General features: G+C 40.9%; 2 protein-coding genes across 2 annotated transcripts; one reads left to right on the plus strand and one right to left on the minus strand.

Moving 5' to 3' along the window:
• Positions 1-20,336: 20,336 nt before the first annotated feature.
• Positions 20,337-25,045, plus strand: ric3a (RIC3 acetylcholine receptor chaperone a). Its single transcript, XM_053426452.1, has 6 exons — positions 20,337-20,454; positions 22,281-22,498; positions 22,773-22,845; positions 23,524-23,620; positions 23,953-24,104; positions 24,249-25,045. Exons 1-6 carry the CDS (start codon positions 20,337-20,339, stop codon positions 25,043-25,045), a joined length of 1,455 nt encoding a protein of 484 aa, XP_053282427.1.
• A 2,524-nt stretch (positions 25,046-27,569) lies between these two features.
• tub (TUB bipartite transcription factor) lies at positions 27,570-46,431 on the minus strand. The gene is made up of 12 exons (XM_053422908.1): positions 46,394-46,431; positions 39,362-39,413; positions 37,541-37,703; positions 36,370-36,511; positions 34,503-34,651; positions 33,133-33,254; positions 31,557-31,748; positions 31,234-31,346; positions 29,332-29,446; positions 28,578-28,676; positions 28,298-28,469; positions 27,570-27,895 (listed from the first exon to the last, which is right to left on the minus strand). Exons 1-12 carry the CDS (start codon positions 46,429-46,431, stop codon positions 27,762-27,764), a joined length of 1,491 nt encoding a protein of 496 aa, XP_053278883.1. The 3' UTR covers positions 27,570-27,761.
• Positions 46,432-71,395: the final 24,964 nt, after the last annotated feature.

Here is a 71,395-nt window from a genome sequence, read left to right on the forward strand (position 1 = left end):
ATGCAGCAGTTTGTCCTAGTTCTAAATGATACAAAAATCTGCTCAGTCTGTTTAGGCACATAGAATGTTTACTGCTCCAGCAGCTTCTGTAAGCAGGTCGTCTGCTTCGAGCTCCGTGGTCCATGTGGAATCATGTGGTGTTTTGGTACAGTGACGACTGCGGTACGGTGCAGGGGCGGATTCAGGGAAGGGGCCAAGGGGGCAGTGGCCCCATCTGAAATCTGACTGGCCCCTGAAGTTCCCCTGCCGTGTGTGTAGTCTGAAAAAAATTTAACTAGTAACTTACTAACAAGAAAGAACATTTTGTTACAATTTGTATTACATCTTTTACACAATGTATTTAGACAAGGAACAATTGTACATAGATGTTGGATATATAATTGGCCCATTTGTGCAAATTGCGGATCCTGATTCAGAAACATCCGTCAGTGCTACAGCAGAGGCTCAACCTTTAATAGATTTAGACTGTTGTAATCATGTTATGTTCACATGTGCTCCTAAAAAAATACAGTTTGCAAACAAATACATTCAGTGGCAAATATGAGTCAAATACTCATGCACTGTCGAGCCCTGTTCAGTGACATCTAAACCTAGCTGACGAACCACAGTTTGACCAAAGACCACATGACCCTATGACCCCAGATCTGACCGATGAGATAAGTCCCTCCTTGGTAACATACGCTACAGCGTGTACCATCATGATGGATGCAAGGATGACCTCAATCACAATCCTTTTTAACAGCTTTCAGTGGCAGCTGGACGGTTATATGGTAAAATAAGTTGATCAGATTGGCTCCTCACCAAGCAGCTCAGCTAATAACATGGCGAGCACAGAGCTTGAGGGAGAGAAGATTTGGAATGTGGGCCCCTTCACTTTCCAGCACTGCCTTAACACAGTCCTGGACTTGGCAATAAATTGCTTTGGTAATCAGCTTTTTGAAAAGCTTATTTACTGCTTGTTTTGTGTTTATTGTAGTTCTCAGAATGAAATATAAAATTGGATTTTATTACATGTGCAATTTTCTTCTCTCGTAAAGAAGGGGGAGACAGCGAGCGAGAGCGAAGCAAAAGCGCATCACCTTGTTGAGTATGGATGATCCAGCGAGGATGTATACTGTATATTATTTTTGACGCTCTCTTTGTTTTGATGCAGTCTCCTTATGCTCCTAAGTATACACACCATGGTGTTGGGTGGAAACATTTCATGTATAAATTTAAAAAGAAGATGAGAAATCAAAAAGTCCACCAGCTACTCTGGCGTCTATTTCTGTATATACGAGAGCGTGAATGAGTGGCAGAGTAAAATACAAGTGTGGAGTAGTTTGTAATTTTTTGAATGGTGTTTGCAAGTGAACAACGTAACTACTCACTCACTACTCAGAAGATATATAAATAAATTATCAATTTATCTTCCGCTTTACTTCATAATTCACAAACTACATGCTGGGTTTGGAGAAAGGTAGAGATTTGTCCTCACCACTGGTTCTTTCAATGTTCTTCAACACTCAGCCCATTGTGGAAGTTTTCACTTCACACACTTCACACATCCAACTATGCAATGATAGAAATCACAGCAATTTTAAATTCAACCATCCATTGCATATTTCTCGAGAGCTTGCAAATCTTCCCAATCCTCACAGTATTCACACAAAAGATAACATTTTAAGAGAACATTTTCAATTTTTCTTCCCCACACACAATCATCTGAACCATGACCTTCAAGATATGTGTGTTTACATTTTTTAAATAAATGTAAATTGACATCATCTAAGATTATAAAAGTATGTTTTATTTCCGCTCAAAATAAGACTTTCATTGTTAACATTTCATTTTCTTGGTTTATTATAAGCTATCTACCTCAATGCTACATTTTGGGCATATAATCGATTAGTTGATGCATTATTATTTAATTCGCTATTATCAATTATTGTTCTTCACTGATGATAAACACTGGATTATGATATTATCCAGATGACACCCAATTGTGCTATTTGTTATTACACTTAAAACATTCACTGTTAAACCCACCAGGAAACACAGATATTCACTAACTGAGGAAACAGCTGGGCCCTTGACAGGAAACGTTAATACAGTCTAGTTCCCTTATTCTAAAACATGTAACTGACATAAAACTCAACATACCAAAGTATGTCCTGTACTCAAACCCTGTGTCATTATGCAGTTACAAAAATATCTTTGCCCCCCGCCCTGGTCTAACACTACTCATATCTTCAGATTGGCATCAAGTGTTTTCAGCCGATTTCAATCAGAGTTGATTGGTTACAACGTATTTTCACTCTGTTTTTCTAATGTAGTGCAATCTGAAAGAAGACTCTGGAAGGAATGAAGAATGAATGAGAAGAGCCGACTGAGAGCCATTTTGTTCCACTCCATTCATTTGGCCTGACATTGTGTAATCATTGGGAGGCAGCTGGATTTCTTTGCGAGTGAGAATCCATCTTGCCAGGTTCTAAGTTACTTTCTTGTGGCCGAACCACAGTGGATTGCACCAATCATCGCCCTGCGTGGAAAGAACTACTGGCAGCCACAGTGAGTGTCTTGGGTGTGACGACGGGTGAGAAGCAACTGTTCGTTAACAACAATGGCGTCCTGAGGAGGTTAGCGCAGACGCTGCTGCAGCATCAGCTACAGCAGGAATGAGGAGTATTTTTGACCAAAAGAAAAGCAAAGAAAGGCAAGAATGGGAAAGATATTTCCACTCCTCGCCTGATTGCGCAACTGTGATAGACAGTGATAGACAGATGGTTCATCCAATCATCTGCCAAGTATTTTTACAAAAGGCCAGCCCTTTTGAAACAAAGCCCTCCCAGATGGTTCTGTGTAACAAACCATCTGGCTTCATGATATCAGGTTCAGTTCATGGTCGTGGGTTTCCTGTTTGGGACTATTTTGTAGTGTTTTGCTATTTCATTCATCTCTTCCAGGCTTGTTTAACATTTTTTAGGAATTTTTCAAGGTAGCTTGTTAGCTATATAGCTCTATAGCTTTTGCCCACAAAATAAAATAGATAAAACCTATCTCAATATATCGCTCAAGTGTTATATTAATGTCAAATAAGATTTTGTAGCATCACAGCAAACAGGAAGTGCTCCTAAAATCTCTTACATGAATTACTGACCTTTACCCTCCTACAAAGAAGCAATAGTGAATTATGAAAAGGGAGGACAGTCGTTAAAATTCAGTAAATTATGTCCAGCATTACTTCCAAAGCTAAACCTATTCATATTCAGCAATTATTCTGGTGACACATAGTTACAATGAAATCCAAATGAGATCTCTGTAGCACTGACATACTTTCTGCAGGCAGGTACAGGATGCCTCATATATGATTAATTAATTGCGGCAGCCTGCCATCTGTGTTTTAACTGATTAAATAGCTCACAAAGTGGGATGCACCTTTTGATGTGAACCTTTGGGGAACCGGCTCTGTCTTTGTATTTCTACCTTGATTAAGCACAATACTCCGGCACTTCCTCCAGCCCTCAATTTCAAAGTCTCTTTAATTTGGGAGGAAAGGACACAAAGGCATTTGAGGTGTTGCCCATTTCCAGTAGTCAAGGGTCTCTCTCTCTCTCTCTCTCTCTCTCTCTCTCTCTCTCTCTCTCTCTCTCTCTCTCTCTCTCTCTCTCTCTCTCTCTCTCTCTCTCTCTCTCTCTCTCTCTCTCTCTCTCTCTCTCTCTCTCTCTCTCTCTCTCTCTCTCTCTCTCTCTCTCTCTCGTATTTTTTTTATAAAGTGAATGTTTCACACAGGGCAGGGCCGGTGAGCAAGCGTCGAGCTTCCAGATAAAAATTGATTCCAGTAAATTCTCACCTGAGATCCATCACGGTGAAAGGCTTTAAAAGGTCACACATGTAATAAGTTCCTATGGTCTCAGTCCCTCCAATAATAGGCCTTTAGTCTGCCATGGACGGCTGGTATATAGAAATAATTGAGTAATCTGTGGACCATTCAATTCAATCGTGGGACTCAGTGACAGTGCAAGGCCTGCCGGGCTGAGAAGAGGTTGTTCTGGAGAGTCTTTCTCCTGCCAGGGAAATGGTTTGTCCCCTAAAGCCATGCACCTCCACATTTGCAACGGCACAGTGGATCCCTGACATTTCAGAGGCTCTTCCAGGCCTAAATTCTATAAGATCCTGTCAGCGTTTCATCCCTGAAAGAAGAAAGAACATGACAAGACAGAAATGTATGCCCCAGAGCACAAATTAAATTAAAAGCTTTTTTGGTAGCCTAAATTTAGTGCCTATCCACTATATATAGTAAAATGCATCTGACGTAAAGAGCAGCATTAAAGCCCCTACAAGGAGTTTTTTTTAATCAAGGTAAAAATGGCTTTTTCTATAAACTATTCTCTATTTCTGTGGTTGGGGTGGATACCCACAAGGTCAGGGCAACGATTTACAACAGTCAGGCTGGAAAAGAGGCGATGTTTAGGCAGAGGGAGAGGAAACAGAAGCGGGAGAAGCGAGATAGGGTACGCGCTAGGCTTAAGGCTAGCCTTACAGACCAGCACTTCCGAGTCTGTTCCTCGCCAACTCCACATCTCTTACAAACAAGATGGATGAGATCAAAATAAGATTGTGTCCTACGCTCTCAGGATAGACGTAAACCGATGCAGTTCTTGTATCATGTTATATAATGACAGTAAAAACAATCTAAAGAGAGCTGAGGTGTGTGTCCTGAACTCACTATGTGTTTTTTTTCTCATTACCTCATTAAAATGCACATTCTGTCTGGACTGAGGTTTTTATGACAGGTGACAGTGGCAACACTACCGCTGTTGTCCACAGAGGCGACAAAGTCAACAAAATGGAAAGTACCTCGTAGGAGCTTTAATGAATGTGTTTGTATCTGGAAATATTTGAGGGAACAAAGCAGAAACTGTTTCAACCAGAGCTCTGTGGCATTTGGATTTGCTTGTAAAAGCACTATACTTACTAATAATTGACCATTCACTACAAACACTACCCTTTGCTGTTGCTACACCTGTCAATCTTTCCATAGCCACACAGATGCAGTTTACAGTGACGGTGAATGGTGGCATGTTTATGAATGCAATATCTCGAAAAATTTTGAAACAGTGGAACCTTGATTCCAAAGATATGTCGACAAAACCAGGGTCGTATGTATGTCATAGAAAAGTCTGCTGCCTGAATTACAATGTGAAACCAAAACCAACCGGATCAAGTGTAAACAATGTAACAATGACAATGACCCTGGTCAAGAATTCACAGTATCTTCTTTACCAGAATATACCTCTTCAACATGTCGAGCTGCTTCGCTGTGATTGGTTGATCTAACAGTCAGTTGTGCACTAGCATGTTGACAGTGAAGACCCTGAGAGGCTTATTTAAACATACAAAGCAATCCTTATGAATTGAGAAAATTAGTCATTGACTACGATGCAGATCTCTCAGCTCGTTCTGACACTGCCTGGCATTTGAATAATCTTTTCATATTGCAATTCAATATGAGGCTTCTAACACGACGGCCTTTAAGTGAACCACATCAGTCAGCACCACATCTCTTTTTATCACGCAGCAGTCTCTTTCTTTCTGTCTTTATACAGCCTGTATGCGTCTTTATCCTTCTGAATCTTACATGGGAAAATTCATTTAATGAGTTCTGCAGTCATCTCCCTTCAGAAGATTCATATATTGACTACACGTGGTTGTCAATACAGACCTATTAAAAAGCAGCCAATGCGAGTCACCTCTGTCCTGAAAAGTTTGCAAACCATGACAACGTTTCCATGCAAGTCACAGATGTCATAACAGGCTTTACACGTCATTCTTTTTTCAGCAAAAAATTACAAAAAAAATTCCCACCCTTCAAAGGAGCGGTCTCAACACACATATACACTCACACACAACATGACCGATTTAGAAATATGACTTAAACCAGAACAGATGGCCCTTAAAAGTAAAACACAGTAATTCAATCTGGCTAATGGGAGGAAAGCCACAAATGGCTCCATTCTCATTTCTTTGACTGAGAAACTCAGCTGAATTGCTTCTCCGGCTTTGATGCTCAACCCTTCTATCATAGTGTGTTTCTGTGTTCCCCATGCATATTATAAGACATTTAAAAGGAAAACAGTGTATATTTACTAGACATGCATCACCATGTGCGCAGACAGAAGCTATTAGTGCCTAGACAGAGGGAGGAAATGTATTGTAATTGATTGTTACAAAAGATTACCCTCTCAAAAAGCATCAGGCTCTTTCAGAACCACATTTGACGCCTTAAAGGGCCGTGCAGAGAGGGCTCCCTCAGCTCCACGCATCCGCGCTGACAGGCGCTTCGCAAAACAATTACTGCGCACCGTCGTTTGATCTTTGTCCCCGCTCTGGCTTCTTGAGTGCGAGTGCAACTCACTTGCCAACCACATGGACAATCATGGTTTCAATTATAGCTTCTATCGAAACTAAAATTAAGTCGTTAAAACAATAACGAAGGTCGGAAAGTTGTCGGAGCATATGTAGCATCCGGCTTCAAGATGCAACGATTTTGGGAGTCTGAGCGAACGGAAGGATTCATCTTACGACAACAAAACATTGCTGCGTCTCAAGCCCATATTCATTTCTCTGTATGTTTATGAAAAAAAGCCTCCAGTTACAGGGGGCTGTATCACCTCCAATTGCAAAGGGAATCTTGATGCAGATTTTCGACCTCACAAACACATTGGGGGGGGGGGGGGTTGAATCTCTGTACAGATGCAATATAAGCTCGGACGCTTCTAGTCAGTGTTTGGAGGAAATATATTAACCTGCTGGGCCACGTGCACAAACTTTCCAGCCCTATTGTTGACAGGTTTTATGAGCCTAATGCACTTTGTGATGTATAGCATAATAACCCGGACCATGTCTGTAGGGCCTTTCTCTTAATATCAGCCACCGAGTGGATCAGGCAAAAATTATTGTAATGAGACAAAATTTCCATACAACAGCAAAATGAGTTCATTACTCTAAGTTATATTGGTGAAGTAACCAAAAGAAATTGATGGTTTTATTAAGCTGGAATTGAATTTCAGTCATAAACAGAATTAGGCAAACATGCAGACAGCGAAATGTAATAATAATTGCGTTGGTGTTATCTAAAAGGTTATCACAGTGGCCCCTGCTGCTTCTTATTCATCGCTTTCAAACAGAGGTACTGTTTTCAGCTCTGGGATAGCACTAATGCCTGGACTGAAAAATTGTGCGTTTGCCTTAACACAGCTATAAAAACCCAGGTGAATCTCACCCTCAGAGCTGGTTGAATTTCAGTCTTTTGTTTTAAGCTTTAACAAGAGAGGTGTGACCCATCAGTATTGAGTGTCCACAGAATGGGGTACGGACCCTCTCCTGATTCTGCCTTTCACTCTCGGCATGTTCACAACAACACAGAAGGATTCAGGCAACGTAATAATTTTACTGCAGAGATTCACGTTCAGCCTCGATCACCAAAAGCTCTCTTGACATCTATGTTTATTTCTTGTACAACAAAGAGATATGTGTTCTTTTTGTCTTTTCAGTTTTGCTTCCATCACGTGTCAGAAATGTCATTAACATGCACATCCTGAATCCTCTTGAGAATCTTCTGCTGTGTTCTCACGTGGGCTTATTCACACATTATCTGTGGTTTTTGGGGAGATGGAAGGAAAAATTTAAGGGGAATGTCCAGAGCCTCTCACTTAGGTATTTGTGTTCTCACATACAGCCCTTCCACATAATGTCAGGAGATTATCTGGAGTTCAGTGTATGTCTGGAACCAGAGCACCTCACATGTATATTTCCCTCCCAGAGCTTGTTACTATCCCAGCGAGATGAACCCCTGTGCAGGGAAGGCTTGGAGGTGCAGTCCCTCCAGGGCATCCAGGGTCTCTTATTCTCTGGGGACAATATCCTGCCTGATCGTTTCCTTGTCAAATCCACTGGGAGGATCTTACGAACTGGGATTATTTCGTATTCAAAGCTGATGTAAATTTTTCAGAAAATATAAATAAAATTCTATATAATACACCATGGGGACAATTTGTAAACACAAATCACACATTAAGAGCACAATCTACTTTTGAGTGGATTCTGACGCTGGTGATGTCCATATGCTATTTATCCATTAAACAAAGTGTAGTCATTCCTCCCAAGGTTACCATTTCAGTTGGCTGTACTCTCCAGCTGTCCACTGAGGACTGCTTCAGTGCATCCTCTAAATCAGCTGATTATGCTATCTATCAAGCCCAGCTGCCACTGCCCATTTAAACCTTTGTCAAGTCCTCCATGCCATGCAGCCTGCAGTAAACCAAGTAATTGCACTTTTGTAATCCAACACCTGAACATCACTTGCCCTGTACATTTCTGAAACAGATAAGCAGGATGCTGCATTTAAAGAGTAACATTTTAGGGCTGGAGTAGCGTTGACGTGGGAGAAGAGAACGGTCCTGACGACAAATACACCGGGATCGTGGAGGAAACATTGTTTTGTTTTTGTTGTAGTTACAGCGAACTGAAAGAAGAAAAATCAGATGCCAGACGGGTTTTTTTCTCTTTTTTTTTTCTTGTTGCCAAGGCACAAACAGGATGCTGGCAGCTACAAAGATTCAATTATAAAAAGTACAGAAAATAATTAGAAAAAATAATAGCACTTGAAAAAAAAAATCGCCCCTCCAGAAATTGCGCATAACAATAAATCCGTTAATTAGCTCATTAATATTCAATTGGGGTCAGTGGACTTAATGGAACCTTTTTCATGGGCCAAGGAAATGTTTAACACTCAGTTTTTCCTCTGCCTGTTCTCATTATCAACTATGCACAGGCAGGCCTTATCAGTCCTCCAGATGGTGAGGAACAATGCAGCACCATTATCGTCTTACAGCAGCATGTGTGCCTTGTAACTGGTGTGTGCCTGGGACAGTGAAGTATAGATACTGAGGCATTTAGTGTAATTGATATGTGGTATATATCGTATTGTTTAGGCCTGTTTGTTTGCTCTGCTGGTATTTAAGGCGAGAGGAGAGGCGAAGATTGATTTTCACCGCAGCCATTCGCGCTCTCAACGCAGGTCACAGATAACTTGTCAACGCGGGTTTTTTGGGGCTGGTGTAAAATGCATCAAGGCTAAACTCTCCCAAACACAGTGGAGGATAGAGTGGAGGGGGGGGGGGGGGGGGGGGGGATTTCATCTCTGCAAACACAACCCTCTCGTCATCGTTACCTTGTGCACGACACGTATGTTTTATTCAACAAGTACGTGGGATGGAGAGATGTCCGAGCAAAGCCTCATTGTTAGGATCCCATTGTAGGTCATGTCTCAGCGTTGAACATAGAAATAAATATGAAATTCCCAACTGTACAATGTAACAGGATGAAATTAATGGGATAATTAGCCAAAACACTTATGAGTTTAAAAAGTCAAACCATTACACATTTATATTTTAAATTTCTAATACTGGTATCAACCACAAAAAAACAAAACGGTATTAGTATATAAATCCTACTAAATTGTCTGTATGATTGTTCCTTATGCATTCATCATTCAGTGTATAAGGGCATCTTAAATCCGATCAGTCGGATGCTCCTTCATCATCACACCATGTGCTGGTCCACAGACGATCTGTGACTTGCTGCCGGGCTCTTCTCTCAAAACATTCAGATAACCTCAAGTTATTTTTCACCGGCGTTCGCCATCAGCACCATTGTTCGGGAAATTACTGTGTTAAAGTCTGTGTTCAAGCCAAGTTTAATTATTGCCGGCATGATAAAAAAAAAAGAAGCTAATTTGTCACTATTGGGGAATTTTAAACCTGTGACATTTACATTGCTTTTGTTTGGAATCTCTCCCTAAAATCAAGAAAACCAAGAAAATATAAACACTAGCAAGGATTTTACAGTTCTGTGATTTTCTGAGCAGAGTAAATAATGTAATCTGCTCAGAAATCTTCACTCACTGACAGTCAAAGGGGAAATTGATGCCACTTGTTACAAATATTCGGCGCATTCATTTTTTTTTATCAGTGTTTTCCATTACACTGTGGATTAATGCGCCTCAATTCGGAAGATGAACCGTGACATCGTCGTTTTCCATTAACATGCTCCATCTCTTGTATCCATCGCTACATCTACAATAGCTAAATGTCAACCTCCTGAAAGCCAACGTTTTTAGTCACATCCACGTTTATCCCAGTTTAAAAAGTAAAAAACAGAGTTTGTTTTCGTCTCCATCTAAAGCAGATGCGGTGGATTTTTCCCAGAGATAACGGCTGTTCCATTTGTTCTTAACATGTCGGGGTATTGACACCGTTCTCCAAGCAAAGGGAGATTATTAGAAATGATATATTATCACTTGAAAGAAGAACATTTTCGTATCAATTCAGTGGTGCAGAAAAATACAGGGAATGTACTGAATGACTTAGAGACGATTTCCCCACATCTTCGTGACGACTAAGTGAGACTAAAGAAGGTGCAAAATAAAGATTGAATTTGCCTGGCTGCATCGGCGTGGGTAGAGGGACTCAACAATGAAAGCATTTCTAAACAAATAACTGACAATGATTTGGAGCTGTGAGAGCAAACAGAGCACAATGGCTGCGGCTGAATGTGCTGAATGTGCTCAGGCTATCCCACAAATAGAGGTGATCCTAAATCATGTGCTTAAAGGTTGCAGCTTGAGAGCCCAGGTGTCATGGATAATTCCTACTCAGATATCTATAGCCCTCACTATCTCACCCCATTCTCTCTCTCCTGGCTTAACTTCACCTCTGTCATACAGGCGAGCTGCCATCCTATTGATCCCACTCCCGGCCCCCCTAAGGCCAAGGCGCTAAGGGGGCCGTCACTAAACCTGTGGGCAAAGGGAGAGAGAGAGGACACTCCCCACTGAGTGCAATCGGGATTTGAGAAAGTTAAACACTTCTCAAGCACAAAATTCCAGCCTGGGCAGCAGAGAGGGGATTCTGTCCTCAGGCCTCCTCGCGCTCCCCTGATCAGAAGGTCAGTCCCATCATCAGCGTCCTTCTTGCCCGTCTTGCACTCTCTAGGCTTTTTCAGAAGATCTGGAAGAGCTCAGCTTTCTCATATTCTTCAAACACTGCTGTCAACAGTTTTTGTTGCCGTCCTTTGCTCTTAAACCACACAGGGTGCACCTCTTTGAGAACGGCACACTGCAGGGGGTGAAGGGCAAGAGTGCAAACGGGACAAAGGAGGGCATCGGATGAGGTCGTACAGTTGAACAATATACTTTGATGGGCAAGACACAAAATCATACATACAAAGAATAAAACAATTAAAAAACCATAAAGCACTGAAATGACAGAAAAGTACAACACGTCCTTAAACCACCAGTCTTTGAATATGCTTGAACTCAAATATATACTCAACAATATCACAGATACTGAACAAGGAAATAATTTCTACTGCATATTAACTGCTGTTAATTACAACAATGAAAATCTATGATTGTAGATCATTTATTGTAATCTTCTCACAGAAATTATTATTATCATTGGTCAGGATATTATATATGCTATGCTATGCTATGCTATGCTATGCTATGCTGAAGGGAAGTAGTCTACATTTTTCTTTAATCCATGATGTCACTTGGATCTTTAACCATAACACAAAGCATTATATAGCATTGATAGAGGCTATAGTAGGATATTCCCGTTAGAACATATATAAGCGATACATTCTGCATGTATATGCTGGTAAAAACATACATGCAACACTAAGAAACCACCTCATGAGAATTATCTTGTTTGTTTTGTGTTTTTCATCATCAGATACAAGCCATCATCACTGTGCGATGTGTGTTATTTGTGCCATTCTCATGCAAAACCTTTATCTGCATTAATACCCAACACACAAAAATCAATTTCACTGACACAATAATCTACATGTTTACTTTTGCATAGTAGTTTGCAGCATGGAAATGTAGCTTTTTGCAGGACAAAGACGACAGCAAACATAACAAAGGCAGCACAGGAAAAAAATAAACAAGAAGAGCGGAGAGTGCACCAAAGTGTACACAGTCATAAGTATAATTTCTCTAAATGTGTCTGACGTCCTTTTATCAAGATCCATGAATTCTTCCCTGGGAAGATGGTGGAAATTGTGGAAAACATCCTGTCTAACAATGTTGAAGAAAGTGATTTTATGGTTTAATAATTTAATATAATCAAAAATGTAATGAGTTTTTCTCTGACCATCACATCCTTCCGTCCAGTAGGTTTTGTGTAATGCTGTCAACTTACAGACAAACAAACAAAAGCCAATGAAAACTAACCTCCTCTGCAGAAGTAATCATGAGATTCAAATTAACTCCATTTAATGTTTAATCCTAAATCAATATTAAACCAAGATTGACCAGATGTTCCGTCTTCTCACATCAATGTACCAATACAGCATCAATGTATAACAAATAAAGTCTATAGCTTTGTCAGTTGCTACAAATCTGAGGAGATGTATTCAGTTTTCCCAATGTGTAAATAATGACGGCGTAAAAGAATGGATGAATTTAAAGACTCTGAAGAAAAAATAAATAACAGATGGGGCCTCTCACGGAACATGATATTGAACAGGACAAGACACAAAGAACAGAGGGCAGGAAAGGACACAGCAGGCGTTCAATACTAAACCTCCTTTATACGGGATAAGACACTGAAATAGCCAGGACAAAGAACAGGACAGGACACAAATTGGTCTAAAAACCTCCAGACCGAGCTGCGGTAAGAGTCTGTCCACATGTACACATGTTAGTTACAAACCTGTTAAAAAGATGAGAGCAGGCAGGTCAACGGCAGGCTCTGTGGATGTACACACTAAGTGACGACAAGTGATTTTCAATCTACAGTTTACAAGGTGTACATTGGACCTTTTTTTGTTTTGCTTGCACCCATGTTGCCCCTTTTTTATCTATGCAGACCTGTGGGTCTCCTGTAACACAACCTGCAGGAGTGAAGGGGGGGTATTTAAGGCCATATCGCCACTACAAAAAGAGCTGCGTGTTTACAAGAACAGGACAAGCACATTACCTTCAGACAATGCTGCACTGCCTCCAATCCCGTGCTCCCTTTCACTCACTACATCCCACCCCCTTGGGGTTAGCAGACCTTCCTTCATGTTCAAAGATTATCTGTTAATCCAAAATGTGCAGGAGCATGAGACGACGGGAAAGGGACCAATACTCTGGGGGGAGGGAGGGATGCATGGCTTTATTTGTTTGTTGGCTTTCATATTAATCCATTGGAAAACAGTGCCCCCCCCCCCCTCTTTTTCGGGCATGTGTAAATGTTTTAGAGCCATTAAATGGAAGATGAAATTTTCAATGGATAGCATGTAAAAGTATTAATTGTAAAGACCATTATTTGGTGTCCATGAGGCTGAATCAGCTTAGCCACTCCATTCCCACATTTGCATACAAAATGCTTTATTTTGGCAATCAATGAAAGTGCTCCACTGTATGTGTGGCTTATCACATGCTTGCAGGAAATGGATTCCTTAGCCATCTCGTTAAATTCTGTTGATGCAGAACAATTTGAAACATGGCACAGGCAGCAATGACATTTAAAGATGCCTCGGCTTAATTATATTTTGCAAACATTTGGGCTGTTTGTCGCCGGGGATAAAGTGCCTCCACTACAAAGTTAACTTGTTAATAATTCAAAACGAATCTCTCTTTTTGTTGAGCACCAATCATTATCTCCTATTAGTGCTGGTTAAGGGCATTCAAGGTGCCTCAGACACACAGGGGACACATGCCTCTGTTTAATACCTAGAATGAAGCACACACATCATGCCGCACAATGAACTTTGTCTGCTTCAGCAGAAAACTCCCAACACTAAACTTCGTGGAAACGTTGCAACCTACCGACAGAGCAGAGATGCTGATGTGCCAAAAATGTCAAATTGCAAAAAAATTAATGTAAATAAATATATGAGTGCTCCCACTTTGTAAAATACAACCAGATAACCGGAAAATATTTTTGTACAGCTTATATCTAATTTGTACGATGTGTCGTCCAAATGATCACACCAGAAACTAGCCATTATTATAAACTATTCAAATAGGGATAACAAATACTTTGGCCAATTGATTAACAAATTCAGAAAGAATTCATACTTGCTTTTTTATTAAAAATAAATAAATAAAACATGACCTTTTGGGCATTTGCTGTTAAACATGTATATTGCTGAAGTTAATGGACCAGAGTGTAGGATCTAGTGCCATCTACTGGAGAAGTTTTCCACAGCCGAAATATGGATACCTGCTACTTTCTAAATGTATAGGATCTCTGGCGGCCAGCACACTGCGTACTCTTGAAAATAATATCGTAGCTTCGTCTGTACAGACACAAATAACTGTTCATACGTGAGGAAGAGATCGTATTCAAGCTCTCTACAGCACAAAGTGTGGGGCTTTTTGTTCGTGGCAACACAAATTTAAATAGCATCCCTGGTGATAGTGTCCGTCCTTCTGACACTAATAAACTAAAGTGTGCAGACTGGCAGCTATACAACTAAAACACTGTCAAGGTCTGGCCTATATTATAAAGCCTGTTTCAACTCCATTAATCCACCTCATTCACTTTTCACAACTGTCTGTCTTCCATGAATATAGGATTGCAATTTGTGACAGTGTGTCCTTCATGACACTCGAAGCCGGCTGCACCCCCCCATCAATATCAGCAAAAAGAGGAAAAAAATTAAACCTTCTCAAAACATATACTGCAACGGTGCATTGATTTAATATACTGCCATAAGCCCTTGCTCCTACACTCGACATGCAATTTGGAAATAAATTGACTGATTTAGAGGCATGGGTAGGAGGGCAGAAAAAAGAAAAGAAACCTGACGTAAACCTGGTCCGCCACTATTGAGTAAGGTGACATTGCGCAACAAATCACTTGCATGAATAGAGAAAGAAAACGATTTCTATTTCTAAAAAGTAATTTTGTTTGGGGAAGGTGCTTTGATTGCCATGTATGTGAATCTATTCCTCACTCGACTCGAGAAGCATGAACATTTCTTATGAAAGTCAATGTTATATTTTGCTGTTAGCATAATAATCAGAGAGGCCAGACTTTCATCCAAAGAATAACAGAATCTCATTTATTCCAAGTACATAATAGAAGGCCAACTGCAACAGCCTATCTCTCCCCTGCCTTGTATACGGCTGTGCAGGAGCAGAAAGAGTTGACTTTTGCAGCAGCAGAGTCCATTGTGTTTTAATTGAAGAATAATTAAGTAATTAAAGGCTTGATAAGAGCGAGGCACAGTAAACATATAAAAGACAAGTGCTGGTATTAACAGTATGGTGCAGAGGGAACGGGACATGTACCTGCACTACGGCTTCACTAAAAAGAAGACAAAGCATCAAAAGCACCAGTCAAAATGGGCCATCAGTCTGAATGTCATTTCTTAAAAGAGCTTGTGGCTGTGAATATGCACGTGGTCAGATTTATATTTAATACTTCCCAGCTGGATTTGGGGAATGGGGAGTGCACTCTGATATTTTCACCACTCTGACATTAGCGGGTTTTATTTTTTGAGTAATTGCACAGCTTGATGTGTACTCAGGGGTTTCCATGAGAACGATGAAAGTCTTATTTCAACAATGCTGCAATTATGGGGGAATATGGAAATACATTTTGAGCCAGTTCACAGTTGAGTTGACTGGAATAATAGGAATAGAAAACAGAAACAGGGAGAAAACGGCGGAAAGTGGCCGTTTCGAAACTTAACTGTCTTTAAAATAGCAGCCTATTGTGAAAAGAATCCTTACAACTAAATGTCTAATACCCTCTATGTGTCAAACACTGCAGCAGATCCATATTACTTTGAAACAGTTCATGGTGCCAGAATTTCCCAAATAGTGGTATCAGCTTTATTCGACATACAGCAACCATAATCTGTGTTGGCATCATATGCTGCCTGGCAGTGATAATCTATAATCCATTCATCCAGAGAAGGTACACAAATGCATATTTGTTTCCCAGGATTAAAAGCTTATAGCGGGAGTATGGCATGGCCAATAATGTTCATCCATGCCAGCTATGACAGAATATTCAGCTGCATTGTGGATGAAGTTTTTTATTTTATTTAAGTCACGAGGCAGTGTCCCAAGCGAAGACTTAAATATTCGGATCGTTTTTGATTTGAAAAATCAAAATGAAATCTCACAATGTTATAGAAAGTGAAAGATCAAGATATGTAGAAAAATGGTGTGGACTCTTCCCTGACCCAGATTACATCCATCCACCAAGTTTCACTGAAATCTGTTCAGCACTCTTAGAGTTATCTTTCTTACAAATCAACAAACAAATGACCAGCGGTGAAAACACACCCACCTTCGGAAGGGTATGAAATAAAGTAGTATTTTATTCAAAGAATCAATGGAATGACAAATTGAAGCCTTGAGATTCTTCACTTAGCCTCCATCACCATGGTGTCCACAACAATGATATTTTCCATATTGAGAGGGATCTAAGGGGACTTGTCCATGTGCTGTCCTACAGGAACCTACGAAATCTTTTTATCAGTTCCTGTTCACCGTTGTTCTTTGAATATGTCCCATCTGTTTCATTTTTTTGTAGATCATAAATTATTGTTGGTCTTTTTTGATATGTTATTGACTGATTTCAGTTGCCTATCATATTTTATCTTGTTTTAAAGCAATTTGTAACCTTGCACTGTATAAATAAAGTGTGTTATTATTAGTAGAAGCAGTATTATGTACTTTATAATATCTAGTACTTCTTTCAGTAGAGTGTGCCTTACTTATGTGAGAAACCCATTTTTCCTTCTGTCGCTCCTTACATTCAATAAACCCAGTTATCCTGAAGTGACCGACATCACACCAACACATCCCACATCGAAAGGTTTCTATGAGCAGCTTGTTATCCTCTATGTGAAAAACAAAACTCTTTAAAGATGATTAGACCCTGTTGGATTGTTGCTTTGTACAGTCAATCACAGCGAATGTGTGAAGTGTTGTTGTGTGAGCTGCACACTAGAATAGTACAAATAGTGGAATAGTAGTAAACACACCGATGGATTTGATCTGTAATGAATTAACTTGTTGTGCCCACCACCCACTCGGTTATAGTGGGTTGACCCACATAAGAGCTGCACTTGACTTGTAGAGTTGAGGAGAACAGAGCAGTTGGGTACATTAGAGGGCTGCAGCTCAGAGTAAAACTGTTTTATATGGGTGCAGACCAAAGGCTGTGAGGAAAGTATACTGTAAAACTGAGCCTCACAATGCAACCACAATCCCAGCCCAAGTTCACGAGGGAAAATTATATTTAGCAGTAGAGGACCGGCCAACCGGATTTTACAACCCACAACATCTTAAAATAAAAAATCGTCAGAGGTGGCTGAGTTAGCCCCTCTCTGACCTCGCAGCACAAAAGCGAAGCTACAGGCCAACTACTGGAAAAACAAAAGTCGTTAGATATGACTGCACAGAAGTCCTATTCAGACAGGTTATCCAGGTTAGCTCACTCCAGCGGTTCAGAGGTAACAATTCCACAGGGACACCGAGCACTAGACAGCCGGCCTCAGCCGCCGAAGCAGCACTTAATAACCATTTAATTAGCACATGGCTCCTCGCTGTGTGTTCATGGGCTTTGTGGTCGGCTGCAAATGCTGCCACAAATACATCCAACATAGGGCAACTCACCCTTTCTAAAGCACTTCCTCTAGAGGTGTGCTGGCTATATGGACTCTCTAATGCACTAAGAGCTTAAAATCAATTCCAAAGGTAGCTCGTGAAGGGCTGCAAGAATATGAGTGTTCCCTTCGTACCAAATAAATTGTAAGCTGATGCATCTGAACACGCAAGTGGCAATAATGGATTTTTCTTCTTTTTTTTTGGTGGCAATTTTAGAGTGCAAAGCTTTATGGTACGAAATATGATAAAAGGTTCTGCGTTCAGGCAAAGGTGTGAGGATGTTTGTGTATATGGGGGCTACTGTATAAAAAAAAAGGTTTGTGCAGGATTTGATTACATGTGCGAGTCAGGAGAGACGTAAAGATGTGAGGAATTTACAAACTAGTTGCAGAAAATATATTTAATCGTTCACTTCTGGGTGTTTCAGAGATGGTTATGACGACAGAAAAATCCCTGTCGGTTTTCAGAATTGCATAATGGCTGAAGCAGCATAATATAAGCATGATACAGAACACTGATGGTATGTCTACACAATAAAAGGCCTGGCTAAAGATGAAATATAAAGACAGAACAGAGTTTGATGTAAATATGAGTCCTGGGAAAATCTACAGACCTCCTCACAACATTTGCATGCCTTTCCTAACCGTAAACTATTTTTAAAGTAACACATGTGAACGCACAATGGCAGATATCAGAGGGAGTGACTATCTATGCAAATGGACACAGATGGACATTGGAGTTGAAGAACATATTCTCTGTTAACGACAACAACCATGACACCTAAACAACCTGTGATCACATGTACAGCCTCAATTACTCATCTGACCCCTGTAGGCTTTGACACATTGATCCCCCTTTTAGAAAAAAACAACTCAAGTCTCCTGACAATTCTGTGAAAGATACATGTGCTAGTTCCCGTCCCTCGTATGGTCTTTGCTAATAAGTCCCCAATGTCCCACCTATACGTGAACTCTGTGGTTGTTGGTTTGAGCTAATGAGCTAAACTGGAGAGTTAACCTACCTTCAAATTAATGTGAAAAACGGTTGAAAGTAAACATCTCATAAGTCACTGCAGCTCATTGAGTTTCCATCTGTTCTTACATAAAGACTGATCTCAGCATGAGACTCACACACAACCATCAACGTAAACAGTATCGGACAATAATATCACAAGAGGAAGTAAGAGATATATCATAATACATATTAGAAAGTAACAACCTCTCCATCGTATATACTTATTCTTCTTCATGTGTGTCACGTGATGCATTAATGTTCTAATTCAATGTTATTACTTAGTGATTTGTTTAAAATTTTTATAAATCATTTACACTTTTCTATTTTCCTCAATGGAGAATATAAAATTACAAACTAATTTATTTACAATGTCACCAACTAACTCATAATACAAATATTAATTCCTTAATATTAAGGGCAACACAGGTAGCGCCGAGTGAAGATCCCTCTCTAGTGAGAAAATAATGAGGGAAACAAAACAAACAAGAAACTATCTTTGATCAATAGATTCTGAAATTATGAGACAAGTCTACTTTACACCATATGTATCCTGTCTTCCAAGTGCCACTCCTCTGTGACTGAGCCTGTACTGCCCCCTGCTGCTGGTGGGTATGAAACACACACCAGAGATCCCACAGACTTTGTGAGTCAATAGGTCGCGTGTTGTATTCAAGTGCTCATTGTAAATACTGAATTTAAACATGCATGTTGGGTATTCAAAGGTTTTGATGCAGAACATTTAATGGATCCTGGGTTTGGTCTGTTGAAGAAATAATTTCTCTCTCGTAGGGCCCATGGAAAATGAAAAATATATAACAGATTCATATCACATGAGCAGGTTCAACTGAGAATCACTACCACATTTGATGCTTTTGTCATTTCTTCTCCTTGAACCAATCACAACGTGATGCAGTCAAGTCGTCTGTCTGTTACTTCTATCAGTCCTATTATAATTAACTGACTGGGAGCTGTCATGATGATGCACACTGAGGTTCCACAGGGCCTCACATGTCAATCAGCAAAGCCCTGATTATCCTGACAAACACGTCTCATTCAATCATTGTGACATAACACAGAGTAACACAGGGAAAGGCCGTACCTTACACCACAGTCTGAGCCAGAGAATCCACAGCTGACTCATTCTCCAGCTTCTCGCTGCATCGACCTTAAATCATGGAGATCACGAAAAAGAAAAAAAAATTTAAAACAGGTTAATCATATTTGAGGGATGAACATTTTGATATACTGATACCTCCTGGGTGTTAAAACCAATCATTTTAGTGAGATCTGCCCATGTGAACAAATTTGCACCATGTGCATTTACTCAAGAAATAAAACCTGTGGATTTAATTTGTGTTTTGAACTAAATTGAATGATGATGTTCAACCTTTTCTGAATTGCATTTGTAAAAAATATGCATCAGGGAGTCTGATTGTTCTGTAAAAATAAACCCCAATCCACTCACGTTTAGAGAATAATGATGCTGTATGTGGCTGTTGGTCGCCTCGCTGGGGATTTGTAGTTAATATTTCAAACAGCACTTGAACGCAGCAGCTCTAATCTGGTCTAATCTGGGCAGGAACGTCACCAGATGAGAGATGACATCTGTGGACACTAGCTTTACCGTTCAAGTGAAATCACTCTCTGAGACAACATGTCTATAACAACTTGCCAGAAGGTTACTCTCATATCATGCTCCGTTCTCTGTGTTTCTCTTTTCCTGCCCAGAATGCTTTTACCCAGAGGGAGGAAGGAGATGGAGCAGCCGGAGGGTAAGGCGGCTTATCAGATCACCATCCATCTCAGCCATCTCCATCCTGCTCCATCTCGTTTTTTTGGTTCCTGATGTTGTTGTTGATGTCTCCAGCTGTTACTCTCTGCGCCGTGCGTTAGGCCCAGGCCCCGTCATTATGCACACATGTTCATCATGATGTTACACAATGGATAAGGGGAATACAGAAATAAAGTTTTGTATTTTCTTAACATTTATACATGCACATGTTCAAATATCTTGGGGCCTATTTATTCATATTTTTAATAGATATCCACACTACATACTGGTTCTCTATGGATTTAACACTTGAAAATGAATATTACTGTAGAGTTGTGGGTCATTGTTATGTTTAAAAAAAAATCCACTATGGACTGACACTGACGAAGCTGCTTTTTTCATTGATAAATCTAAAGAAAAGATAGTAGACATTGAAAATTCATTAGTTTGTACTCATCATATAGAGAAAGTATAGATAGAAAAAGGCTGAATGCAAATAATCAACAAATTATTTGCATGCAGCAAATAAATGTATCAGATTACAAAGGAAGTAGAAAAAAGTGCAACACATTTCTTGTACAGACATTGACATTAATCCGTTCAGTTTCCTCTTGTTGTTTTTGTCTGCGATAAAGAAAACAAACAAATAAAACAAACAGCTGATCAAACATTAGCCACCACAGATGTTCAGCCATGTTTGTTGTGATTCGTAAGAAGCTTTGAACTCACCTCTCTCTCCACAGGTGAGCTGTCTCTGCTTCCTTGTCCACTTGTCATTGTTGGATCAAAGTTTTCTGAATGACATTGTTTTCTTCATTCAGTGAGTTAAACAGCGCAGGCAGGTTCGTGCAGGGAGTTAATTCACGTTGTAGGAAACAATTCAAAAATAATGTGCCCTTAGCCGAGTATTGACTCGTTTCATTAAAGTTGATGTCATTCGATGGATCAATGTTTTCTAAACGCTGTTAACGTCTGTTTGTTTGATTTATCTAGTTTATCTTAAATTAAACAGCTGCAGCCTAACGTGCCTCGCAACCACAAACTTTTATTTTGAAGGAGAGCTGTCTGTTTCCGTCCAAGGATTTCCTTAAATTTTCACTTTAAAGGACCAAGTTGAGTCTGAATTAAATTGCGAATCTTCAAGAGCGTTTAGACAACAACACAACTACCGACATTCATTTAAATATATGCAGGAAAGTAAGTGACATTAGGCAATGAGCAGCTAAAGTGAACAATTTAATATTTAACATGAAGAACTGCAGCGGTGCATGGTTCATCATTGTGATTTAAGCATTATACATCCTACTTATATTCAAGTACAAAGTATCATCAGCTAAATGTACCTAAAGTATCCAAAGTAAGAGTACAAGTTGCTGTAAAAGGACCCTTTACTGACATATTATTATAAAGTACAAGTGAATATATGTGTGTAAATCTAAGTTGTACTTTCCACCACTGACTACCATGTTTTAAAAAGTGCAATGCAGAAAATGTATAAATATGTAGACTTTCAGAAACAGTTATTGTTATTGTTCAAGAATTCATAATTTAATCAGATCTCACCTTCCTTTTGCCATTTTTGTCTGTGATAGAAACAAAACAAACAAATTTCCCATATTGATTTTGGGAAACTGGCAGGACAAACTATTCAATTCCTTAACAATCAAGGATATAGGTTCTTACTCTATATACTCTCACTATTTGCATATTGGATTTCTAAAAAGAGAAACCACTGATTGATTAATAAGTCAATGTGAAACATTATTAGACTTTTTGCTTGACCTATTGATCGTGATTGATTGACTGGTTGATTTTTGTCTCTTCCAGTTGGGCCTGGATTTTACCCTCCTCTGATGCATCGGCTGTCTCTGCCAGACGACCCGGAGCTGTGGGGGGGCGACCCCTCATACTCCATGACGGACATTGCAGAGGCCATGTCCAAAGTAAAGGTCATCGGTCGAGGCAAAAAATACAACCTGATGGCTCAAGTGATTCCAATATACGGCTTTGGGATCCTTCTCTACATCATCAATATAATCTACAAGGTGATGACTATGAGGGAACTGCTTGGTGGGAGTGTAAATATAAAATAATATATTGAAATTTGTTTAGAGCCCTACGTGGTTATCATACACCTTTACACAAACTAAAAGAGGCATCATCCTGTACTCTGTGATGTCATGTAGAGAGAAATACCAGCATTATCTCTGTGACAGCTGCAACTTGTTTCTGTGATTCGGAGCAGCTTTGTGTACAGGATGGATTTTTTTCAATCACCAATGATTGTTAGTATAATCTTAATCATTGTCATGTTTGCAGCTGACTTGTAAGAATAAGACGAAGGAATCAGGAAACTACACAGTTACAGAGACACACGTGGAGAAACAAATGAGTAAGTACCATGAGCAAGTTTACGTGAATGGTCGCAGTGCTTACGTGCAGTTCTTTCTCTATCATCCATCACTCACACAGTCACTACATCAGGGGAAACTTAGGGTTCAGTATCTTGCTTAAAGACACTTCGACATGACAGGGTTCGAACCATAGACCTCCTGGTTTCGACTACCTGTGCCATAGCCACCAATTTATCTGTACATATGAAGAGCAAAAATCATTTAACCCGTTAATGGGAAATATGTCATCGTTATGATTATTTTCCTGAACAAATAATTGTAGTGATATCAGTTCTAGTGTTTAGCACTGTCACTCTTACAGAGAGAAGGATCCCAGCTCGACTCCCATCTTGGTCAGAAGCTTCGTGTGGAGTTTGAATGTTCCCCCTGTGTCCACATGGGGTTTTGTCCAGATGCAGGTTGGGGTTAGGTTGAATGTGTTGACCCTGTGATATGATGGGAGTAGCCTCTCGCCCAATTTAGCTCGGATTAGCTCCAGCTTCCCCCACGACCCTCAGAGGCCAAAGGAAGAATTAAACAAAATCAGTATGTGAGGCTTTTGCCAACACCCCTTAACCCATATTAACTTCCACACCTCCATTTCATTTCCAAATATACTAATTTTCACATTATATTTTGAAATTATGAAACATTATTTTCGCGTGTAGATCTTGAAGCGACAAATTACGAGCTGGCCCATCTTCAGGAGAAGCTGCTGCACGCCGAGAGGATGATGGAGAGGATTGTCTCCCGAAAGAGCTCGGCTTCTGGGAGGTAAAGGATTTATTTTCTTCCCTTCTATAGACAAGACTTCTCTTTGCCCATAGGTCACGAGAACCAGAGAAACCGCTTCACATGGGGCTTAATGAGTGCAGACCTGGCTTGGAAATGAAAGAGCTACAAATGAAAGAAATGCCCACTGACATATTTTCACTGAACAGATGCTGCTGCTTTAATTTTTTTTTTTTAATCCTTTGGTCTTATTATAGCATTCTTTTTAAATGAAGTGAACTGATGTAGGCTATGAGTAAATGGACAAAGTATGAATTTTATCTTACATAAGATCAACTTCGTGACCTAACTTCCGTACCTCTGCTCCCCTCTAGTGGCAGAAGGAGGAAGAGTAAAACTACAACATCAAAGAAGGAGGAGAAATTACTCAGGCAACTTCGACAGATCTCCCTTCGGATGCAAGACCTGGAGGGAGCCACCCCGGAGATGGAGGCGGAGGAGGTCCCCTACAGTGCAGACTGGGAAGGTGCACGCCTAAATCTGAATCCTCAAGCTCCTTACATAATGTTTCCAATCTAGATCAGATCCTGGCCTCAGAGCAATCAAACACATTTTAGTTGAGAATTCATACTGCATTTCAATTGATGTCTGTATTTGTGCACCGATGCAGGCTACCCAGACGAGACCTACCCAGAATACGATGTCAATCCCAGTCTCAGACGGGGATTTGACACCGTGACAGTGGAGGTGCCCCACAACCAGCCCACTGCCGAGGCCCTAGCTGAGAGGATGGAGCAGGAGGAGGAAGAGTTGATGGCAAGGAAGCTGTCCATAGTGCATGAGGAGGAAGAAGAGCAAGAGGAAGTGGAGGGAGAGGAAGAGGAGGAGGAGGAGGAAGAGGAGGAGGAAGAGGAGAATGAAGATGAAGAAGAGGAGGAAGCAGTGGAGGACGTAGAGGTGGTGGAAGAAGTGGAGGATGAAGAGGAAGAGGAGGAGGAGGAGGAGGAGGAGAAAAGGCAGCTGCTCAGTCCTCATTTATCGAGGCCTGCTGCAGAGAAGAAGCAGGAGAGACTCGGTTTGGAGTTGAGCAAAGAGCTGCAGTGTCAGAATGGAGGGAAGAAGCAAATAAGCTTCAGCGACCAACAGGATGTGTTCCGCTACCCTAAAGAGGGAGAGGAGGAAGAAGAGGAAGAGGAGGAAGAGGAGGACGAGGAGGAAGAGGACGAGGAAGAGGTGGATGAGGAGGACGAGGGGACAGAGGTAGAAGAGGAGGCCGATGAAGATGATCCAGTGATGGAGGCAGAGAGTCTGCTGTTCAGCTGTGAAGGTTGCCCGAACCCGGAGGAAGAAGCAGAGGAGGATAAAGAGGAGTATTTGTTAACGTCCGAGGATGATGAAGGTCAAACACAGGCTGACGTGCCCAAAGAAGTGAGCGGGCTGAGGATGAGGAACAGGAGAGAGACGTAGAGGACACGACCTTCACCTAAAGCTGGATTTGAAACATCAGGGTTCCTCATATTGTTCCGTGTTTCTTATCCTTTGTGTGTAAACGCAGAACGCAAGCTCAAGAACAATCTGATCTCGCAGCATTTATATAAAGGTTATTAAGATTTCAACATGTTATTTATTATAATTTACATTCTGTTATGATTCCAGTATGGTTTTAATAAAGTATCCACATCTCAGGGCAAAGCAGCAGTTCGACTTGTTTCATAAAAAGATGTATTTTATTTATTTATTTTGTTAACATGACAGCAGAAATGGGAAACGAAGAGAGAGTATGGAAGACTGGCTGTGTATCAGTTTCACCAGATAAAGCACAGAGGAATAGAGAATACAACAATACAAGTTGCAGACGGCTCCTTATACGTCCCTTTCCTTCGAAAATAGATTTTGAACATTGTTACTCTAAAGTCAAGAACAGATGCTTTTCCTGTTTGTCAAACCCAGCACCCGCTACAGAGGAGTTTTGACTTATTTGACCGATGGGACCTCTTGTCCAGCCAATGGTAGTTTGTGCAAAACAACCAGATCATATTGCAAGACAATATGGCCATTTATAATTTTAAGTTAGGGTGACAGCTGGCAGGAAACTGGAGCACCTGGCGGCCACAGAGACGCGGGTCAGGTTGACTGGCGACTCTAAATTGAATGTGGGCGTGAGTAGTTGTTTGTCTCAACATGTGAGACAACCTGAGAACCAGGATCAGCTGGGATTGGCTCTGACCCCCCCTGCAGCCCTCGAAGGAAAACCATATATAGCTTATATATAGTTAGGAGAGCTTTCATTCAACATGAACTATGTTTTCTAAAATGCGGATTAATATGTTTCAAATAAAATGTCCCCTCTTCTACTTCGGACCTCATTAACCCTATGGCCAGAGGCCTCTCTCTGATTGGACGAACATGAACAGCAGAAAACAGATAAAATTAAATTGAGGCTTAAGTGTCCCGATCGCCCCTTTGTGGCTGGCTGTCGTATAGGTGTCTTGTCTCGGAAAGAACAGAACACATGTTTTGACTTACTCAAGTTTAATTTTTTTTACCATGATCAAATAACTGTGTCTATACCACCACAGTAAATTGTACACCGTTCACTGTACATTACAACGAAAGCACTAAAAACAGAAAATGAGCGAACATTTGGCTCCTGGACACGTGTATGAAAAGCAGACTTTACAGCAAGAGTATTAACGATTTTAAAATAGAAATTTAAAATAGTTAGAACACAGCTGAGTACAAGAATAGCACATTTGATAAAGATTTCCTCATAAACCACAGTAACAAGAGCGGTATCAGAGATTGTTCTTTGCCTTCATCATCTTCTTTTTTTCCCCCCCTAACGGTCATAGAATACAAAATACCATCATATATTTGAGAAAGTATACTGCCCCTGTGAGGAGCAAACAGGAATAATATGTGTAAAAAGTAAAAATGTGAACAGCGATAAACGTGAGAGACGTAAGAACTTACTGCCAGGAATGTACCATGCTCCACTACAGGGGAGCAAATAAAGCAACTAACAACTGAGATGTATGTGTGTGTGCTCAATGAAAATGATTTATCACTTCTTAAATCTGTGCTGAGGGCGGAAAATAGAATTTAAATATTTACGGTCAATCACAAATGTGACGTGCACTTAGGATCATCATCTTCTGGAGGGTTTTTCAACCCCTCGATATTGAATCAGTCTGAATGGATTTTTCGCAATAGGAGTCTTGATTTAAACTAGCTACAGAGAAACATCTTTGCATGTTTCGGAGAAGAAAGCATCGCAGAGACCAGATCGAGGTCAGCTGAGTTCACGGCTGCAGGGTAACACTGGAATTAGTCTTCAAAGGCACAATAATGTATGTACAGTTAAATCTCATTCACAATAGACCTCAAAATAAAGTGCACCGTCGTCCTATACAATCACATACATGACACTGGCACAAAGTGTGACCTCTGCGCTGTTCATGTCCAAAGTCGCTAATTGTTATGTGAGGATACAAGAGATATCACTTTGTGTGACGCTAATTTATGTGCTTGCAGCTCCGTGGAGCCAATACTGCAGATGCAAATGACGACACAACTTAAAATGAACATGTAATAAATACATAAATAACAAAATAAATATCGTGACATGCAGGTTCTTCTTGCAATTGAGTAACTATGTGATCAGTATTCATGCTTGAGGAAGTTTTTGTTTTTTTTCCCGTGTGGCAAACAACATAAAAACCAGTCAACTTTTAAAACGTACACATGTGCAGCTGTTAGTGATAATTTACAGATGACAAAATGTTAGGTTTCTCTCACTACTACATGAAGAACAGTGTTTTGTTTTTTTAATAATGCCGTTACAGTACAAAATGACTATAGTTATCAAAACAACTGGATTTGATTTTGCAAGTGGAATTCTCTTTGTGCTTGCCTTCTTCCACTGGCCGAGACAATTCTGTCTCCCCCCCTTACCAACCCCCCAACCCCCAAACCAACACACACACATACACACACCCACACACACAAACACACAGACACACACGCAACTTGAGTCCCGTGGAGCATTTTGGGAAATGCAGGACTTCCAACCTACTGGGGTGGTCTGAAGATCTCAGGGATCCGCTCCCAGCCCAGGGAGACATTAACAGCCCTTGTTGAGAGCACAGATGGAGCAGTTCTCCTCCGGACGTCGGGCGGGGATCTATTCACAGGCTAACTTGCTGTCGAAGCTGGAGAGGGCGATGGCAAAGGCTTGCAGGGCACACATGGGGTAGTTATAGTCCATGGTGAAGACGTCTTCTGCCACGCGGCCAAACTGCATCACAATGTAGTCGGCTGCAGAGGAGAACAAGGACACAAATGTCCTTAAGCCTCTTTAAAACAATGTTGCCCCCCCTTCATCATTAAGAACAAAAGTATTCAATATTAAAAGAAGACAGGCGTAATCATGAAACAATCATATAGGAATTAAAACAGGGAAGATATGAAGTAGTGAAATAAAAGTTTATAATTAGCAAATTTTCATCTAAATTACATTTTGATTGTATTTATTCATAACCACACATTCATCTTTTTCATTCATGCAACAGTATCACATCTCAGCATTTATCATCTTTTGTCTAAAAAATGTTTACTTTTTAGTTTCGACCTCCCCTCTGATCTACAGTAATGAGTGTATGAACCTGTGTACTGGATTGCACATTAAATCAATGAATATACTGTAGGTCTGGAACTCACGGTCATTGTCATGAATGATTTGGAAATTCTTGACGGAGGCCTGGGTGACTCTGCCATGGAAGTTGAGCACGTAGGATTGTGTGTCGTCGTTCCACACCGGCGTCTTGTTGTGGAGTTCAATCACGCTCTCTGTGTTCTTGTTCTGCCACCTGGCCAGCAGGGACTCATGGTCCTGTGAAGACGACAGAGGGAACAACTTGAGACGCGGACGTCAAACATATCCGATCAATTACTAACGTGTTAGAAGAGGTTGAGTTGGTGGGAATTAGGAAACACGTACATTTCGTGGGCGAATAGAAACTCTCTCATGGTCCATGTTCATTCCAGGAATGATGACGCTCATTTTGCGAGGTCCTTTGAATCCTAAGACATTGGTTTCCTAGATCGAGGAAATCATAAACTGTGAGAGTGTTCGACAAATGTGAAAACGTACTCTATATATTATTATTATATTAAATATAATTTGTGTCACATCTGAAAACACATCACATGAAATTAATGACACACATTTCCATTGATTATTGGTGAGACCTTATTCAACAGTTCACTTAGCAAAAATACAAACATACACTACAAGCTGTAGTCTGACAACTTTCTCCTTCTCTTTATAGCTATAGATCTCTGACTTCATACTTTTGAATTCAAAGAGGAAGAAGAGAAAAAGAAACCAAAGGATTGCCTCGTTGTTAAGAAGCAGTCTGCATCCATATCCAAATTCATCTCATCTTTATAGTTAAGACTACATGTATTAAATGTTTGAGTTATGGTCAAATCCTGTTTCGTAAGGTAGTTTTGGGCTCAGTAAATCAAAAGTAATTGGGTTAATCTAGTGAATGATACAGCAACATTTGATATATTTGTTGTAATAGTTTAAAAATGTTGGATTATAGTTCATTATTTCTGTGATAGGTGGATTAATGTAATATCACGTATCATATAATATACAGAATTTTCTCAGATAACTTGTGTCTTCAGCACAATCTGTCCAACTTGATGAGGTTCTCACGGATTGAGAAGTTCTTTAACCAACTCACATAGCAAATGGCTGCGAGTTCTTGACGCATATTACTCGCTTCCAGACTGGTGGTGCTCTTCATCGGGTTCAGACCGCTGTCGTATACGGTAAACTTGGTTCCCATGAGGTTAGACCTGCAGAGAAAACATAACACTTAAAATGTGTGTGTGTGTATGGTGAGGTGAAAGACCCATGAACACAAAGAGCATTATAATGTTACAGGTAGAAGTATTAACTGCGACGTTACAACTACAAATAAATAGTCGTAAATAGAGTCGTTTTCCAAAGATGCAGCTTAAAGCGTACATTATGTAACTTTGGCCACAAGGGGTCTCTCAGTCAAAACAATAACAAAAGACCTAGTTTGATGACATGAAGCAGCGTAGGATCATGGGAATTCACCACCATTATCAAAGAAAATCTCCCTGACACGATGAGGCCATTTTTGAACGTTTTATTCACGTTACACAGAATAAGCCTGATCCGCTAAGAGACCTACACAAACAATGGAGGGAAAAAACAGCCGACTGGTGAACTGGTTTCATGATGAGTCAGAGGAAACTACGGCTAAAATCAATGCATTTAAAACATTCTGTTACCTTGAATAATATTCAGGATTTCTCTGGGTTTAGAACATTCTCAGATTTTTTTTGGGAGAAAGTAAGTATGAGCGTCAACAAATCATACGAAATAGGTCTATTTGTTTTCAGAAATTTGAATGAAGAATTGTCACTTGTCATTACCTCCAGACAGTTGACTGAATAGCTCTTTTTAGGCCGTAGCTGTATTAGACCAGGACCCTCAAGAAGTTGAGAATCACTGGGGGAAAGGTCAGTGCTGATTAAAATTTAGATCTCCATCATTCAGGAGGGATTCTGATTGCAAAGGTTCGAGCAGCGCATCGACCGACTGTCAGGCGGCTCTGAAGATTAAAGGCTGCACACAGCCATATTTGATTAAACTCTGAGGAGTTTCCATGGAGCCACTAACACAGCCCTGAGGTTGTTTCCAAGGATTATGTGGCCACTCACTTCCTGCCAATCCGAAACATTAATGTACAGCTAATATATATTTATGAGGGAGATATAAAAGTACAAGGTCCAACAATCATGAAAATAAAACATTTTCATTCCTGAAAAAAGGAGTGCTAGACGTTGCGCTCCTCTACTAAATCGTTTCTTATGTGAATTTTGATATAATGCTGTGCAAGTTCTGCTTGTTGACTGTTTATAAATTAGCAGTTAGATTCTGATTTGTTCTCGACTCATTCCTCTGCAGCTGCAGTCACAGTTTTGTGAACGTTACTGGAAGGTGTTGATGACGCAATTTGTCACAGGGTTCATAAGAGTTTATAAATGAGGGAATTGGTCTAGATTTACAATGTTTTCTAGTTATTTACAAATGAAAATGTATTGAAATCATATTAAATATCCATTAGATTTTAATAATAACACATCAATACAAGACATTTCTATAGTTAAATAAGAAACAGTGTTGCAAGATTGGAAAATTCGAAGCATTGTACCGGTAACTTAAATTATATTTGTTGTATTTTAGGGGAAAATCTAGTACACGGATCCCAGCTAAGAAAACAATGACAGTTTATAAACAACAAATGGATTGTTTGTAAATAAACAAAACATTCGTAAAAACCATTTAGACAAACATGTATTCTGCCACATGATAAAAAAAAAAACATGGTTCCAGCTTCACATCTGAATCGCTGCCCAGTGTGCCAACTACGATTGGATGAATAGTTGTCGCGTTAACATTTTTTATGTTTGGACGGATATTGTGGCTTTACTGATCGTACAGAGCGCGAAATGTTTCTAAAAATACAATAATTATTGTAGATCTGGTGACGCAGTTTCTCAGTGCGCACACTTCCTAGTGCGATGTGCCGAGGCCTCAGAGGACTTACCTCAGTTTACCAATGAAGCTCTCTCCACCTCTTGACAGATCGGTGGGGTCGATGGAGATGAGGTAATTAGACGTCTTACTCTTTTTCCTCTTCCGGCCAGCTAAAAGAAACACCTGTGACGAGCCGAGCCAGGAATCAATCAATCAAATGTTATTCGTATAGCCCATAATCACAAATCCTAATTTTGCTCATAGGGTTCAACAAACTGTGAAATCCTCTGTTCTTAACCCTCGAAAACAGAGAGGAAAAACAACCAAAAACAACAGTTTAGCTAAATTAGGCTGTTTAAAGTAGTGATGTTTCTGCTCAGTGACCCATCTCACCTTCTTGCCGTCCTCCCTCTCCAGATGCAGGTAGTAGGTGGGATACATGCCTCTGTCCATGCCCTTCTTGTCTCTGGTGATTCTGCACTTCACTCGGACCCCCTGGGGTGCAGGTCGCAGAGAAAACTCCTCAAGGTCGTCGACATCGATTGGAGGCTCGCTGACGGGAGGAGTAGGTGCTGAGGCCACCTCCTGCAGGAGAGAATATACCACACAGCTCAAGCCCCCTCGTGGCGAGTGATGCATCAGAGTTGACTTTCATTAGAGCAGAGTAATGAGTCTGAGGATCAGATCGTCCACCGGGACAGAGAGAATTAGCGCAGATTGTCTAAAATAAGGACCAGAGATGGAGCTGACGGGAGCGGAATGAGGAGCAAAGAAAAATGATTGTTATCTGTAGTGTTTCATCCGACATTTTGTGCTGGCGCGAGCTGCAGAGAGGATGGGTTTTTAGAGAAATCTACACGGGTGTCGAGTGGTCAAAATAATCACAACTCTAGATCTGCACATCCTGTCTGTAACTTCAAACATTAGACAAAGCAAAAAAATAGATCACTGACAGTGTGGAAGAAAACCTGAAAATTCAGCTGCAGCCAATCCCAGCTGAATTAGGCTGAGAAGTAGGGTACACCCTGGACAGGTCACCATTGTATCACAGGGCCAACATACACAGACAATCAACCATTCACACCTCCAGTCAATTTAGAGTCTCCAATCTGCACATGTTTAGACTGTGAGAGGAAGCAATGGAAAACCCCACAGACAGAGAACAGGCAAACTCCTCACAGAAAGACCCGGGCCCAACCAGGATTCTTCCAACCAGAGATTAAATGTTCATAGAGTAGATTTGATAGATCAATAAAAATGCATCAGTACCTAACACCCTATCTCGCAATGTTTAAGAAAGTTAAAAAAAAAATCCCAGATCCAAATTTGAATTAGCTTCTTTCCTGATTCAAACAGTATCATTACAACAAGCTTTGTGGTTACCCCTCCCAGTCTCTTTGCATAATCCAGCTAATTAATAGACAGACAAACAAATGCCGATAAAAACTCCTTGTCAGACTTCAAAATGTATCAATACTGACTGTGTCAAAATACAGCATACAATACTAAACTCAGTACTATTTTCCAATGTAATTCCTATTGCCCAATCAGCCTTATGCCTGGAGAACATGCAGAGTGTTTCTGCAAAACTCTTTGCTTCCTGTTTGAATCCTCAAACCAAATGACCTTTTTCTTCCTTTTCAAGCTGTGAGAGGTAAAAACAGTGTCTGTATGAGATTAGTGCTCCACCACCTGCACACTGTACCACCCACACTATAACACACCAAGCCAAACTACTTTTAGTCATCTGCGTGGTTAATAAATGACAGGCCAGGAAGAGCAAAAGCCCCAACATACTTCCAGAATAGTCTGTAGATAAAGAACTGCGTGTTATTTGCATGATAATGTTTTTTTACCGTGGAGGGTCCAGCTGAGTGACAAAGTGGAACCTCCCTTTTCTCACTTGTTATTCAGATACAAAGTAACAGGATAAAAACATGTCACGCAAAAAATAGAGGTGAAGTTTCACCTTGCACGACTTCCTGCTCGTGGCAGAGCCTGGTCTGGTGTTGCTGTTGAGCTGCGAGGAGCTGGAGCTGATTTCATCTTCATCGTCCTCCTCTTCATCGAAATTCATACTGCTGGATATGCCTTCACAGAGAAAGGGAGAAAGGATTTTTCATTGCTGCAACTGGTTACATCACATGTGGCAACAAATAAATGCAGCTTTTAACATGAACTCATTCCCACTTCATCCCTATTGATTTTTTCTAGAAAAAAAACATTTTCACACTTTGAGGTTTGAATCAAATAACTTATGTCTCATGTTTGTGTGTGGAACTGGTTCCCATGTTTCCCATTAAACAATAAGTAAAACCAGGTTTCTTAACTCACTGAGACCCCCGGAGATTCTTTCTTTCTTAGTACTTTTTTCTGTGGTGTCACAGAAAACTTGTACTATTCGTTACTTGTTAGCATTTGCATGAAGACATAACGTATCTGACTTCCCATGGAACCTGACATCTGGGTGAATGTCGGTGATAAGAAAAATCTGGTATAAGTGGCAGCAGTTTCCCCAGTGGTGAGTGAGTCGTGGCTGTGAATAGGTTGTGTGAAGCACTGAGGGTACACAATGTCCTCAAAGGTTTTAACAATGAGACAAAATTATCTAATTATAATACTTGATGCATACTGGTTGTATAAAATACAGTTACACAACACTAGTCATTGAATCCACTAAAAATATGATTTATAAGTGTCCATGTAAATCTAAATTTACTACTATTGCTAGAATAAACTTTAGAGTCTATTATGTTATGTTTACTCTAGAATTACCGCCCTGTAGTTCTATGCCTGAAGAAATGTCCTTGAGGCTATTTGAGATATCCTGTTCAAAAGGCCTGTGACTAGCCAAAGCCAATCAGTTGATACATGACTCTAACTGAACATTTTTAACCTATATTAAATTATTATCTTGCGTTAGACAATATGATAAGATAACACAATCCTTTAGTTTAAGTAAAGGTTTGTACCACATTCGGGAAGATTCTGTCAGGCTGTTTGTTAGATATCGTGTGATGGGACGAACCAATAACACAAGAACATATCGCCTCTGTCCACTGGCTGAGGAAGTGGAGGCATAAAACTGAATGTAGTAGTAATATTGTGTTTACAGCGACGCTAATACTCCTTAAGTGATACAAATTCTGTCTCCAGACAAATATTTCGGCATCATTCAGACACTTGGTTTTAAATGGTATTTCTATTTGTAGTTTCAAGTTCTAACACGAGACACCATCCTGCCAACACAACCTCCACAGTAGAACAGAGTGTCGTGGGTTTGAATACAGAATCATGGCCGTGCCGCGCCGGCGACTCACTGACAGACAGCGTCGGTACCTTTCTTGAGCATCGTGACGCGCAGGTCCTGTTTACTCTGCGACTGAGTGCAGCTCATGACGGGCTCTCCATCAGTGTCCTCCGCAGCGGAGTGGCCCACTGTCAGGATCTGGACCTGAGCGTCGTCCATCTGGGACGCCAGGCCATCGCTCGCTGCAGAGCCACAAGAACACACTCTGTCAGAATAGAATCTGCACAACCGTCCAACGATCAGTATCTTCACCTTATCATGCACTCAGTTCCTCAAAATAATTCCCAGCTAGGTCAAACCAAATCAAGATAGAACAACAAATCAAATAGATAGTGCTCATGTTCTATACTCTGATATTGTAATTCAAGTTCTTGTTTTTTCTGTCTTTTACCATTTAATTAGCCTCTAATGTATAAAGAGGATAGAACATGATGTCCCTGCTGCTCCAGACATAAATTATATCTGTGCAAAAACAGAATAAACATGGTGGAGGAGAGAAATACTGCAAACTGACATTCTACAGCCTTTGGAAGCTGGAAGAGTCCAGTCGATCTTTTTCATTCAGATTTGGGTTGTTATTTTCTAATCTCGAATTAATAGAGTTGCATCAGTCTTGTGTCGGATATCTAATTTCTGACGGAGCAGCTTGAATTATTCCTTGAGTAAAACTCATCTATTCTGTAGTTGTAATGCAGTTAGAGGTTTTTTTGTGTGACTGTAGCTTAGTAAAATCAATCTCCTGAAACAGTGTTTTCTTGCTTAAGAGAATCAGAGAGTGAAAGAGTCAGGCAGGCAGACGGGTCCATCAGCAGTGAGTTTGATGCAATTGGCCTGATTAATCTTTTACGCCAGAGGAATCCCATTTACTTTTTTTATTTTATTCTGGCACAAATGAATTACAAAGGGGAGCGTGCACTCTAATGTGATCAAATGACAGTCTGTAAAGAACCCTTTCAATTAGGATGAGGAGATTTTTCAACATTTTCTCAGTAAGAGAAAATTCATGGATCTTGATGAAAAAATTGCATATTTAGAGGTCTGATATTAATGAATGTGTGCATTTTGGTGCAGATCCAAATAAAAATCTGGATCTTGTGAATATGAATGTGGTTTCATTGGGGGAATGTTGGTCTCAGGTGGAGGTTGGTACTCTTTTGAGGCTAGTTTTCATCTAGATCCATGAATTACTCCCTATAAAATAGTTGAAAGTGTAAATAAAAAATTCATGTTGAAATGTAACAAATCATATCTTTGTAAATATAGTTGAAAGTTTTTTTCCTCTTCCATCTACCGACTGATTTATATGTGCACTTGTGGTGCGTCAGCAGGCCGGCAGCACTCAGACTGTCGTTCATCATTACAGACAGTTGAGCTCTGACAGGCGGGACACCCCAGCGGTGGCTAAGAGGCCAGTCTCAGCAGCTGGGTTTGTTTGGCAGATGTGACTTGAATAGATGTGTTATCTACAGACTTCAACAAGGGCTTGAACAGACGGTCGCAGCAGCTGGATTATAGAGAGATCTGGCCTCTTGTCTTTCACACTGTGGACGCCTCCAATGACTTAGTCGGCTTATCTGTGGTTTAACATGAAGGCATTAAAAACCCAGGAACAATATGCTTGAAAACTTCTCAATATCCTAATATTGCAGGCAATAAATACTAAATGCTTTTTGTGTGTTTCTGCAATAAATATTGAATCAATAGATTCAATATTCAAAGTTATAGTTCAAACATCTTCCCTCCTTTGAGTTTTCATTATCTTTTACCTTTTCTGACCTCCTCCTCTCTAATTCAACCTGTCAGTCTCCTCTTCTAGCAGCGCGCCTGTCCGTTCATGTCAGCTCCATCTATTCCCTCACTTTGTCTGACAAGCCGCTTGTCTTAATACCCACGGACTGACCTTTGTGCTTTCCCTTTCTCTCCTTCTTGTCGCTGCCCGTCTGCGGAGTGGAGCTGGCCGATGCCTTGCCTTTTTTGGCCGAGCGAGGCGGCTGCGGGTCTGCCATCACCTTCACCTCCTCCTGTTCAGCCTCTTGCACTGAACACAGGGAAGGAGACGACCAGCAGCGCACACACAGGACGGACACAAAGAGGGAAGAAATGTGGAAAACAAGGTTGAGATCAAACAAATTTACACTAACATAGAACATTTTTAATAACACTGTGCATGGGTGTAACATATGGCAGTAACATGTCAACATCAATGTTCGCTCACTAAAAAAACTAAGAAACCATTTCCTGTAGTTCTAAAATGTGAGCTTTTTCTTTTTTTATCAAACATTAATACATTTTATCTTCTCTGCGTCTGGAATGTGACAGTTCAGGGCCTGGAGAACAGGAAGTGTCCTTCATAGATGAGGATTTCATCTGTGTTTTCTCTGTGAGCAGATAAGACGACCTCATCAATCCCAGTCATAACAACATAACCCTAACTGCAATAGATTGCACAACAGGGGCGGATCCCGGGACAGCTGGATTCTGATTGGCCCCTGAAGTGCTCCTGTCCTGTCTTTTTATTTTATAAACAGCAAAAAAAACCTAGTCACTTAGTACCTAACTGCTTACAAATTTTTATTTCCGTGGCTTTTTTGGACTACATAATGTGTAGGTACAATTTTCTATATATATTCAATGATGTGTGGCTTTGAATCAAAGCTGCAGAACTAGCAGTAAACAAGGACTGACCTAAATGTGCACCTTACTGAATTGGGAATTGGGCATGGATGTTGGACATATAATTGGCCTCTCTGTGTATATTGTGGCCTCGATTTAGAAAACTCCTAGATCTGCCGCTGGTACAGAATATTTTAATGTTTCTGCATGGGCTTAATTATAAAAGTAATGTTTTTTTTAATTACACATTGTTTGGTAACTGTTGTTCTTGTAGTTTAGAATGAAGTGGGAAAAGAAACAAAAACTGCATCAGATTAAAATCTCTTATCTCTTCGGGCACAGAACAAACATCTCCTCCAAACAGGCTGATCAAACAAGCAGCTATTTGTTCAATCCATAAAACCCTCAGTCTGAGCTTTCTGTGATTCCACGGAGCAGCACAGGGGTTTCTCACCATGGTAGATGGTGCTGCTGTTGCTGCTGAGGTAGGACTCCACCAGCGGAGCCTGCTCCTCGCTCTGTTTGGTGCGGCGAGCGCGAGACCTCCCGTCCACGTTGGACTGGACCATCAGAGGCTCCTGCCTCTTCTTCTTCTGCTTCTGTTCCAGGAGCGCTCGCTGTCGGAGACAAACAGACACATGATGATGACACAGTGCCAAAGAGGTTACATCCTCTTGTTATTGTCATAACCCGTTTGTGCAATTTTGTGCAGCTTGATTTGATTTAGGGGGATGTTGGGGACTTGGTGCTGGAATGTGCTCCACAAAGTGCCATAAGGAATGAAAACATGATTACCTCACTTCATGATGATGTAATAATGTAGACGCTAATTGTTTAAGATCACCTCAATTATGTTTAATAAAATATGTAACAGCCGTGAGAGGCTTCTTGTGAAAGATGTAACTCTTCGAACATGACGCGTAATACAAAACACTCGTCTTGTGATAATCTCTTATGAGGCTTTACATATTTCTTCACAGGGCAGTCGCTCGCCGAGTTTGGGTTTTAAAAGCAGCGGCAATAACACAGTCCCAGACGACGCTGTTAAGCCAATCTGAAGACGTTGGGGGACGTGCTGTCCAAGCCACTTTGTCCCGAGGCCGGATATAGCTATTCATTTGGAGTAACTGTCTAACTGTGCATGTCTTCAAACCAGAGCTCATCAAATATTGAAGGTTTCTATTAGTGGAGAAGTCAGGCTGCAGAGTATGTTCTCCAGAGCGCCCATCTTTGCCAGGAGGGTGAAGGCCAGTGGCTGCTAACGAAACACAGTGGAGGTGCATTTACACAGTGCATGGATTTATTCTACATCTCTGTGCTGCAGCCGAGTTTTTCTTTCCTTTTTTCGAATTACTTACAAACGAGTAAGAACCAATAAAAGATGTTCTGTGTTTGCATCGCAGTGTAATTTAAACTCTGTGTGAGTCTTCAATCGAGACAGAAGAGTAGAATTAAGGGGCAATAACATTAGCATGCCTCGAGTCATTAATCCAAACGTTCATCGACTTGATAGTAATTAATAAGGCAATCCATCAATTATAGCTTGTTTTATAGAGTTTACATGCCTAAAGATATTGCTTTCCGTAGCAGCCATAGGTCAAGTGAGTAACTAGGTTATAAAAAGTATTCCTCATCCATTAAAGTATGGATGACAGATTAGTTGTATGTGACGGATGACTTGGAGAGTCACATTATTGACTAATTAGGAAAAGGCTGCAGGAGCATTTGATCAAGTATGTTGACTTCAATACTCCATTCACATGATTCATCTACACCACGAAGCAGACCTTTCACTGCGCTGAGAGAACCACTGGAAAGGTTCAACCTGCAGACTGTGTTCACACATATTTATTTAGGTCATTTTACATTTTTTAATTTACTTTATCCATCATTAATTATTTGCTATGAGGCGTAACATTTTTATAATACAACCAACAATTTCCAGGTACCAGTTCCATCTGATAATTAAAAGCAAATACAGTGAGGAAAAAAACATGACCACAGGATGCAAAGGAAGGAAAGCACTGTTCATTATCTAAAATATTATCTTAAAAACTGTGTGTTCATACTGATTTGCTGTACATTGTTGTGCATGTAATGCACGGATTTAATGAGCTTGAGTCTTTACGCAGAAAGATAACAGCTTCCTGGCTCTACATTTGTGGACCCACGATGAAGCAAGCGAATGTTGACGTCATAACAAAACGGACAATTTATAATAATTGATTTTGTCTGTTATCCTTGATGCATGAGGAACAGAAAAAGAAAGAAGTACCTGTCTGTCCAGTTTCTGCTGCCGGAGGTTGGTGCCCTCATCGTCTAAAGTGCTGCAAAGAAAAGAGCAAAGAAAGTTCTCCTCAGATGTTTATGAGGATTAGAATATAATAATACGATTTTCCAAAATCTCTTAGTTAATTCAGCTCCTAGACTCTGACACTGTAACAGAAAACTAAACACTATTTTAAAGTCATTACCATTAAATATATGGTGATGAAGATTGTTGTGCACATTTGTTTCAAGACTTCACGTTTTGACTTCAAACCAAAAAATATAGAGAAAATATATGAAAAATACAAAAAGCAATAAAATTGTTAAACGTCAAAAATATTTGAGGATTAAATAACTCAAATCGATATTTTATAATTCAATGAGAACAATTACTATACTTTTTCCATATAGTATCATTATCATTGTTAACTATAACTACAGTATGATGAAATGTATTGGCAAAGATACTCTTGTTTGTTATTTTGAGGTAAATTCCAAAACGGATTTATGTGACGTGTGTGTTTATCTGCTGCATATCTTATACTTATAGTTGTGTACAGATGTAATTATATGACGGCCAGTCTAATGTGAACATGTGAACTCTGATAGATATAACTTTCCTTCTATAATAAGAACCAGGCGGACTCTTACAAAGCTGCCACTTAACTAATCAGAGACCTTACTTGAGCATAATGTACAACTGATGTTATCGGGTCCATGGGGAAAAAAAACATTAGAGACAGAGGAGGAGCAGTATGAGGGAATCTTGGTTTCAATTGGTGAGTTCAAAAAGTTCTAACTTTGTCTCCCTCTCTGCACACAGACAAACTCGTCCTCACACTGAGACGCCTCTGTATGTCCTCTATCCCCCAGGATACATCTCAGTTTTCCCAGCAGTAGATTATGGGTTATGAAATGCTTGACAGTCCATTGGAAGTTCATCTGCATTCGCTTTTAAAAAAAGTGTCGCAGCTCAGACCTCGCAAAGTCGACATCATATAAGCCAAGAGTGACTGGAAGTGTGTGTGCAAGGATAAAGTTAAACAGCAGAGAACAAACCTGTCACAGTTATTATTTGAATTCATGGCTCACGCTTGAGAAGTCTTCAGTGAGTGTATGAGTGAACACATGGGCGGCAGCGTCTGGCGCAACAACTGCACAGGGACAGAGGCTGTGAGGACGCTGGGTGTCATATGCTGCACAGACTGTGCAGACACATTTAGGATTTGGGGCTGTATCAACAACAATTCACAAGTTGACTTGACATTCAGAGTATTAAGTGTTCAGCCATTGTTGCCAGAAAAGCAGCTGTTTGTTTTTGTGCTTCCTTTCTTCCTACGCTGAGAACAGCACCTGGATTTGGAAAAAGGACCAAACAGATCCACAGAAATGTCTCAAACTCAAACATGCATCTCTCTGCATTCCGTGTGCTCAATATGGTTTCAAGTTATGTTCTGTGACCCATTCTTAAAACTCTACTGGAGCATGTGCCACTGAGATGGGATTTGAAACTAGATCATGTGACTTCATTGGGAGATGCAGTGTTTATCCTGTGAGCTCTACAAGTGTGTTTTCCACCATATTAACATGTACATCACTATGTCACAAAAGGAAACAATGGAAGGATACGTTGCAGACAACTCTGTGTCCCAGCAGGATCATACACAATTCACTAAACAACACCATGCACACGGGATGTCAGGGTGCAGAGAAGATTCTCTGACGTTGCTTCGCTGAGAAAACGTTACTGGTTAATATCTCTCTTGACAAGAGCACGAGTAATGACTCGAACATCATTTGATTTGGTGGTGCACGTCCTGCACACAGACATGATGTCTGTGGCCCGAGCAGATGCCTAATGCTCAGTGTAGCACAAACAATGAATGTCGGAATGATTTCAGCTTGACCTCCGATTCCCTCTCCAACACGAGAATACCTCAAGTGACCGGTAAAGCAGAAATGTACAGAAATTAATACAAGAAATATGTCCAGTCCAGCATTTATAACATTTACGTAAGCAAATATTAACTTAAAGGGACATGTATTATAGTACTTACACAGGACCGGATAAACTCAAGCTATAGTATGAGCATGTAGTAATATTAGAACATATTATTCCATACAGGGATAATTATTTCCAATATAAAATTAGAAGGGCACTCAGAGAGCCCAAAAGTCCCCTTAAATTCTTCATTTCAAGCGGCATCAAATTTCACACACTCATTTCCCGACCCATGAATTATTCCCTGCAGAATCTGATAAAACGTCCAAAGCTATCCTCTGAAATAATGTCTCCCCCCAGTTCAGGATCCACACCAAACTTTTAAGTTTTCTTTCCTAAACTAGAAAGATCCTGTTCACCAAGTTTTGTAGTATACTATTTTTTGTGTGTAATCTTGCTACAAAAAAACAACCAATTGAGAATACAGGACGAGCAAGACGACATCAAAACAATCTGATTTATTTGTGACGTGAATTCGACAAACACAGTTAAATTCTGACAGACGCCGGTTTTCCTCAGTAATATTGTTAAGTGACGTCTCCGTGCCGGAAAGAGCACTTTCCACATTTTCCTTGTGCTTCTGTGCAATTCTGATATTTCCATGGTTGTAGAACAGAGTCAGGTTTTTCAGCCTGTTTACAACACCGCATAGATTTGATTCACTCTAAGCATCAGGTATTGAACCTCATAGGTCCCTGTGATGATCAAGCATTTTCTCTACATAAACATGCTTTTACTAGAGGTGGATAGATACACGACTCATTAACAACAGCACCAGCGTTTGTCTGGATGTTTCCTGCTTCAACTGGAGCTCAAAACCATCGTGTACACACCCGCTGATTGTTCTTTCAGCTCGTGTGGCCGGGCTTCTCAGAGACCCCTCAGAGACCGCAATGGTTTTCTAATTAGAGGCCAATGAGAGCTCTCCTCCAGATGAGAGGTTTGTGCTGATGTATGACGAACGAGAAAATGGGGTTGTTGTTTCTCTTGTGAGTGCAATTGATTTGTTTTGTAAGGATAATAATGTTCTGCTTTATGGGTTTTCTATGTGTTGTTAATGTACAGGTGTCATATTTTAAGTATGTTTCCCTCTGAGATGTGTGTGCGTGTATAAAGAGGGACGACGCGTCTCCACTTCCTCCTGCTATCCAGACATGAAGCCAAAATATCCCTGACGCGAACTCCGCCATCTTGCGAAATTTGGAGTCACACTTTATAAATGAATAAACAATTATAAACCTTTCATGAATAATAAACGCAGGTTGATTTCACAATTTGTCTAAAGATAATAGGGCTGACAGTTAAAATATAGTTTAAGCAAAATGCCTTTCCATTACGTTTTTGAATCACAGCGTTGCTTGTCTTTTTTTTTCAATCTGGCGGCTCATTTAACCGCAGGAAATGAACAGTGAGTCATAAATAAAGCGGGTTGTTTGTCAACAGTGACAGTGGACAGTCGGTTCTGCAGCTACAGCCTGTAAAAACCAGTCAATGAATATTAACCTGGTGTCTGACTGTCGTTTGATGACCTGGGCCCACACGCAATGAAACATATTTACCTCCCCCTCTCTGTCAGACATACAGACAAATAAAGCACTCAGTGTCTGCAATCAGAGCAACTGAGTGCGTGAATAGGCTTCACACAGGAAGATAATGACACAAACAGGGACCGATTCAGTGGAGGTCAAACAGCTCATTATTGAGGGGAGTGTCTGGTCACATTTGCGACTGCAACACACTGATGATCAGGTTTATAGAAAGCTGTCTTCAAGGTAAATAACCTTCGCCAAGATGGTTCTTTTTCACCCCTGTCCGTGAATTTCCACAAAACCAGAGGGAAGAATGGGAAGGAGAGAAGATACTACATTTTGGGACAGATGGAGGAATAATTCATGGATCTTGATGAAAAAAATAAATAATCTGGCATGTTTAGGAGACTGGTATCTGTGAGTGAGTGACATTTTGTTGGATTTAAGAAAGATTGCTGGACCTGGGTGGAGTTACGTGCTCTACTGAGTGCCAGTGGCACGCAGTGCAAATGAAAATGTGAGGTGGAAAAATATCACATCTGTCATGAAACAACAACAGTGCCAAAGTACTTAAATATGAAAGAGGAAGGCTTTGCTGGGTCAATACTGAAGCCATGATTCTGGTCATTAGATCTTCATCTCCGGACCTGAACAACCACAAAGATCATCAACGAGTGAGCCAGTGGCAGGTGGACACAACCTTCAGTGCCCTGGTAATGATAATAATCCTGGTTTGGTTGGATTCATGCATTAAGGCTGCTTTGTTAAGTTATGGAAAAGAGCGCGTTCGGGGCTAAATTAACTCGTTCTTTTTGTTAGAGGACCTTCGTTGTCATGGTTTCAATGCTTGCCACGTGGTTTAGCAGAAACTCTTTTCATTCTACACAGACAGCTTCTCTGTGAAAGGGCCAACTCTCTCGTCCACCTCAACCTCCTCCGACCATGAACTCTAACGCTCTTCACACTGCGTCATTTAATGCCGTCCTTTGCTTTATTAGATTATGACGCCCACAAGACGTCACCTAACAACAAAATAAAACAATGGTTTGTAATTGCTTACTGCACGTACGACCTATAGGGCCGTTTGTTTAATTAACAGTCAAGGTGGACGGCATTGGCCATTTTTCAGCCTGATAAGTCAGGACCGGTAACCAGCCGATCTGTGTCACTAAACTGATTGTGTGCGAGTACATTTAAACTTGATGACACAATAATCAATCTGCAGAGACGGAGAGCCCCCCCCCCCCCCCCCCCCCCACAGTTTTAGACGTACGCATGCACATGCGTTTCGACGACCATCGATTTAGACGTATCCAGTACCAAAAAACATGCAGAAGTGCAATTTCATTATTTATTTATTCATTAAATAAAAGTTTGAATTTTATTTGTGTATGCTGTCAATGATTGTTCTTAGAAAGAAAATTTCTATTTGGATTTGGTGCATCTGTTTTCTTATTCAATTGCATGCCCACATTATGTGTCTATGTCCAATCGTGTCCTGACCCGGACAAAGGTGAAAGATTTTTTAATTTTACGATATTTTTTCAAAATTTCTATTCCTAAGATTTTGAAATCTTTGTTTTGATTACATTTTAAGAATAAATTGAGTTGTGCTGCCTCATTGCAACTATACTATATACTACTTTACCCACAATGATGATGTGACATTCAGGAGTGATTTATATTTTATTATAAGAATGAATGGAACTAAAACAATTAAAATAATTAAATGTTAAATTGGCTACAGAAAATAATGTCCATCAACTCAGCGAGTCACAAGCAGATATGGCAGAGCTGGGTGGAGTCTGTCATCAACCACTGACACTGCTCTTCACACGTTTAAAATAGTTTCATATGCATCTCAGGTCTTTATTCGTGTGACAATCATTTGAGGATCTGAGGATTTTGCAGCAGTTCCTGTCAACGCTGGAAAAATAACAGACAACAAACACACACCCAAAAACATGATGAACTCTCACGAGCGTGCTGCACTTTGAGAGAAGTATGCTGATGAGCACAGACAGACACTGACTCTGTGTGTAAAGTTATTGGCACAATGTGATATTATAAGAACCATTTTAGAGATTATGGAAAATAAATGTTAGTCGACCTCATCCTTTTTTCTGAAAAAATGTTATTAAATTCTCGTTGCACTTTTCCCAAAAGTATTATTTTCACAATTAATTTGTCATTTACAACTCCTGTTCTGTCCTGGAAAAATACAGAACTCGAGACCATCAGCTACTGAAATAATAATACGACTAATGTGCTCCCCACAGAGAAGAACCACTGCACAACAGCTGCTAATTCCTTGTGGAACTCTGTGCTTGTGAGAAATGTTTTTCTTCATTTTGATCATCTCTGTGAATGCACGCTCTGTTTGTCCTTAATGAGAGAGGAGAGCTACACAGTGCAGCTGACTCTCCCGACTCCGCACAGAGGCCCATGCATTTTTCATGGCACCTTCTCAGGATGAGAAAAACTGCTCGTTGAGAAAGCGCCACTCTCTCTGCCACAGACTTCACACCAACATGGCATCGATGGACAAGGTCGGATACTAACAGTGATAAATGACCCGTTTGTGCTGCCCAGCATTATTTGTTCACCCCCCCGACTGCTCCGGTAAGGAATCACTGTGCTGTTCACTTTTAAAAGGTGACTCCTGCAGATCAGTGGTTTCCAGAAGTTTCAAATAAATTCCTGTACAGATCACTGAAACGTCTCGATGAAGACTGATTCAGAAATATGTTGGAATTGCAACTGTAACTTGTAGCAACCGCGAGCCAATGGCATCAAAGTAAGCGGGGAAACCATGGCGATGCCGTATTCAATCAGAGGTAAGAGCAGCAGGGTTAGAGGAAGGATGAGAGCTGATATAGGTTTGACTGCAAGAGGCTTTAAAACCGGCGATTTCTGTCTTTTACAAGAGGATGTTTCTCTCAGTTGACGATAATGGCAAAAGAACTTTCTCAGCCTGATCGAGAATAACGTCACATGGATGCAGACGTGCACATATCAAACACAGCTTCACCCTCGAAGGCAGGAACTTCCTCAGAGACTTTACCGAGAAGCAAATGAAACAATGCACTTATATGACATTTCAACCTTTAAATCTGATAACCCAGCACTACATGACGTTATAGACAGTTTTACAAATGAACAGTGTAATAGATATAAAGCGAAAATACAATTTTAAACCAGATTGCGAAATGTAGATGAAATCCTGTTATTTACTTTTGCATCATATACACTTTAGCTATCTTTATTATAATATATATGCACGAGAATACTTTGTCATAGTAAGATACTAGAGCGTTAAGTCAAATTCCACAATTCCACATTTTTGCTTTTAGTGTGCCAATTATCTCTGATCTCCTCGTCAGACGCACATTCAACTGAACACCCGCTCAGACAGACACACACACAAATACACACACACACACACACTGCTTCAAAAGATGAACACCGTGCCCTTTCCCAGTGTGTTCCCAGGAATGTGGTACAGTACCTGTAGGGAATCCAGTCGGAGGACAGCTTGGAGCTCATTCTGTATCAATCACTCACTGTTGCCTTAACTGGGAGGCTAATGGCCTGCAACGGCACCAGTGTGAGAAGCTACACGGGGGTCTGAGGACAGCGATCACAGCCAGAGAGCCCACATCGCCTGCTCATCCTCTGCACACAGCCCTAAATCCCCCCCACCCCCCCCCCAGCCTGCCCGTGCTTCTTCGTGTACGTCCTCTGTAGCTGTGGGGCCGGAGATGCCCAACAATCCAGACAGACCGACCGCACTCCTCCGTCATGCACGCCGAGCACATGAAACAGACGTTCTCCTCTCTTCCATGTGTGCGCTCCTCTCTCTCCTCTCCTCTTCTCCCATCCACCGCCTCTGCTCCGCGCTGGCTCTGTAGGGGCTCTATCTAAATCTCCCTCCGTTTCTTGCCCTTTAAATCCCCCCCTCCCCTCAGTCTCCTCCGTCCAAATCTCGCTCTCTACCTCTTAGTCCAATCTATCTCTCATTATCTCTCTTGCAGCATCACCTACACATCGGCGGTGAGAGCGAAGCTTCAAGCAAAAAAAAGGGAAAAAAGGTTATAGAGAATCCCCTTTGTCTTGCCTCTTTGATATTCCTTCTATGCTATTTCTGTTCATTGCCACCCCCCCCCCCCCTTTTCTCTACTGCAACCTCTCTCTCTCTCTTTCCCTCTCTCTCTCTCTCTGACACTTTCTGCGTCTTTCCTGTGCACTGTCTGTGTTGCATGAGGAATTTCAAGCAGGGACTCAGATGTGTTTTCTGGACCATAATTTATTTATTCTAAGAGTACGATGCATTAGCATATGACTGCGCAGACTATGTGTTAACAGCCTTTAATTCAACACTCTCTCCGCGGCCAGACAAAGGCGCCCTGTGATCGTGCCACAGCTCTGAACCTCTCTCACGCACATCTGCTTCCGCCCTCGCTCGGCCGCCCCGCACTGTCCCCGCACTAACACACACATCACTCACTGTGCTCCCAGGGTTATTCAGGAGTCCATCTTTAGACAGTTCAAACCGAGAGGCCCTTCCTTGTTAAACCGCCGCTTTACCAGATGCCAATTTTCATGTCAATACTCGTAACATGTCATTTCAGCATGCAAATATTTCAGTTTTAGGTGTGTGATCCATACATGCACTGATTTCAAGAAAGTCATATCATCTGAAATCATTCTGAGGGGGAGGGGGGGGGGGTCTATTACTCACCCGTTCAGCCTGTGGCAAAAGCTTGTATTTGCTTGATTTTATCCACCATCTGTTGTACCAACTCCTGAGATTTACCACATTTAATGCACCAAACCACAAACACATAAACAAATGTTGAAGCCTATAGCGTCAAGTGCATCCTCCGAAGGTCAGATCCCAATAATGTGCTGAACACATGAGTCCCACAGTGAAGCTGTAATACAGCACCCAGCATTGTGCAGCATGTCAGTTAAGTAAAGAAACAGTCCGATAAGGACATTCAAACATCATCCCTCATTATTTATTGAACACCTGAAACAAACATCTCCGGTAGAGTTTAGTGGTCGACGGCCAAAATGACACCGGGAAGAAAACAAAACGCCTCTAAAAGCCAACAGAGAGATAGAGATATTTCTGTCTCAGTTATGTGAAGTCCACAGCAATTATGAGTTTACGATTGAAAAAAACTAAAAGCTGTCAGAATCAACTGATATGATCAATAATAATAATTTAATATTCACAGTGCTGGGCTTGTAATTAACTGTAAAAGCAACACTACTAATTATTTTTTTTCCCGTTTTGTATTTCATATATTTAAAAAAAATATATATATATACGTAATTTGTTATAGAAATGTACAATCGAAGATCTGAAGGGATTTTACAATAACTCAATTTTAAATCGCTTCTCACAAATATTGACAACATTTCCTGTTGAGTGATGTTGACAATTAGTTGAATTCAATAATATAGAGATTGATTTTATTCTCCGTTATGTCACGGTCAGCATCGGCACCTACTCCTCACAGCTTTACTGAAAACATAGGAGAACATTGATTTCCTTCTCAGGTGTTTGAATTTCTCTGAAACACAGAGAAAGTGTTGAAAAAACGAACGAGAGTGAAATAAATCAGCTCTAACAAAACAACACAAACACAAACTGTGTGACCCACCACGTCACATTTACAACCAGTTACACAAAATGAAGGCCTGGACCATAAAGTGGACCGCTTTTTTCAAGAAGGCTGCAAATGTAATTCTTGCATTTACCTGTATTGATATACCTTGTTTAATAGATAATTTTAAATGTATTCTGCTGTGTATAGAAAGAGGAGTTAGATCTGACAGTTATGTGGAGCATGTTAACAGTTTGTATTCGACTAAAGGCAGTAACGTCAGATCTCTCTCCTACACACCTCTGCTGCTGATCCTGCAAATTACAGAGTCGTAATCCATCCTCTGAGAAAACCCACGGTCTTCCCCCATCAAGCTAAAGAAAGAGACAGAGTCGTTTCTGTAACACAACCTGAGAGACCCTGGCTCTTTTTCAGTGCTGTAATTTATTGTACAATCACTGGGATGAGTAACCAAAGCAAGATTGTTTGCTGAAGAATAACAATCTGCATCAGTCATCCTCGCCGCGATCATCGCCTTATTTTGGAAGCATGATGGCACAGCACTAAAGGAGACATCTCATCAAACCAAATCCCAAATGTCAACAAGCATCACCTCTGCCTGTGCCCTTAAAGGCACTGATCCGGCACAGAGGGAAGTTATTAAGCACCGGTCGTGTCAATAACAGTAACTGTTGAATCCCTGAGTTAGGTGGCCTACATATCAGCTGCTGTGATGAAAGTGGATGCAAATGGAACAAGCCACTCCGCTGAGGAACAGGTGTAGGCGCAGCTTCCTGCTTAATATTTGATGCTGAAGGGAGGACTTTGAAGTTCTGGTCATGCGAGAGTTGGAAAGTGAGAGGGAGGCCGACTTTCTTATCATTTCGTTAAGAGTGAAGAGGACTCTCCCTCCTACTGGAGTTAAGAGACTGTTTTCTTTCTTCTTTGTTTCCCCCCCTCAGGCTTGTGGCCATTACGGCATTAAACAGCAAACGATAACATCCTCCTGACAAATTTAATTTTTTTCCAGCACAGAGTTTGTACCGAATTTTCCCAGAGGCATTTCATCGCTGGTAACAGGAGGCCAGCAGTATCAGTAATTATAATAATGGTTCTGGCACACAGGGCAAACAGTGATGTGAAAATGGATCTCTGGCTTGTGTCTGCCTGCCTAAGTCTCTCTGACTGAAACACAACTGCAGAGCACAAAGCCTTAATAGTAGAGCAGCTCGATCAGTAGCTACTGATGACTGACATTTACCTTAGTTCCAGTCTGTTTGTAGAATATTTTTGGGGGTTCTAGTAAAATAAATCAACCAAAGCTCATATCATGGCACAGGTTTCACAATTTCACAAGCCTGGTCTTTTTCAGAAGAAAGTAAAGTCCCTGTACAAATCTTTCTGCTCAACACTAACGTTTCGATTTTGGTTTTGGCAGTACATGTACATTTGGATGATCGTTTCCTGCTGCCATTGTCTCTGCTTGGATTCTTCCACCTCTTGCCACAGTTCAGTGATTTCTGGATCCAAATAGAGACACATGAAGACAGGCAGGTGAGGTGAAGGCACTTTAGTTGAAGAAAAACAGGCAGATTGGAAGAAGCAGGCAGGAACGCTGGGAGGGATAAAACTCAAGAACAGGAACAGAGTGGAGCAGGAGCTCTCGAGTGGACGACCCGGGGTCTAGACAGACAGGTGGAGGCTCATGGTGGGGAGGTGTCAGCTGGGATTTATAAAGCAGGAGCAGACGAAACTTGGGGTGGGTCCTCTGACATAGCAACAGACAGAGCGTCAGCAGGGAACCATAAGGCATGAACAGACATGGCGCCTGCTGGGACCCCTGATGCAGGAACAGACAGGAAGTCAGCATGGACGGCCAAATCAGGGTTCGGCTGGGGACCAAACCGGGCGTAGGTTGTGGCACTGGGCAGCAGAGGCTCAGGGTCGCTAGGCAGCTGAGTCTCTTTGGTCCCGCGCAGCTCGGTATCGACTTCTCTGAGAATCAAGCTTCTTTCTAGGGGCTCCAAATCCTAGCTCTCTCAGGACGATAGATAGATGAGTCCGCGAGACAATCCAAGTTCTTCCCTTGAAATTACTCGGCTCAGGACAGGACAGCAGGTTCGCAAACTCGAGTTGTATAGGTGGAAGTTCTGACTGAGGTGAAGACAGGAAATTAGTGTGGTGGAGGCTGGCGAGTCGAAGACAGGGTGTTTTTATTAAGTCCATAAGCCACTCGGGTAAAGTATTGTCCAGCCACGGCTTTGATGATGCCTCTCAACATGCCACACTCAGATCAGCTCTTTTCTGCTCTGTAAAAGCAGGTTTTTCTTCCACCTACACGCTGACGGCTGTGTGCAACAAATCAATAAAATCCTCCTTGCAAGAAGTATCTGCTGGTTCCACAGTGGTTAGTGCGTGCTGTCACAATTCAATCATTTCTGGAGCCAAATGCAGACACATGAAGACAGGTAGGTGCCATGGAAATGCTGTAATTGAAGTAGAAACAGGCTATCAGACGGATGGATCGTAGTAGGCAGACAGAAACACTGAGAAAATAAGTCTGAAACATGAACAGGAACTAAGCTGGAACATATAATGATGAAGAATGGCACGTCCGGGGAAACCAAACATGGTCGAAAAGGGATCGAAGACAGCGTCTGAGGGGACTGACTAACACTCCGTGACAGCTTTGATTCACTGCACTCACAGAAACTGTATCTTTTCTCAGACAGTCCGTAAAGTTGTAGACTTCTGAGAGTAAAAGCTGGTCGTCCTGCTCAAATAAAGTGTTTTTGTAATTTGCAGCCAGTCTCACAGACACCAACATATTATTATTTAATTATGCAAACTTAAACTTATCTTTGAGAATTTGGCATGCAAGAGCAAACAAGGTGACAACTACCGGTATAAAAGTTTCACTGTGTGGATTACTGTTCTACTTGAAGTGGTTATGGCCACAACATGCTGACTTTACAGCAGCAAGCCACCAGGTGGCAACCAAGATGCTTTGGCTTCACTTTCGGAGGGGGGCTGTCATGTCGTCCATCTTCAGATACAGTCTGTGGCTTATATACTGACTAAAGGTACAGGAGCTGCAAAATACACAATGATCTGTATAAAGAATATAAATAATACCCACCCTAACCCAAACCCTACATTATAGAAATCAAATTTAAGCCTGGTTTAAAACACAATCGTGAATCCAGACTGGATCATAACATGTAGCTCACCCACAGGAACAGGAAGTGGAGTTTAGGGTCTGGATTTTATGATTCACAGCACATGTTGTCGTAGCAATTTCATTGTCCAGTTAGTGTGATATAATTGCTAATTCTGGATGAACAAATACGGTGTCATCCCACAGATAGAACTACCTGAATGCACCTTGAGCATAACCAACATGTGGTGACATTGTGAAGCAAGCTGTGACGGATGAACCGGTGATAAGATGTTATTTCTGCTGCTTTTATAGACGCTTCAAAAAAATGCTTCCAAAGAGGCAATTAGGACGCAGCTAAGGAGTGAGTCACCGACTTGATCAACGTTACGTCACTTCACACACGGGAGCGTGCTGCACTTCACAGAGAGCCTGGAGGTGAGCCAGGGGATCCTGAGGGCAATTAGTGGGTGGAAGTGAAAAGAGCCGCGTCAGCATCAGGATTGAGAGGATGGATGGTGTTTAATAACACTTGTTTAAATATGCATATGCAAAACAGTTGAAGGAATCAGCACAACTGATATCAGGTGGCACAACAATTGATGTTGGAAGCAAAATAAGGGGATTCGCAAGCTAGGATCTGCTGGACTGTAAACAGCTATTAGTTACGTCAAGTGTTTTGAGAGTGATAGGAAACCGCTGCAGTTGCGCATATGTAAGACACATTTTTTGATTGAGAAAATATCATTTAAAGGATTAAAATACTGAAAATGCATGAATATTTGGTATTTATGATCAGAATTTGTGTTGGTTAATAAATTAAGTCGATGACAATGAAGAATTATATTAATATATAGTGTTTAATAACAGTTTTAGGCTGGAAAGCTCTGCGCGTTAAAACCACTCTTTGGCGAACGCTTAGAGTGTAACAGGCAACTGCTGCGCTTGCACATATATGGGCCGAACCAACATGGGAACACCGCAGCACACAGATAGGTTTTTAGAAATGTGCACATACAGGGGAAAGTTCTACAACAATAGAGTGCACCTGAAAAGTTAAGCAAGCTATTGTCTACTCTGCATGTGGCCAAAAATGCTAATTTAACAGAATCCGGGAGCTGCAGATGCTTTCGAGCCTTTTTCAAAAATGTGATTACAATCAATATTCAAACTTCTGCTAAGAGTCTACTTGAGAAATCTCAGTCATAATCAGATAACATTCACTTGCTCAATTCGCACCATAGTGCCAGGCTACGCCACTGAAGGATTTTACAATGAAATCAGACTGAATTGTCCTATAAAATGTAGCGTAGGCAGAATACATTACACATTTGGACTATTGTGAATGAAAATCCAAATTTTTGAGCCAGAAGCATCCCACTGAGGCCTCCAGTGAATCAGCAGACGTTCCAAATACAATCCAGCCTACGACACAGTCATTTATAGATGAATGTCTTGAAAAGGTTCCACACATTCATAGAGACAATTCAGATAAACCTATTTGAGAGCAGTGGTAGGTGAGAAAAAAATAGCAAAAAGCCAGTATGCAGAGGTTGCTTTGATGGATTTTGTTTGAACAGTGGCATCTTTATTTTAGGGCGAGTTGTAAATCTTATTGAAAAGAGACGGCGAGAAACACAGGGACTGTGTGTCTGTCTGTGTGTGTGTGTGTGTGTGTGTGTGTGTGTGTGTGTGTGTGTGTGTGTGTGTGTGTGTGTGTGTGTGTGTGTGTGTGTGTGTGTGTGAAAAGTAAATCACAGCTTCAGAGGCCGAGTGAAAGAGTGTGTGTTAGCCTATGCATGGAAAGAATGAAAGGTGAAAGAGCACATTGGCTCATGTCCAGTATTGATTGAATCTAATGTGTGCCTTGTATTGATTCGCCCCAATGTGGCCAACGTGATCTCTGCTGGTCACAACAAATTGTGTAGAATTTAAATGTATAATTCTGTTAGGCCCCCTCCCCAGGGACTACGGGAACCTGAGACTGTTTGTGTTCTTTTCTGTCTTCAAGGCTTCGTCACAGCATGAAGCTATGCTAAAGAATCAGCAGGTGCACACACACACACACACACACACACACACACACACACACACACACACACACACACACACACACACACACACACACACACACACACACACACACACACACACACACACACACACACACACACACACACACACACACACACACACACCCTGTATCAACATAAATCCCTCATCTCTCAGAGGCCAACAGAGGGCATGCATAAAACATGGTTTGATTAGAAAATGTCACATTGGAATCAAACAGTGTGCCAGTGTCCCAGTGAGACCAGCAGATAGACTGCTTCTGTACACCGTAGTTCCTCTGCATCCTCCCTCTCATAGCGAAGCTGGATCTGTTAATGTATGAACAGTCTGCTGCTGCCACCTGTGCTTACACAGTGTGATTATTTGATGAGCTGATAACACACATCTGCACAATTCTGTTTCATTCTGATGGAGAAAAAAAACCCCACTTAAAATCATATACAGTGGCTTTCTCTACGCTGAAGTCTAAAGTTAACAATCAAATCCCATTCAGATTTGATCCACCTACTTCTAAACCGCTTCAAAGATACACTCATGGGTTTCACTTCCTCCCACCATCCAGATCGAGGCCAAGAAATATTCCAGGTATCAACACTGCCATCTGTCACCGATGGCGTGATTTGCAAGAGTCTGAATACCTGAAATAACTATGTACTTCAACTTAACTTTGTTCCATGTCCCAACTATTAAAATGAAGGAGGCAGGTTTTATTACCTATACAGCAGCCAGTCACTAGGTGGCAACCAAGATCCTTTGGCTTCACTTTTGGAGGGGGGCTGTCATGTCGTCCATCTTTAGATACAGTCTGTGGCTTAAATATTGACTAAAGGTACAGGAGCTGCAAAATAAACATTGATCTGTATTTCTAATGAATAAGACTATAAATAAAACCCACCCTAACTCTACATTATAGAAATTTAATTTCAGCCTGGTTTAAAACACAATCGTGAATCCAGACTGGATCATAACATGTTTGCTGGCTGAAGCTCACCAACAGAAACAGACACACATTAAATATGACATTTACCAACCATTACATAAACAATGCCTGCCCCAATTACACTCAGATCTGAATGAACCCCTCAGGGTTACAGCAACCCAAAGATTATGTCTTGAGCTAAACAAGAAACCACTTGTATCCAAGGGCAACAGACAAAGATGCACAGCCTAGTATAATGAGAGACACACAACCCAACACCATGATGAGTCATCCGACAGATTGTCCCTCTGTGTGTGTGATGACTGAACCATGAACACATTCTCACATGCAGGAATCAGGTAAAACTCCAAAATCAAGGAGTTCATACACAGGAAAGCAACCAGCCATGAAAAGGTCACAGGGAATCCACAAGCAAAAATCACAAAATCACAAAACATTGACAAAAAAGGAAGCAAAACTGACAGGGCATAGGCAGTCTCGAAAACCACAACAGGCAACGGTCGTACATAGGTGGGCTGCACGAGGAACAAGGGCTGGAAAGCTCAACTAGACATCCAGAGACAACCTGGAGGGGATGTAGTGTGTGAGCAGGTATGTGTATATATATATATATATATATATATACACTGGGTGATGTGGTGAATGTGCAAATGCTCAACAAGGAGAGTTCATGAAGCTGGAGTCAATGAACAGTGAGTGAACAACAACAAAAAAACGGGAAGTTCAGTCCGTTTGGGTCGTCACAGTATATGTGTCGATGTTTAGTTTTCTAAACATGAAAATCAGGCCTCCAGCTCGCACTGTAACTTTCCAGCTGTTAAAGTCGTAGTTGATGTTTTAGTTTTGTTGTTAAAACATTGTATGATTTTACCCGGTCCATTTGTTTACCATTAAACTTGATGGAAGGATGTGATGGGGTCAGGGAAGAACCATTTCAATTCTGGTGCCGAATCCGGATCAGGAGGCAGATCCAGGAATCTTTTTCACATGTTCAGCATTTTCCCAGGGAATGAGTCTTGGGTCATCATGAAAAAAATTCTGGCACATATGGGATACTACTTTCTATAAGTGTGTGACATTTGGTTCAGCTTAATTGACTTGAAGGGTACTTTAGGGCCTTGGCAGCGGTATATGCACTTGAGAGCCATCCATGGTTTTGTTATAGTGTTATAGTCCCTTTGAATCAAAGTTTCCTTGGCTGTGAACTGCACCAAATCATGTAGTTAGTCTTTGCAATCACGTTTTATCTATCATTTGAAGTTGTATATTTTTATCTGCATTATTCATCAAAAGAAGTTGAGGTTTTCCTCCCTCTACATCACTGGCAGCTCTCAGTTTTCTACAGTTCTACAGTTTTTTCTACAGCAAACAAAGATGTTTGAACGCTATAGATCTCAGTTTCTAATTCCCCTAATTCCTCAGTTTCTAATTCCCCGGACAGCTGTCTGTTTAAGACAGGGGGCTTTCATGCTCTTGTATAATTTATAAGTCTATAGTTTATTCTTAAGAGACAAGGAATGCAACATGTGTATTTATGATATATAACCACATTTTCAGTCTTTCCCTTCACAATTCATTTTCATTCCGTCACGTAGGCATTAACAGACCATAAATAAATAAACCATCGACAGCCTAATGTGTCTCGTTAGAAGTTCCCCGCACACACTGACACACACAAGTGTCTCACAACCTGCTGACAGAATGGCCGGAGAGAGATAGAGATGTTGAACAAGAGTGTCGTCTTGTCAGTGGCTGCACAGTGTGTGAGCCCTGTATCTATCTTTAGAGGATTATGTGCATGTGACTCACTGTTTCTAAAAGCTTTCTGTTCATGCTAATACTTTATCTCTCTTCTTTTCTGTCTCATCTTTCTGCTCTCCGGTTAGTTTTTGCAGAGCCGAACACTCGAGGCCATCAACTCCAGTTTGGAAAAAACTCCCAGTATTGACAAGGAGGAAACCATGCAGGAGGACAGTGAACATCAACTGGAAAGGGACACTGGTTTTTGTTCCCCTCTTCTTAGCCTTGTGTTTCCTCCAAATAGCACCTTCACCATAAGGTCATGAGCATGTGGATGAACCTTTCCACGTAAAAAAAAGCTGACCGTGTCGTTGCGACTCTCGGGTGTTGTTGCGAACGAGGGAGCAGGGCTAATGGAGGTTTTTTAATTCAGCAGACAGGAGCAGGCCGGTGTGGAGGGAGCTCTGCGGCATGAACACGAGCGACACTTGAATCCTAACTCAGCAGCTCTGCGAGGAGCCAGCGGCTGATGTCCCTCTCTGCTCGTCACGCCGCCTCCTCTGACACACACTGCTGGTTCAGTGCCGTCGCCATGGCAACAGTGGAAACTAATTATCATTTACAAGCTGGCTGGGGGGGGGGGGCACTTAGCAATATCTGCTCCAAGAAAGAGACTCGCAGGCGCGTCTTACTCAAACGGACGACCACCTCTGCTAGCTGTGATTAAGTGACATCTGGCAGCGCCGGTGATCTATGTACCGTCACTGGGTTGCTGCAGGGAGTGGCTGTGTTTATGTGTCTTCACCAGAAGGGGGACTCACAGAGCGCGGACAGAGCTGTGTAGGGAGGACGCACGAACACAAGGAGGTGCTGTCAGGCTTTGCATTTTCAGCTTCTCACTCAGAGGGAGAGGAGGGGAGCTCACAGTCAGCAGCACTCAGGCTCCACTGACAGGAGCTGCTTCACCGAATGGAAATCAAGGTGTAATAATGTGTTTCCCTCATTATGGAGACTACTTTTAATAATCATTTACTCACATTTAAATAAAGTGCGTCACCTACTCACATACTCTTTACTTACAATAACTCCACAATCATTTGCAGTTGCTGCTTTTTTTCCCTACCCTGTTAATGGGTTGTTTTTGGTAGTCCTTACTCTTGTTGAGGGTTAAGGACAGAGGAGGTTGCACCTTGTTAAGCGCTATAAGACAAATTGTGACTTGTCAATAGGGGCTATACAAATACCTTCGCAGGGTTAGGGTTAGGGTGAACCCCAATCAATAAAATTAGGGTTAGGGTTAGGGTTAACCCTAACCCTAACCCTAATTTTATTGATTGATTGATTACTTCAAAACTTTATGTGGTCCTTACATCATCCGGCACAAGAAAAATGGAAAACAATAAAAGACAAGACACATAAACAGGCTTTACAACAACCATCAACAATTACTGGTTCCTCACTATTTGCCATTTTGATAGGCGGAATATTAAGTATTCGAGTATTGCTGGGTCCACATGTTTTAAATTTGTCCTACCTTCTCATGGCTGTGACAGACATGAATCTTTGAATCACCATGTTATAACAGAACAGGCTGTTCTGTCACTTTGGTTTTTAATTTACACAGTGAGAAACTCATCAAATGCTCAGGCAACACAGTCATCAAACTGTTGGAAGGAAAATGAAATGTTAACGCAAACAACACCCCCGGCTCTGCACAACTTAGTGTGTTTGTTTTCTTCTGCTGTTAGTTAAAACACCCTGTTCAGGCACAGAGGTGATGCAGTGGTTTGGACTGTTGACTAAGAATGAAGGTTGTTGGTTTGAATCCCAGTTAAGCCTTTCTGTGTGAAGTTTGCATTTTCTCCCTGCGTCTGCAACAGACTGTATATGTAAAAATGTAAGACATGACAGTTCCCTAAGAGTGAAGTCAAAACATTTTCGATCTCCACCTGATGGCTGGCTGCATAGGTCATGAACCCCATCTCCTCCATATTAATGGATGGGACATGGATCAATACTCAAATAAAATTGTCTCAAAGATGGTTTCTGTCATTTCAGTTCTTATCATGTATGTACAACTCTTCGATGTTATTAGTTATTTGATATAAAAACTTGTTGAAACGTAATGATTGACGGCTGAGACTAAGTTGTGATTGCCGTGTGTTACCATGTCTCCATCCTAATCGCTACAGAACGGACTCCAGCTCCAAATGTGCAAAAGGCTTCCTTCGTATTCTGTTATTCTAGCTTCATCTCTGGATGGTGAGAGGCAGTGGAGACGCATCGTCCATCATTATATGCAGTTCATGGTCTGTATGGGTTTGACCTGTCCAGGGTGTACCTTGCCTCTAACCCAGTGTCTGCTGGGATTGGCTCCAGCCTCCAGCCCCCCCCCTCCAACCCTCACAAGGATGAGCAGGATTAGATGATTAATGGACCTTTTTCAGTTTTAAGTTTATTGGACTTTTACAGACGAGAGAGAGGAGAAACATTTTGTCCCCTAAGAGAGACAAATGACATTTCACTCTCACATCCGTCTTCCGAGAGAGTCTTGATAAAACATAATTAGCTAGGTCGGGGGCAGTGGGGGCATACAAATGAATAAAATGAATTAATTATAATAAAAGAGCAAAAAGTTATATGGATGTTTCCAAACTTTGGAGCTGCTCAGCACCTGTTTGAGTATTTAAGAGGCCCAGCTGCTCGAAGTAATCCTCCACTATCTATTCATCTCCACAAATCAATATGGTCACTGCTCTCCAGTCATCAGCAGACCACTGGGACTGAAGTCACCTTTCATATATCTCTTAATCAGGGTTATTGAAAGGGAGTAGAAAAGAAAATTTTGTATTATTACTTTAATAAAGACTAACTGATTTAAACATTTTGAAATGAAAAACTTAAGGACCAACATTTATAAGGGTGTAATAAAATAAAAACTGAATAAAACAACATTTTGTAATACTAAGAGGTTTTTAAAATGACATGATGATTGTGATTTTAAGTTCATGGCAAAATACTGTGTTTGTCTTAATTGATATGCTTATTGTATAATGTATTATCTATTATCTCTAGTTTAACATTAAACTTTGGTCTCCTCTAGTCATCAAATGTGTTCCAATGACAAACAAGTGTAAACCTCTGCCAAGACCAAACATTCGCTTTAAAATTGAATCAGGTTGCACCTCATAGAAATCCGTTCCATCAATGATCCATGAATTACTTCTTTAGGAATTAAATATTTCTTTATTATTCACAAACATGTCAAAAACCTCAAAGATAAAGCAAATTAAAAAAAAAATCCACAGAAATTATACTATTTGGAGAAGGTAACAAATATCAAATCTCTGTCAGTGTTTTTTGTTCTTGTTCTTTCTTCCTACAATTATAATAGAGTATATTCTCATCTTGAAACAATATGTTCAGCATAGAACAGCTAAATATGTCTGACATTCATTCTGCTCCGTGTGATGAAGGGAGAGAGCCACACCAGACTGCACATGTTCATCTTTGCATCTGTAATGGATGGATGATTACACACACACGCACGCACGCACGCACTCGCGCGCACGCACACACACACACCTTATTTCTCGATAACTTAATACCACTTCTCAATTTTACGCTATGACTATTCCCTATAGCAACCAGCTCCAGAAGCAAATCTCACACACATCCAGTGGTGGAGAGCGATGGAGGAGAGGATAGAGATGAATAAAAGAAAAAAGGAGCAGAATTTTCTTTTCAATACAGAATCCCCCCCATAAAATCCAATAAAATATAAAACATGAAATTAATAAAAAGGCATTTTATCTAAAGTAAACTTAGATAATTACTTGTTGGAAGACCAGAGTGGAGGCCCTGAGAGAACCTTTCACTTTCCATCCAAGATGTTAGATTCAGATTTGAAAATTTTTCTAAATCTTACCTCAATTTTACAAACTGAGGCTTTGGTTTTGCTCTTTAGGGCCTAAAGATCTCACAGTGTAATGTATGGTCCATGCTTAATGCTGTGGGTTTAGAAGATAAATTGAGTTATGCAGACTCTGGATATGGAGGAGAAAGGATGGCTAATGAGAGAGAGAGCTGGGTTGATCAGGAGCCCATGGAATAAGAGAAGGAGAGGGGGGGGGGGTTATAATAATCAATTTTATCGCCTTTCTTGTTACCAGCTGTCCACAGGGAGTGTGTCAGACCTCTATCTGGTTTTCACCTCCGCTGTGATTTCTCCTCATATCCACCCACATTTCGATCAAATGTCAGAGCCTGCTCATTTCAGTAACAATATTCTTTTTAGTCGGCCAGTCGGCTGTTTTTTCCCTCTGAGGGAAATGAGGGAAATTTGCAAACATGATTCTTTATTGTTTTTTGCTGCTTAACGTAACAGTATATCTTTAAAACATCATGCAATCCATGAATATAGCAAAATCCCTTCCCTGGTGCCTATAATGTTTTTACATTACATATTATTTCCAATTTTAATATTTGTGTGAGGCCCTATTGAAAAATTGTAAGGATTATTCTGAGCGTAGTAAATGGGCTTTCTGAGGGCTTCAACATGCTCAAAAAGTTTCTAAAGTTTGCAGTAAATTAGAAATTGGTGAAAATGTACATATTCTGGAGTATTTGGAAATGGGCGCTGCAAAATAGCTCAACAGCGCCACCTACGGAAAAGCCCCTCATTTAGCATTCAGTGATCCTCAAGAAAATGAGGACAGTTGTGTGTCATGACCAGATGCACAAAAAAGCGTAGAGCTTTCATCAGATCAACTTAAAAGGTAGATGAGGGTCATCATAACAAGATGGAGATCTGCTGACCTAGATAATAAATAATACATATTCAGATCATTGACAGATTTTTCCGTCAATGAATCATTGTCGGAGAAAAGAATAGAGAAAGAACAGAGAACTGCGGGGCAACTCTGTCAAATCTCGTTCCAGAACTAATATAATATAATATATAATATATATTCAGTAACAATGGAGCAACATTAGAATCCATTTGAGGTGATGTTTGTAGCGTTCCATGGTCTCCATCAGTATTTGTTTGTGAAGTGTCACCAAATGCCATCACGAAAGGAAATCTCATCAGCTTGGCATTTCTAACCAAAAACAGGTATTCCATATTTAGACTTATGCAATCTCATCAAAGGAATAGCGTCTCCTCCATTCATAAATCATTGACGCTGTACGAGACAGGGCAGCGTTTGCAGCTCCCCTCACTTTGATGCCTTTGCTGTCTTGTTAACACAGCAGAGGTTGTTGGGTGTCCTCACATCAAAGTGGATTTGTGTAGAATTACGCTTTTGGCAGCAGGTGTGCCTTTAGAGCAGGAGCCTGAAACCACACGACATCCCAGCTGTGCCCTTGGGTCCTATACAGACGGCTACTCCTAAAAAACAAGTGATGTAAGATACTGCAGAGAAGTACCTCTTTATACCACCGGTACCTCCTGAGAGAACCAGTTCCCTCACATTTAAATAGCTGAAGAAAAGCCGGACATATTTCATTTCACATTATGCATTTAATTTGTGGTAGCTGTTGTGTCACAGGGAAAGTAGAAGTGCGTGTTCTGTGGGTATGTGTGGCGCTCCAACAGCATTTCTATTCCATTGTTATTCTACACAGACATTTGGCATAATTTACTCCACCATGAAGGTCATGTTTTTACCCCGTGTCCATTTGTTTATTGGCTTATATGTTTGTTTTTAAGCAGGAAAAATGCAAAAACTACTCAACTGAATCACCTGCAATTTTGTGTATAAACACGAGTGGATGCAATTTGAATGTAATTAAATGTGTTTTCATAGGGGGACTTATCTATCTATCCATCCATCTATCCATTCATAAAAAGAGTATTATGTTGCATCATTTGCTAAATTCAATCAGTTTTTAAGGATTTCTTGAATGTCATTGAAGATTAAATAGCCTCTTTGAGGGTTGTGATAGTAGGATCTATATTATCAGAACGTCTTGCGGGGCCTCAGCAGCTACTGGTCATGCGGATAAATCACTTTATTTATTATTTTTATTCTCATTTGTTTTGTTCTGGTTCCTTGCACAACAGCACAGCTCTGGCAGAAAGAAAAAAGAAAAGAACCCTCTTCATTTGTACACCGTGTTCTCCGCCTCATTCACCAGCAGGTTGCCTGGAATCAGCACCTGTTCTCCAAATCGCACTAAGCCCAAAATTGCCAGCTTACCTCTGTTTCACATAAGGGGCCATTACTAATCATAGCTCCCGGCCTGCCAAGCATCTCCACTGCAGCACACAGAGGGAGTAGTCCGAGGGGACGCTCCGCCACCTTCTGCACCTGATGTCAGTCCCAACTTGTCAGCAACTTTATAAAAGATGCAGCTTCAAACCACAGAGACAGGTCAGTTGGCGTCAACGCGTCCCAGGACAACGTGAGGGTTTTTCTTTTCACCTGCAGAGGAGAGATGGAACGGACAAGCTGCCTGCATCCTGCCCATGACACCTTCAAACTCCCTCTGAACTCCAAGTGGAAAAAACACATCTAGACTTCAACCCAGCAGCTCCCACAAGCCTTCCCTCCTTTCCTCTGTTCCCCAGACTCCTCTCTGTATCCACCACCTTGTCTGGTACTGGTCCAAATAACACAGGTAATAGCTCAAAAGCAAACATATGTACAATATATTGACATGTCATTCATGCCAAGACAAAACAATGAAGATTATATCAGGTATCAGGCATTGAATGTAGATCATCAGACTCATGATCAGACTCATGATGTGTGACGTTTTCTCAGCCTGTGTTTCTGTGCCTGTGAGGCATTTAGGTTGTTATCTCAAATCACTGTCATCATTTGAGATGCTGAACTAACACACAGTCTGCATTCAGTGGCAGTTCTTGCCATCATCTTTATTACCACGGCGAGGAAGTTATGTTTTCATACACGTTTGTCTGTTAGCAGGATTATGCCGTTTTTTGGGTGAAAAATAATGCAGAGATTTTTTGCATATGTAGAGATATAATATTTATGAAGGGGGGGGTGCGTATCTGATCTCTACACAAATATGCAATAAGGTGATAAATTGGCCTTGGGGAATAGCATGTGCTCTCCTGATTTTATTTGTTTCGTATTAAATGAACTTGTGCTTGTGTACAAAGATTCTGACAAAGACAGATTTCTTAACCAGGAATTACAGCTTAAGTACTTTACATTTTATCCTAATGAGGGACACATGTCAGGTGTTGTCAGGTTTAACATCACAACATGTTGTATCCCAGTATTTTCAACAGTTGAAGTGAAGCAGAATAGACCAAAGCAGCGACGCTTTGTTGGCTTCCTTCATCTTTCTGTGTGTGGTTACTACAGAAACCGGTGGACAGTGACTAAGCTATGAACTGCATATTGACAACAGTGCAGTACCAGGCTTTTGAGCTGAAGAGTCAGGAGGTTTGATGCATAACACATGACAGGCTGCATCACCACAACAACTGAGATAACGCACAGGAAACTGCAGTATTCGCCCTGGTAAGAAGTTTCAACAATAATGGAGGATTGTTCTGGAGACAGCTGTCACTCCAGCCGCTCTCCTGCCCTGTGTCACACTGAGTTGTTTATAATACTCTGGTTCATGGTGAAATATCAAAACGAATTCTGATAAGACTGTTATTGCAACGTATGACGAATCAACCTCGCACCATTTGTGTGGTTGTCGGCAATTTCTAAGTGACGCACGTGATTTTTTTGTGAATCATTTTTTAATGAGATTCTCATTTCACCTGGTATGTAGCTGACCAGTGTTAGATACATAACCATAGAAAACTGTTTCTTGGAAATCTGGTACATTGGATTAAAGATCACATTTTTAGAAAGCAACACGCATCATTCCTAATATACAACAAAATAAATGACAACATGCATTAGAGCCGGTTGCAGCTTCTGCCAGGCAAAAGAGAGCACAAACACACACAGAGTCAGTGTTAGCACTGACTGTCCACAGCTCCCGTTGGGGCCAATTCACACCTGCATCACAAGCTGAACAGACACAAGCACAACTCAGACAAAGCCATCTGATCTGACCTGAAACCAAATCCGTGTAGAGATGTTATTTGGAGGCCTCCGACAATGCAATATCACATGAAGCTTCTCACAACCATGATAAATTAAATCTTCTTGCCGCTTCCTAATCAGCTCTATGCATCATTGTCCAGAGGTAATTTCAGTCTACTCAATCGGCTCCACAGACTCTGAAGGGACACAGATGACATTCAAGGAATAATACAGGCTAGATAATATAACCAATTTTCTTCTTGATTCAAGTGAGTGGTCTTTCATTTTGAGAGCATAACTTAATATCTGGCATTTAATCGGCGAGAAGGAATCCTGACGAGGTAATTCGACAAAAATCCAAGAGCGAGAGCAGAGATCAGAGAGTAGGACTGGGCAAGAAAATCACATGAATAATAATAGCAATGGTTCCATATATTAGCTTGTGCAATGTGCACAGTGAGGAGGTAAACCAGAAAAAAAATCGGTCTACTTTATATGAAGTGTAAGTTGAGTTTAAAACCACAACCTTCACTCAGGAGCAAAAATCAGTCTTTAAACTTAAAATATATAAAATTGTGACCTTCATTGTGATAGTTAATGTCATTTGAACATTATTATCTTGATATGGTCGTCCAGCCCTGTCTGAGAGATGAAGTTTTGTGAGCATTCACAAGCAGCCTGAGCACGAGAAGGACTTAAACCTGAACATATCACAGGAGTTTGGTGCAGCGACAGTATGTCCAAGTGCAGACAGGTTCAGATTCGAGCCGGAGCCGAGCATGTGTGAGCGAAGGCAGGGTTTTGAGGCAAAGCATTGATCTCAAAGTGAAATGAGGAATTAGAGCTCCCGAAATGAAAGGCCAAACCGAAGAAACTCAAGATCACATCCACACAGTGGACAATGTTCATCCTCCATAATTTATCAGGCCTTTTTTTGTGAAGATCACCACTGACACTGAAACATCTGAACAGTACGTCTCTCTTACTGAAGGTAAGAAAAGCAGATCCTCTGTTTACACAGGACTCGTGGAGATGGATAACATTTCATTTCCATCTTTAATATCATGGCATCCAAATGAAAAACATCCAAAAGAATGAATCAATGGTTAGATAATTATATTTTTTTACAGTCACAACAGCTGATGGAGCTTTGCTCTTTTCAACACATCATCCGGTCCAATAACAAAGGCTGGGGAAATAAGGAGAAAATTACTGTGTATTAGCTCCACCATTTCCTCTTTTTCTAAACTCATTCATCATGTGCTTTTTAATAGAGGGATACAACGTACACAAGGAAATTCAAACTAACCTTTGGTCTGGATATTAAAAAGAACATGGGAATGCTGCCCTGGGCTCTGAAGGCTTTGAATTGTATCTCGTTTGCCCACCTTGCCCCTCCATCTCCAGGAGACAGTGTTTACTGAGCAGGAGCCAGGACACAATGTGATGTACATAGTGTCGGTCAAAGTGGGAACCGGCTCCTCCAGGGAAAACAATGTGTGCAAAAACATTAATATTATATGGACGTACTCAAGTCAAGGTAAATGAGCTTAATAACTAACTTCAATGAATCTACATTTTGGCTGATTCAAGCACCCTAGATAACAAACTATATAACAGGTTGAGTTGTTTTTAGACATTTCAATGAAGAATTGTTATATCTTTAAATAATCATCTTGACATGTTACAGAGTATGAAGATATCCTGGATCTGTTTATATGGATAACAATTTAGCAATTACTATTTTTGTAAATTTGATCATGTTGTTATACATAAGCAATAGTTTTCTCATTGTCTGCACAATGATCTGACACTTGAGATTTAATGAGTCACTTTCATATAGATTCCTTGGAGGCCTCCATTTTCAATATTTCTCTTTTTTAGTTGAGTGCCCACAACTTCACATGTTACTTGATAAGTTGAATATACTGTGGAGTTTTGGACATCCAGTGGTGTTAGAAAGCTGTTTATGAATTATTTACTATCTCTGAGCACGTCTGAGCAGCTGCTTGTCCTGGCAGTGTATAAACCGACTGTAACAGGATTCATTCGGGGGGGGGTTCTGTTTTTTAGAACAATAACTGCCAAGTATACACCATTAATAACGGTTAGGGTCTCAAAAACGCCCAGCAGTCCCACTTATTCTGACTAATGGAATCCCTGCTCAGATTGAAGATGAATAGCTTCAAACCTCAAACAAACATCGGGGAGAAATACAGAAGATAGAAGTGTGGCCCCTCCTTCACTAGCACGTGCTACATAACTACTATGAAATCTATGAAGCATAATTTACACACACCGCAGTCCTCAGGGGAGGTGAGAGCAAACAAAATATGAAGCACTGGTAAACACAATCCCACACGGTTGTCATGGATATTGATTTGGAGAACTGTAAGAGGTGAGACAGACGTGTGCGTGTCTTTATTACAGCACGTTTCCTCCACACACATGTGGGCCTCATAGTAGCACAGGCTAATAAAGATATGGATTTGGTTATTTTCCCTCCTACCTCCAATAGAAAGAGTCAAGGCCACCGGAGATTTTACTTCTCTTTAACAAGAAACTGTGAATGTGAATGCCTCATTTTAAATTGGCTGCCCAAGGCAGGTGACAACAACAAGCCACAGATCTCCCAGTGGTTTATTGGGCTTAGAGCCTCATTGATACTTTCAATAGATTATTATTATTATTACAGAGAAGTTATGTTTTCACCCCTGTCAGTTTGTTTGACAGAGGGATGATGCCAAAACTACGAAACTTCGGAAGAGGATCCAGGATATTTTTTTAACCCCTTCCTGAACCCTGCGAGATAGGGTGATTTTTCTTTTTATTTACATTTTCACCAATTTCTGAAATATAATTTATGTATCTTGATGAAGAAACTCAGGCATATAGGGGACTGACATCTATGACTGTGTGCAATTTGGTGCAGTTTCACAAAATTCAAGGGGACTGTTGTGGAGGTATGAGCTCTAACTTCCATTCTACTTGATTGATACTTTTTTCCCCATGTTACTGTTTTGTATAGGTTACAGTAAGGACTTAACAACATTCGTATAAGAAGACATACAGTTTATACTAGTGTGACCTGAGTTTTACCCTGATGCCTGACAGAGAGCGCCACATTAACGTCACTGTTTAATCTTTTGTTTTATTTGGAGGAAAGCACGAAGAATCTATCTGAACTGTCAGTTCTAACTCAATCTGCTCCTATTTGACTGGTGAAGCAGCTTATTAGCAGAGAGGCTGCTCATGTGCACCTTCTAACCTGTGCATGAGATAAAACCACCTCGGGGAGAATTTCTATCTTTGAGGGAAAATATTATATGATATTGGTATAAAAGGAAATAACAGCCCTACTTAAATGCACAGACCACCGTACCTCTTACAGTCTGTAACTGGCAGCACTGGGAGAAATCTTCAGAGGGCTACAGAACCATTGGCTCTGACAGCAGGCTCCTGGGACGTCCATGAACAGATCTAGAATACCAATTATACCGTCTGAGCCAATACATGCAGTGTTGTCATGGTAAAACTTGCTCGACTGTGCCGCCGGTCAAACAGCTACAGGAGATACATCTCCAACTCTCCATTGTACGCCAGAATGAGGAGTATGACTAAAGAGGAATGTGAAGGGTGTGCTAGATAAAAAGGCATTCATGGAGATATTCATGATTGCTTTGTTCAGTGGTGGCAAGTATACCGCATATATACTGTGAATATTATTGACGTAATGCTATTGTTCCTGAGAATGTACTTACAGTGTACTTCCTCATTGTCAGGGCCATGTTCAGTAGTCATGAGCGTTCAGTGACTGATTCACACTTGCTGTTTAGGTTTTGGTGGCATCAAACGCACAAAATGGACATTAGTAAAACAGAGCAACCTCCACTTGCTCATGATGAGTGTGATTTCTTCTTAGAAATTCGTCAGACTCTCCGCTCCCCTCAGGCTGAGGACCGCCACGGCTCCAAGGATGGTTTTAATATGTATGCTCCGTGTTCATGCTCCTTGTGTCTGCTCGGATTTGTACTGAGGTTTGATCATAAAAGGTCTTGATCAGACTTAAAGAGACGTAGCCTGCCAACCTCAGGGCTGAAGATGATGGTGAGGATGAGGATGAAGAAGAACAAAAAGAGTAAGATTATGATTATGAAGAAGAAGATGATGATGATGATAATAAAGAAGAGGATGATGTTAACAATGAACATGATGATAATAATGATGATGATTTTGATGAAGATGGTAGTAGAGGTGACGATGAGGAACAAGATGAGGAATATGATGACAATGATGATTTTTACTCTGCAGAGTATTGTCACTTCTCCACCACAAAAAAACTTGTATGTAAGTATGGATAGATCAATAGATAGATAGATGGTTGATTGAGTGGTTGATTGATTAGTTGATTGATTGGTTGGTTGATTGGTTGGTTGGTTGTCTTGTGCCGCAGGAGACAAAAGACAGTAACCACTATGGGTCATGTATGCTGTTGGCGATCCTGAATGTTTTTGTGATGGTGGGCAGCATGTACAGATTCATGATGATTTATGACGGACCCACACACAGAGGGAATCGAAAACAACAGACACAGGACGATCCTCAGGCTACTTGATGAACTCACATCACATCTCCCTTGTCCAAATCGGCACCTGTCATTTAAGAACAGAGGAGGTTTGGGTGTTGTTGTTTTTTTGGGGGGGGGGGGGGGGGAACTCCACCTTGCAATATCGGCCTAACACACACACACACACAGGAAACGCAGCACACAGGAAAAGTAGCCTCTCACACACACACACACACAAACACACACACACACACACACACACACACACACACACACACACACACACACACACACACACACACACACACACACACACACACACACACACACACACACACACACACACACACACAGTGAGGGGAGCAGCTCCTACCTGTCATAACTCCATCTGCTGTAGGACATGCTCCTGTTGCTGCTCACTCCCTCCATGTCTCCGCTGCGTGTGGACCGGACTCGGTGCGGAGACAACGCTGAATGAGGGGAGTTAAACCCGGAGAGTGGTGGCTCCTCCTCGGTGCTGCTGGTTCTCCTCCTCCTCCTCCTCTTCCTCACTGACAGTAACGTGAACTGAAGGAATCGCGGTGAAGTGGTGGAGCAGCGGGGCAACACGCTTTCCTATTGGCCGAGAGCTCGAGCGCGAGCCGTGGACTGGCGGTGCACGCGCAGGTGTTGATGTGTTTCACTCACCGAGATCATCAGCACTGAGGATTGTTTGACTGCAGACGTCCCACTGGTCCCCGTGTGTCCAAGTCCTCTGGATTAGTGGCGTCTCGTGGTCAGCAGCAAACACTGAACCACACTGATCGATACCCACGGTGCAACAGAGGAGCTGTGGTACACACCAGATGTACGGTGGCCCTGAGGTGTACAGCCAAATGTCACAAAGCACAGCAACGAATCACAAGTCCTAATATCGAATAAGAAATTTCAGCAGCTTATAGAAAACACAACCAATAAAAAAACACAGCAACAAATAAGAAAACACAACAAATAAGAAAACAAACCAGCTAATAAGAAAACACAGCAACAAATAAGAAAACACTCCCAAAAGACAAATAAGGAGAATCTGACAGCAAACAAAAACAAACACAAAAACCAATGAGAAAAAACAACTTGCGTTTTTCCTATTTGCTGCTGTGTTTTCTTATTCGTTGGGTTTTCTTATTGTCATCATGTTTTCTTATTTGTTGTGTTTTTTTATTGTCATGTTTTCTTAATTGTTGTGGTTTCTTATTGTCATCATGTTTTCTTATTTGTCATCATGTTTCTATTTTCTTATTTTTAAGAATAATTTTTCACGATGTTTTCTATTTTCCGTTGTTTTCCTATTCATCATTGTTTTTCTCATTTGCTCTTATATTTTGCTATTTGTTGTGTTTTCTCCTTTGCCAGTGTCTATTTTTAATAATTTGTTGTTGTGTGTCATTATCTATTGTTATCATTGTAATTTGCACTTAAGGGCCTCTGTGCATACACATTCTGTTCTGTCCTTTCATTTTCGATGAATGAGATTGTGCCTGGACACGTGAACTCACCAGAAGTAATTTGCCATGGGTGTCATTCAATGCAAATTAGAATGGGGCGGCTGTATTTCCCCGCAGGATCAGGAAAACACTCACAGCTCATCTCTCATCACCTGCAGTGGAGATTGCTTCTTCTCGATATGATCATTAAATGGAAGTCTGTCCTCGCGACTACAATTTTGTCAGAACATGTCAATATTGGTAGACATCCTCTTGAGCTGCTATTTAAAAAAAAAAAAAAAACAGAATCTATCGTTAACCTAAGCCAATGATGGGACATTATTTTTTTTACCTTCTCACACTTGACTAATATCCTCTTTATTACAGCCGTGGTCCTTTTTGTGGAGCAAAGATCACATGGGAACATTCTGTAGCCTTTTAGATGTGACTCATGTGTGATGAATCACATCAACATTTTCAAACATTATCATAGGATGTCTACTGTCAAAAAATATGCAGGTACAATATCTGGCTAGGATGCTGCTTTTTGTAGATCAAGTCCATGAATTAAAATGAAAAGAAAATCCTGGATCCACCCTCAAAACTTCCTAAGCTCTTTCTCGCAACATGTTTCACCCCTCCACAAGATTTCAGTTAATTTGTTTTTCTGAAATCTTGCTTACAAACAAACAAAAACTTACACACCAACAAACAAACAGGAGGGGGTGAAAACATAACATTCAATTGGCTGAGGTAATTATCATCCAAACACTGATTAGAGAATATGATTGGTTGGGGTCAGTATGTGTCCTGAGCACCATGAACGTCTTGATAAATGCTATGATTTTATTCTCAGCCATTGACATAGCTATTCTTCTAGGTCACAATCCGTTCATTGCAGAAAGGATTTTTTTTTTGTCACTTACAGCAGCAT

Source organism: Pleuronectes platessa, chromosome 1, assembly GCF_947347685.1.
Source record: "Pleuronectes platessa chromosome 1, fPlePla1.1, whole genome shotgun sequence".
NCBI lineage: Eukaryota > Metazoa > Chordata > Actinopteri > Pleuronectiformes > Pleuronectidae > Pleuronectes > Pleuronectes platessa.

What these genes read in the sequence shown, in the direction of transcription:
- ric3a (XM_053426452.1), top strand. Translation starts at nt 20,337, where the DNA reads ATGTCTATAACAACTTGCCAGAAGGTTACTCTCATATCATGCTCCGTT. An exon ending in GGAGATGGAGCAGCCGGAGG is followed by an intron (nt 20,455 to 22,280) that starts GTAAGGCGGCTT and finishes TGTCTCTTCCAG; the next exon opens with TTGGGCCTGGATTTTACCCT. An exon ending in AAGAGCTCGGCTTCTGGGAG is followed by an intron (nt 23,621 to 23,952) that starts GTAAAGGATTTA and finishes GCTCCCCTCTAG; the next exon opens with TGGCAGAAGGAGGAAGAGTA.
- tub (XM_053422908.1), bottom strand. Translation starts at nt 46,431, where the DNA reads ATGAGCTCCAAGCTGTCCTCCGACTGGATTCCCTACAG. An exon ending in AGCAGAAACTGGACAGACAG is followed by an intron (nt 37,704 to 39,361) that starts GTACTTCTTTCT and finishes TGTCTCCGACAG; the next exon opens with CGAGCGCTCCTGGAACAGAA. An exon ending in CAGCAGCACCATCTACCATG is followed by an intron (nt 36,512 to 37,540) that starts GTGAGAAACCCC and finishes CCCTGTGTTCAG; the next exon opens with TGCAAGAGGCTGAACAGGAG.